Below are 72,089 nucleotides of genomic sequence, written 5' to 3'. Positions count from 1 at the left end.
ATGAGTAATACTACAGAAACAGCAGTGTTGCAGAATACTATAAGGTCTAAGGGTTAAAAATCACTTACTAAGGTTCAAAAATCCTTAGGAAGAGGGGAGGGAAAGAAATTGAACTTTAATTACCTGAACTGCTCACCCCAACTTTGAAAAAAAATCCTGTTTTAACAAGTTACTCTGTAACCTCTGAAAAGAATGCCGTTGCTTGTTTTGTGTTTCATTTATCCATTTAAATATTCAGGCTAGGCTACTTTACCTATCTCTGAAACTATTATAAGGATTAAACAGTCTATTTTGTCCAAACAGCTCAAAGTACTTGAGAGATACAAAACAGTATCAATACAAGCCTTTTTTTGCTATTATGTATAGTACCATTAGAATAGAAGAACACAGCTTCTTTGTTTTAAAACGATAACAAAGAAAATGTATTTGTGCAATACAAATTTCCTACTCAAATAGAACATTTAGTCACTTGCATAATACAATGTGAATCACTCTGTTACATTAAAGACTTTCCAGAAATAAAAAAAAAAAAAAAAAAAAGATCATTTCTAAGGTAACATCTAAAAGACCAGCAGTGAAATCTCCGAATTCTGGCCAAATTTTGGTGAATAAATATCTGCTACCTGGGAGACCCAACCACATTAGAAAACTTAAATATTTAGTAGGGAATGGAAGAAAAGTGCTGCTTCCAGCTGACTGCAGCAACCTGCTAATAGTTGGATGTATAGCTAGTGAATCTAGAAAGTATGATGCTCAGGAAATATAAGCAGTTAATGAACATTCTGTACAGCCTAGCATACATAGCTGCCTTCAGATCTCACTGAAGTTTTAAACAATTATAAATGTCTTCTGGTTTGATGAATAAAATGTGCTCATTTCTGTAACACATTGGTAGGTGTAAACAAACTTCTTAAAGCAGTATTTTTCCATAAGTTTTCTTTCAAAAATGAACTTAAAATTAAGGCTAACTTAATGAAGCCTAGTAAGACATGAGAATTGTCATATACCTTCTAAATGCAAAACATATAATGTTGAAAATGTATTTTTTCCTGTAACATTCTAACTAGGAAAGACACAAAAAACAGCTTTAGCCAATTTATGGATCTTTGTAAAGGTAGTTTTGCACAGAGATTTTTAAAATTCAGGGACAGATGCTTTAGCAAGCTCTCCAAAATCACAATTTGCAAATCACAGTCTGCAGCTAACATTTCCAGAGGGCACAGCACATTTTATGAGACCTCATTTAGTGCTGGGTCACTAAATCCTTATAAATGAATTCAGATGCATTTCTAATAAACTTTCAAAGCGTGTACAAAATCTGACTATTTGAAAAAGAATTTTACTTATGAGTTTATTATGTTATTTTAAAAACTCAGTTGTAAAATTATGCAAATTTAATAAGTAAATCTTACACCAGAAATATCCTTCCAGACCATGCTTAGAATCTGATTTCTGCTAAGCTTTGTATCTTCATAATCCCCTCTTTTTAATTCTAATTGTTTTGCTACGAATTGAGAAGCTTACCAGTTCAAAATAAATATCCCTTAGAGATCAAAGTAGCAGAGTAAAAGTTTAAACCTGTTTAAGGCAGTGTAGTGTTAAAGGGTGCGTCCTAAACCAACTCTGTTGCCACATGAAGCAGAGTAATTTATCACATTAGGAAGTGATGCTTGCTATATACTTTTAAGATAATACATATTAAAAAAATCCTTTTTCATGCTGCTTGCTATTCATCTCTTTATATCTCTTCATGCAATACCATTCAAATAGACAGATTTAGAGGATACTTGATCTTATTCCCAAAAGGATAATATGGTGCTGTTTACCCAGCTGAATAAAGTGGTGTACTTCTGCACCCATGCTTGATCATTTCAACCTGTCTTTTCAAACTGATCTGCCAAAATACTTTCTGTGCAAAGCAATGTACATCAGTTAGACTTCAAAGAGAAGGAAAAACAAGGAGGTATTCTGTGGCTCATTGTAGCTGGATTCAGCAGTTCAGACCAGTAGCAACAGTATTACGTTTTCATAATTTGACATGTCTTCAACACATCTAATTGACTTTGTTACCACAGGCTAAACCAGTAAAGTGTATGTACTGAGACCAATTTTAAGAGCTCACAAAGATGTGATGAGATTTCTTGAATTTTCCAACACAATCACAACGTTACCGTTGTTGCAGTGAAAAAAAACCTCTTCCCTCTGCAGTATGAGGAAGTAACACGAGCAGGCAAACTCCGACTGGACTGAAGCCACAGTAGACAGAGCGGCACACCAGCTCACTATTTTACAGAAAATAGAGTCACTTTTTTGTTGTTGTTTTTGAAAGGGGAGGATCAGGGAATTCAGTAAAAATCAGTAACTTAGCAACCATGCTAATTTACAAGTAAGTGTATTTTTTTTTCCACATAGCTATTGTCAGAAATGTCTGTAATCTCATGCAGATGTGATATTGATCTGTTGCTGATGTTCACTGAGCAGCCAAAGCGGAAGCACATTACAAGCTACAAACTCCATCAATCATAGTCTCCTCAATAACAGCACTTAAACAATCTCTCTTGGTATTAACTTATATTGTATCTCTGTCTAGAATCCAAGAATGAATAGAAAAGGCTCCTTTTGAAGAAGTAGTTTCATCGCCACTGTGATCACTGAAATAAAAAGATTCCTGCTTTCTTTAGTGCTTAGTCTACACTAATTAGTCTGTATTAAGCTCATTAACTTGATTTAATCCAATTAGTTCTACTGGAACAGATGAGAAAGAAAGCCTTCCTTTACTTATAAATATCAAAGAAACTTACTGTGATAACAGAATACTATATAGCTTTAATGCAGAAATATAAAATCCAGTTTGTTAAGAACTTCTATTAAAAGTCAGCATGGTCTCTGGGACTTGAGATATTTTGTGCATATTTATCACACCAATGATTTCTCGATAATGATTTATTTTTACTTTGTAGGATAACATGTGTTAGCACAGTGGGCCAAACTGTAGTTTGAAGCGTACATCATGATGTGGCTGTGTGTAGAACTTCTCTGAAAGTCATGACGTTTGCATGTATACCAGAGAACAAATATACTTTTTCCATTTAAAAACGTACTTTTTAGACTATTTTAGCCATCACATTTTGCTCAATAGGTGAACGTGACATGATTTAAATACCAAATTACCCTTGTTATCATATTCTATATGAATCTAGTGAAGTCAGTATCTTAGCATCTCCAAAGAAAATTACTAGGTCCATCAGAATAAAGACAAAATAGGCAGTTAACTTCTTTAGCTGTTATTTTAAAATCAGTTGTGTAAGCTTTAAGATTCAATTTGAATAAATAGCTAGAATACATATTCTAGCCCATTTTCCCTTCATTACACATGACTTTTTCTGAATCTCATTTCTCTGTTGAAGAGTTTGGAACATCTGATGTTGGGTAAACCTCAAAAGCAACTGACAAGAATAACACTGTCAGTGTCAAAATAGTGTAGTATGAGACTTTGGGCTCCACTGTTCTGAATTATAACACCACCATCCATATTGAGCTTCTCTTTAAATCTCACAAACGAAAATACATTTTTTCAGTAGAAATGTGTTACAGAGAAAATCCAATCATTGCACTTAGTTTGAAACCATGTACAATAAAATCATATTTGCTGTGCCTTCATTTCAAAAAACAAATACGTAATTTTAAAGCTGAAGGTGACCATTTTAGTCCAAGCTGCAAATAGATCTAGATTAGTGGACTATCCATGAAGCTCATGCCATTCAACCCTTATTTACCTTCATTAGTTATACAAAAGCTGTATCTCCATTAGTTTTACTTTGTTATTTCTGTGACAAGAATGACAATGAAATTAAATGCAGTTTTAAGAGTGGGAAAAGCATGTACCTTTTCAGTAAATACAAACCATAAATTGACAGGATTTATTTTTAACATTTTGTTCTTTTGAACTTTAAGAGCCTTCCTAATCTCTGATGTGTGTGATGTGTCAGAAATGAAGGCAATAAAAACATATATAAAGCACTTTTTCTCCTTCAGAGTATTTTCTTCTTGTTTTGATACTATGTTTATTTCTAAACGAATCATTCATATGCAGCATGTGGAGCGAGTACGAAACTATGATTTACCCTAGACCCCAAAGAAGTAGGAGAGTACAATTAGTCATCAACCCTAAGTAATCTGCTCACAATTTCAACCTAATTCCCTGCAAAACATAAGTTACAGTAAGAAACCATGTTACTTATAATCATTCCTGGGACTTCAGTGGCATTATGCTGGATTATGCTATGCACCTTCCTTCTATTTCAGCAAGAAATTTGTCTTCTGTTAACAACTTTTGGACATGAAAGTGTACAAGATCATTAATACTGATATTAGATTAACAAGCAATTTCTGTTAATTTTTGCTTTCTAATATGTTGTCCATGTAGATATTATTTTATTTTTAATGCAGATTTTTGAATGTTCAAAAGAGAGAATGGAATTTTGTAAAATACCCACCAAAACGCTTTATAACAAATGAAAGAGTAAACATAACAAATTTAATCCTGAAATATAACTCTGGTTAAGACCTACTTCAAATAAATCTTTACAAAGTGACTCTGCTTGGTTCAAGGTACTGTGGTTTAAAATTGAAAAGATTTTTTTCTGTTTGTTATTTGACTCTGATTTGTATAGTCATATTTTTCAACATGGTAAAATGAAGCAATAATAGACGTATACATTTTTGTGTATATAGAAAAATCACGCATGCTCGTATAGTTTCTGACCCCAAATTATACCTTACAATTTATTAATTACTTTTTATTTCAGGCTGTATTACTTTAATTAGTGAGTGAAACATATTTTAATATCGAAATTCATAGTATACATTTTTCTGTTCAATTCATTTCTAGATGGGCACAAATTGTATGTTGTGTTGATATAGAAGATGAGACTATTCAAGGTTCTTGGGACCCTCTGGCTAAAATTCTGCAATGATATTAAAGGGAATATTAGTATGATTTACCTCCTTCTGACAAAGTTCACTTTACTCATATGTAGTCTCTTGATGTTCATTTGCAAGGCTGATAAAAAAAAATCTGAATTAGGATTACAGTAAGTGAATCCACATAATAGATGGCTGCATCCAATGGGAGTCAGTATTTGGCTCACAGTTAAAAAATTCTGAACTCAGAGCAGTATATACTTGAGGGACGCAGATAGAGAAAAGACTGCAGAGAATGGCTAGACACAGAAATCATCTGGCAAGAGCAGACGACAGAAGAATGGAGCTTGAACATTCAGGAAACCCCTAGCATTTAGTCAAGGCTATTTTTTCTGTCACATATTATAGTAGTTTGTTCAACCCTTTCCTAAGCAGCAAAATTGGGCATCCACAAACGTCAGTATTTTTTTAAACTATTCCTGTCCATCTTTATTATTTGCTCAAGCCTTTCTCTGTTATCTTGTAAGACCGCTGCCCTCAGATGGTCTTTGGAGCTCTGCTCTGGGTTCACAGGTGTGGGCCAAACTCACTATTTCTAAATGGTTTCCACTCTGATTTACTCCCTGGTTCTGCTACTTGCTCTTTCTCTTCTTTCCATTCTCATTTCTTTTCATTTAGTGTATTGCTCCCTAGCTAGTTCCATTTAGGTTCTCATTCCAGACTGATTCTCACCCCAGACACACACACAGAAAGTTTTTCAAACCATCATTCAGTACTATCGCTTGTGCACTGTAATTATCCCTCCATTCATGTTTCTCTTGCATGCTCGGAGTGCAAACTCTTCCAGATGGGGACCCAGACTCTGATAACGTGCTCATACTGTAGCCAGACAGCAGATGTGAAAATTTATTTTTTTAATTAAAAAATAAAAAAGACTACTTGATTCTTTCACTTTAATCCCCCCAAAATAAAGAATATTAATAGAAAATTCCCAAGTCTTCACAATTTCCACAAAGAAGTACTAGTGCTAACAGTATCTAACAAGAAGTCTTCTTCATACAAGTATGGTATCTTTACTGAATCACTGGCATTTTTACATAGTCATGCAGCCTGACAGTATTGCTCTTTTATACAGTTTGAAATGATTTGCACCACAAGAAAACATGTGAAACTAGAGACAGAACTTTTTAAAATTTGGCTCCAATTAAAATAAAATATAAAATCCATCACTGGTCAAATATTACAAAACAAATCTATTTCAGAAGACTGAAATTGTCTGGTAACTGTTATGTGTATTTTCTATTTAAAACATCTTAGAGGGTATAAAGTAGTAATAGTCAAATCAAGTATTATTTGAAATTATGTTATCCTTCTACCGTTGCTATTGAACATTTTAAGTAGTGTCTTCTAGCACAGATCTACAGCAGGAAGCTTAATAGGGATACTGTTTCCATAACAACAAATAGGATTTGAATAAAAACACGGTACTCAATGGTTACTGTTCTCCACAGCACAAAAAAGTAGTTATTCAAAATTATAAGCAGCGTGTCTTTGAAAAAATAAAGGCAAAGGGTGCTAACAATTCTGTTATGTATTTAGTAAATCTTTAAGGTATAAAAATTTGAGGCGCATGTATAAGAGCACAGAAATTTACTGTGTTGCATATGTCAAGATAAATCATGATCTGAGAAAGGAGAGTTTTTTTCTAGTGTACAATTAAATGAAAAGACATTAACAGTCAGACAAGCCACAGAAAAAAACCATCTAGTTAAGCATAAATAGATTCACACAATGGATAAATGAGAGGTCTAATTCTGCCTTCATTGAGAGTCTTTGTTTTCAAATTTTAATTTGCATTCATGGAAAACAGTGTTCAGATTTCTTTGTAGCTTTCTTTTCTGTTCCGTGATTTTCATCAAGTATATTTTGCTTCACATACTTTCTTTTATTCTGAAAATTCAAGAATTTCCTACATGTTATTTTACCTCTAGGGTGTATATTTTTAATTTCTTTCCAAAATTTAAACCTCTGGTCATGTTTTCATATAGTAACTCTGAGGGAGACGGAGCCCTGGAACATGCTGCCCAGGGAGATTGTAGAGTTTCCCTCTCTGGAAATATTCAAGACCTGCCTACACAAGGTCCTGTGCAGCCTGCTATAGGTGACCCTGCTTCAGCAGGAGGGTTGGACTAGATGACTCACAGAGGACCCTTCCAACTCCTAACATTCTGTGCTTCTGTGATTCTGTGATATTGATCAGTGATGGTGGGCAATGAAGAGTATTTCAGCACCACAGGCAGTGCTTCTGCTTCTTCGATTTACTTGAGGGAATATATATGTTGAATTATTAAATAAAATGCACAGATTACAGCTCTGTAGTATGACCATTATTTTCTATCTTATGTATTGTAAAACACACAGGTCATATGGAAACTGCATTTAAAAGTGTAATAAGGTCTGATTCATTAGACATTTTCTGACGTAAATTTTGGAAATGCAGCCTACTTGAATGATTCTAATGTCACACCAATACATCAGCACTAAAGTAACCATATCCTTACTGACTTTTCAAGGCAGTTTGATACGAAAAAGTGAATATTCAGTATCTCTTCAACTAAGAAAAATGTCAGTTCTTAGTGTCAATCCATAAGAGCATAAAATTTCAGGCGTATATTTTTGGCTTTGATTTCGGCTGGTCATTATTGGCAAGACAAAACTAAATATTTTATACAAGTGACTTGTTTGCACTCAGATTCACTACAAAAGTCAGGAAGTAGTCAAAAAGTTCTTAAGTTATTAAAAAAAAAACACACTGAAGCTCTTCGAAAAGGAATTACAATGCATTTTTTATGATACTAAACTTGACTCATCTATTCCTACTGGGCTTCTACTTTTGTCCTGGGTTTGGCTAGGAAAGGGTTAATTTTCACCAGAATCCTGGAAGGGGCACAGCCAGCAGGCTGACACCACCTGGCCAAACAGAACAGAGTATTCCATACCATAGAATCACAGAATCACAGAATGGTAGGGGTTGGAAGGGACCTCTGTGGGTCATCTAGTCCAACCCTCCTGCCGAAGCAGGGTCACCTAGAGTAGGCTGCACAGGACCTTATCCAGGCGGGTCTTGAATATCTCCAGAGAAGGAGAATCCACCACCTCCTTAGGCAGCATGTTCCAGTGCTCCGTCACCCTCAGAGGGAAGAAGTTCTTCCTCATCTTCAGACAGAACTTCCTGTGCTTCAGTTTGTGCCCCTTGCCCCTTGTCCTGTCGCTGGGCACTACCGAAAAGAGCTTGACCTCATCCTCCTCACACTCACCCTTCAGATATTTGTAAGTATATATTAGGTCCCCTCTCAGCCTTCTCTTCTCCAGGCTGAACAAATCCAGCTCCTTCAGCCTCTCCTCATAGGAGAGATGTTCCAGTACCCTCACCATCCTTGTAGCCGTCCGCTGGACTCTCTCCACTAGCTCTTGGTTTTTCTTGAACTGGGGAGCCCAGAACTGGACACAGGACTCCAGATGGGGCCTCACCAGGGCAGTGTAGAGGGGAAGGAGAACATCCCTCGAACTGCTGGTCACACTCCTCCTAATGCACACCAGGATCCCAATGGCTTTCTTGGCAGCCAGGGCACACTGCTGGCTCATGGTTAACCTGTCGTCCACCAGGACACCCAGGTCCCTCTCCACAGAGCTGCTCTGCAACAGGTCCACCCCAAGCCTGTACTGGTGCATGGGGTTGTTCCTCCCCAGGTGCAGGACCCTGCATTTGCCTTTGTTGAACCTCATCAGGTTCCTCTCTGCCCAGCTTTCCAGCCTATCCAGGTCACGCTGAATGGCAGAACAGCCTTCCGGTGTGTCTACCACACCTCCCAGTTTGGTGTCATCAGCAAACTTGCTGAGGGTACATTCTAACTCTTCATCCAGGTCGTTGATGAAGAAGTTGAACAAGGCTGGGACCAGTAGTGACCCCTGAGGTACACCACTTGTTACCAACCTCCAACTAGACACAGCGCCGCTGACAACAATCCTCTGAGTTCTGCCATTCAGAGAGTTCTCAATGCACTTCACCGACCACTCATCTAGCCCACACTTCCTGAGCTTCCCAAGGAGGATATCATGGGAGACCGTGTCGAAAGCCTTCTTGAAGTCTAGGTAGACAATATCCACGGCTCTCCCTTCATCTACCCAGCCAGTCATGCCATTGTAGAAAGCTATCAGATTGGTCAGGCATGATTTCCCCTTGGTGAATCCATGCTGACTACTCCTGATAAACTTCTTTTTCTCCATTTGCTTGATGATGACCTCCAGGATGAGCTGCTCCATCACCTTTCCCAAGATGGAGGTGAGGCTGACCGGCCTGTAGTTCCCTGGGTCCTCCTTCTTGCCCTTTTTGAAGATTGGAGTGACACTGGCCTTTCTCCATTCCTCGGGCACCTCTCCTGTTCTCCAGGACCTCTCAAAGATGATGGAGAGTTGCTCAGCAATGACATCCGCCAGCTCCCTCAGCACTTGTGGGTGCATTCCATCGGGGCCCATGAATTTGTGGACATCCAGATTGCTTAAGCGATCCCTCATGCAGTTCTCCTCGAGCAAGGGAAAGTCGTCCTCTTTGTAGTCTTCTTCTCTTACCTCCGGGGCCTGAGATTCCTGAGGGCCAGTCTTAGCACTGAAGACTGAAGCAAAGAAGGCATTCAGTAGCTCTGCCTTCTCCGCATCCTCCGTCACCCCGACACCCGCCTCATTCAGCAGCGGCTCCACATTGTCCCTAGCCTTCCTTTTGCTGCTGATGTAGTTGAAGAAGCCCTTCTTGTTGTTCTTGACATCCCTTGCCAGCTTCAATTCCAGGTCAGCTTTGGCCTTCCTTGTCGCATTCCTGCATGCTCTGAACACATTCCTGCACGCTGCCCAAGTGGCCTGTCCCACTTTCCACATTCCATGCAGTTTTCTCTTTCACCTGAGCTCTGCTAGATGCTTCTTGTTCAACCATACAGGTCTCCTGCCTCCTTTTCTAGATTTCTTGCTCAGGGGGATGCACCACTCCTGAGCATGGAGGAAGTGATATTTAAAGAGTGACCAACACTCTTGGATCCCCCTGCCTTCAAGAGCCCTGGCCCACGGGATTCCTCCCAGTAGCTCCTTGAAGAGGCCAAAGTTAGCCCTCCTGAGGTCCAAGGTCTTGATCCTACTTATCACCTTGCTTCCTCCACGCAGGAAACTGAACTCGACCATTTCATGGTCACTGCAGCCGAGTCTACCTCCAACCTTCACATCCTCAACCAGTCCCTCCTTGTTTGTTAGCACAAAGTCCAGCAGAGCGCCTTTGCTTGTTGGTTCCCCCACTGCTTGCACCAGAATGTTACCATTGATTCTCTGTAGGAACCTCCTGGATTGCCTCTGCCTAACTGTATGGTCTTCCCAGCTGATGTCAGGGTGGTTGAAGTCCCCCAGGAGAACCAGGGCCTGTGACTGTGAGGCTGCTTGCAGCTGTCTGTAGAAGGTCTCATCAATTTCCTCCTCCTGGTCAGGTGGCCTGTAGTACACACCCACCGTAATGTCACCCGTGTGAGCCTGTCCCTTAATTCTAACCCATAAGCTCTCAACTCGTTACTCATTTGCCCCCATGCCAAGCTCAATGCATTCCAGTTACTCCCTCACATACAGAGCAAGTCCACCACCTCTCCTTGTTTGTCTGTCTTTCCTAAAGAGTCTGTAGCCATCCATGACAGCAAGCCAGTCATGCGAGCTGTCCCACCATGTTTCTGTGATGGTGACCATGTTGTAGCCATCCTGCTGTATAATGGCTTCCAGCTCCTCCTATTTATTGCCCATGCTACGTGCGTTGGTATAGACGCACTTGATCTGGGCTGTCAGTCTCACCCCTGACCCTGGCACGCCAAGCCTTGGCTCATCCCTAGTGAGCTGGGCTATGACCCCTTCCCCCTTCGAACCTACTTTAAAGCCCTCTCAACGAGCCCTGCCAGCTCGTGGCCAAGAATCCTTTTTCCCCTTTGAGATAGTTGCGATCTGTGTGTCGCCAGCATGCCCGGTGCTGTGTACACCTCCCCATGATCAAAGAAGCCAAAATTAGACTGATGGCACCAGTCCCTGAGCCACCTGTTCACCAGGTGAGTTTTCCTGCCCCTTTCAGTGCTGTTCTCTGCCACTGACGGGATTGAGGAAAACACCACCTGCACCCCTGATCCCTCAACCAGTCACCCCAGTGCCCTGAAGTCCCTTTTTATGGCCTTGGGACTTTTCTCTGCTATCTTGTCCCCGCCAACCTGCATTACCCCATGTGCTGTGATGCTGGGTTCTGGTGGGGGGGAGCTGGGCAGCGGGAATCACTCGCAGCTTGGGAGCGCACAGCAGCTGTCCAGGAGAGCGGCTCTGTGGGTTGTGCAGTTTGTGTTTTGTTTTCTCCTTTTCTGTATCGTTGTTGTTCCAGTTCCCTTTGTTTGTTGTTCTTTTAAACTGCCCTTATCCCAACCCAGCAGTTTCTGCCTGTTTCTTTCCATTCTTCTCCGCACCTCGGCAGGGAGAGGGGCGGCCACATGGCGCTTGTGTTGCCGGGCACTGCCAAACTATAACAACTTTCTGAACTATATTTTGCAATGAAAAATGGGAACCATTATTGACTTCTGACTTGTTCTCTGCATTCACAGTATCACATGCTTCAGATAAAAAACTCCCTCATATCCAAGAAGTATATTAGTTACAGATGCTCCTGTCAACAGAGTATGGACGCCTCATAAATGCACAAGAGCAGATAATCAGGAAATAAGAACTATGAAAAATTGACAACATACATCATCTGATTAATTAAAATCCCAGATCCTAAAGGAAATAGTGAGAAGAAATAAAAGAGCATCTGATTTTCTGTAGTGGAGTTGTTTTAAACACAGGCAATGAATTGTATCCACAGGATATGAACGCTCTGAGATATGTCACAAGAGCATCTCCATCGAAGAAAAGGATTGAGGCATTTCTTAGACATTAGTGAGTGGTAGGAATGACCATAAGAAAGGCCTGAAACATTTAGAAGTTTATTATTTACTACAGGTAGCCCAAGATTCAGATGCTTATCATAATTCTCTGATTTTCACAAGGCAGTTTGCAGATTACCATATGACATACTGACCACAAAAGGCAAAAGTCAGGCACTAAGAATAGTGTCAGTGATCAATTTACATTCAGTTTGAAGAAAATGATTGCTCTGTTGACAAGTGGAATATTATGTGGACATAACTACATTTGGCACATAAAGTGTATCCCAAGTAAAACCCAGATATTTAAGTTTAGCCTTAGTTTCACAGAATCACACAATCACAGAATGTTAGGGGTTGGAAGGGACCTCGGTGGGTTATCTAGTCCAACACCCCTGCCGAAGCAGGGTCACCTACATCAGGCTGCACAGGAACTTGTCCAGGCGGGTCTTGAATATCTCCAGAGAAGGAGACTCCACAGCCTCCCTGGGCAGCCTGTTCCAGTGCTCCGTCACCCTTAGAGGGAAGAAGTTCTTCCTCATCTTCAGACAGAACTTCCTTTGCTTCAGTTTGTGCCCATTGCCCCTTGTCCTGTCGCTGGGCACCAATGAAAAGAGCTTGGACCCATCCTTCTGACACCCACCCTTCAGATATTTAGAAGCATTTATTAGGTCCCCTTGCAGCCTTCTCTTCTTCAGGCTGAACAAGCCCAGTTCCCTCAGCCTCTCCTCACAGGGGAGATGTTCCAGTCCCCTCATCATCCTTGTAGCCCTCCACTGGACTCTCTCCACTAGCTCTTCATCTTTCTTGAACTGGGGAGCCCAGAACTGGACACAGGACTCCAGATGGGACCTCACCAGGGCAGTGTAGAGGGGAAGGAGAACCTCCCTCCTCCTGCTGGCCACACTCTTCTTGATGCACCCCAGGATTCCACTGGCTTTCTTGGCAGCCAGGGCACACTGCTGGCTCATGGTTAACCTGTCGTCCACCAGGACACCCAGGTCCCTCTCCACAGAGCTGCTCTGCAACAGGTCCACCCCAAGCCTGTACTGGTGCATGAGGTTGTTCCTCCCCAGGTGCAGGACCCTGCATTTGCCCATGTTGAACCTCATCAGGTTCCTCTCTGCCCAGCTTTCCAGCCTATCCAGGTCACGCTGAATGGCAGAACAGCCTTCCGGTGTGTCTACCACACCTCCCAGTTTGGTGTCATCAGCAAACTTGCTGAGGGTACATTCTAACTCTTCATCCAGGTCGTTGATGAAGAAGTTAAACAAGACTGGGCCCAGTACTCACCCCTGGGGGACACCACTTGTTACCAGCCTCCAACTAGACTCAGCACCGCTGATGACAACCCTCTGAGTTCTGCCATTCAGCCAGTTCTCTATCCACTTCACCGACTACTCATCCAGCCCACACTTCCTGAGCTTCCCTGGCAGAATATCATGGGAGACTGTGTCGAAAGCCTTGATGAAGTCCAGGTAGACAACATCCACGCTCTCCCTTCGTCTACCCAGCCAGTCATGTCATTGTAGAAAGCTATCATATTGGTCAGGCATGATTTCCCCTTGGTGAATCCATGCTGACTACTCCTGATAACCGTCTTTTCTTCCACTTGCTTCATGATAGCCTCCAGGATAAGCTGCTCCATCACCTTTCCCAGGATGGAGGTGAGGCTGACCGGCCTGTAGTTCCCTGGGTCTTCCTTCTTGCCCTTTTTGAAGATTGGAGTGACATTGGCCTTTCTCCAGTCCTCGGGCACCTCTCCTGTCCTCCAGGACCTCTCAAAGATGATGGAGAGTGCCTCAGCAATGACATCTGCCAGATCCCTCAGCACTCGTGGGTGCATTCCATCGGGCCCCATGGATTTGTGGACATCCAGATCGCTTAAGCGATCCCTCACGCAGTCCTCCTCGAGCAAGGGAAAGTCGTCCTCTTTGTAGGCTTCTTCTCTTACCTCCGGGGCCTGAGATTCCTGAGGGCCAGTCTTAGCACTGAAGACTAAAGCAAAGAAGGCATTCAGTAGCTCTGCTTTCTCCGCATCCTCTGTTACCAGGACACCCGCCTCCATTTGGCTGGTTTGTTTATTTTTTCGTTTAATTTCGGGAACAACAATAACATTTTAAAAAAAAAAAAAAAACCAACACCAAACTCAAACCCAAAAGGCACAGATTTGAAAGGAATAAGTAACTCATGCAGTTTTATTTATGTTACAAAAAAAAAAAAAAGTGGCCACAAAATTTGAGCTATGTGAAAAAGGTCTACATCAAAATATAATTCTTTGATAAAATGTTACTTAAAGATTAAGATAATCAATCATCTACAAAGTTTTGAGAAGTTTTTTTTTAATATGTCCTCCTGAAGGAATACATGTAGACAATTGGATGCTCTGATAAAGAACTTACCTAAATTCACAAGGTGGAAAAGATCAAATATCTAAAAATGCCCTCAAAACTTGAGAAAACTGCAATTGCACTATCCCCTGAAATGCTCATCTAAATTTCTAAACAGTGCAGAATGGTAGCTCTTTAAAACACTGATTTGAGGTGTAGGAGACTAAACAAGAATAAGAGTAACATATTTACTTTTTCATTAGGTTGTAAGAATCAAGATTAAAGGTCTCATTGAAACTCATGGAAGATGGACAGCATCATTATAATATTTCATGAAGGACTTTCACTTGACTTTAGTGTAGTCACTTGATATTGTCTGATCTTTCTGTTAAAGACAAGAATGTATACTAGTTTGACTCAATGTAGAATTGGATAAGACGGTATTCCTGTTTTCACTTAACAATTTCAAACAACAGATTTTAACCCCTGAACCTGTACCGGTTAATTTGATGAAATAAAACAAAATCTCTCAACCAAATCTCAAAAGATCACATAAAATTTCTAAGGTTAGAAAAGCGAGAGAGAAAAAATATTCTTAATAACACTGTTTTACATAACTAATTGCTAATATAATAGCTACTTCCATTTCTCCCCAGCAAAAGAAAAACAACCCGAGAAACTAGTCCAATTGCACAAAGGATAAAAAATGAAATTGTAGAACTTCATAGAATCATAGAATAATTGAGGTTGGAAAAGCTTTCTAAGATCACCAAGTCCAGCTGTCAACTCAACACCAACATGCCTACTAAACCATGTCCCAAAGTGTCATGTCTACACTTTTTTTGAACATCTCCAGGAATGTTGACTCTGCCACTTCCCTGGGCAACCTATTCCAATGCTTGACTGCTCTTTCAGCAACGAAATTTTTCCTAATACCGAATCTAATCCTCCCGTGATGCAATTTGAGGCCATTTCCTCTCATGTTGTGACATTTTGGTCATCCAGATGTAGTCTCTACTTGTTGTTAATCCAACACAGTCTGCTTCAAACAGAACTTGAACAAGTTGCTAATAATAAAAAATTAGGTGACTACTGTACATGCAAAAGATTAAAAAAAATAGATGGAAGAAACTGATACTAAAGACATTATATTTAAAATTTAGATCTCAGATAAAAACCTGCATTACTACTGTTGCCGAAGTACTGACTGTTTATTGTATGTTAAAATAGAATCCAGGTTTTGGCTTAGGTGTGTGTACATAAGTCACAATGTTTTACCAGATAATGAAACATACCAAGTTTAAAGAAAGCAAAATCAATAAAGCAGTTTATTCATTGTTAGAAGGGGCAGGAGGGAAGAAAAACTTGACAGCAAGTTTTCAAACTACTAAAACCTGTAATGGAAGCCTTCTCACATACCAAGAGAATTTCACACACAACTGGAAAGCACATTGTCTTTGAGGAACAGATTAATCCTGGAACTGCAAAATAATTCAAGGTGATGGTCAAAAAACATTTAATGGAAGGCAAAAGAGGAAATAACCTTTAAAAAAATAGAGAGTAATTGAAAGGTAGAGATCATATTTAAAAAAGCGAATCAAAAAAACACCTGATAAAAGACATAGAGTTTAAATGATTTATTGATTTATAATGAGTTCGGAAAATCAAACCAAAACTAAAAGCAACTGTATTTTGACAACTCCATGCTTAAAAAGATATGGATATTATGAAGAAGATCTTGAGTACTCAGAATTGTACTGCCATCCTGCTGTACAACAGAAACTTCAAAACAAAGCTATGTTGATATGTTGGCACACTAAAACAATAAATGTAGACGAAGCATAATGAAAACATGAAAAGTCCAGAAAACAAAAGTTAAATCATTAATTTTTCCTACTGATACATCTCATGTAGAATATTCTATGCTACTCCCACAAGAAAGACAGAAATTTTTTCCTCTTCTTATTCAGAAAGACGAAAAAAACCTGAAAGTAAAAAAGGCTTGTTAAGTTTAAAATAAAAGGACACTCAAGACCAGATATATCAATTTAATTATAAATACAGTCTTTCATAGTAGAAATGGAGCCAGACCCAAAGTTATTTTAAGGCAACTTTTGAAAAATAGTGGTGAAAAGAACTGTCGTAATATAATTGCTCAAGGTAACAGGTCTATATTAAAATATGTAGGTTGTATCCTATCATCCAGTTCTTGTCCCTAACATTTTGGATAAATAGATTTGCAGTTTGTTTTCTAACCTCACAATCTCCCAACTGTCGTCCATTATCTGTCTGTTGCTGTGGTGATGTCTGTTTTTAGGAAACAGAAGGAGCAGATGCTGGTAGGTGATCCTCTGCCTGTTTGGTTTACAGCTTTCACAGAGCTGCCGGTTGGAGATGACACAAACATGCAACCGGCCTTTTATCCACCTTCAGTAGCAGGTGACAGATCAACTACTACCTAGAATTCAGGGCATGATAGAGATACAGCATGGGATAGGGTGTATTGAAAGACTGAATAAAAAATTGAAACTGGCTCATATCTCTAAATACTGATTTAGTAGCAAATCACTAAATATACAGTGCATTTTAAAAAACAATATTACAGAAGCATTTATTTTTATATGCTTATGGAGTAAAGGACACTCAAAAAAATTCTCTAGTTTTAATTCAAAAGGCCAAACCTCAGGGTATAATATAGACGAAGGAGTCTGACTATCAGGACTGGGTCATGTTTTGCGAGAGAATATTGGAGTTTACATTCAGATCCAAATTTGAATTTTACTACGGAGAAAATTGAATCCAGTTATCCAATCTGGCCTCACCTCCTACTGGAACTTTTCCCACCACTGGAAAAAAAAAAACAGATAAATCAAACAATTTATTAGTAATGTAATTATTGTACAGGTGACTGCTACAAGGATCCATTGAACTGTATATTTTCAATATCTTTTAAGAAACAACTAACAAGTATTTCCACAACGAGCACTTGATTCTTTTGGTTTTTTTAATAATCTTAAAAAAAATAGTCACCTATTTCTTCCTAAAAAGCCTTAGGTAGCTGGGATATTTTTACGCATCCATCTCTAGTATTAATTTTGATTTTCCTTATTTTTGTTTTATACCTATTAATTTAAGGGAGGAGGAGAAAATTAATACAAATAAAATGATACAGGCTTTTAATGGTGACGTCACATAGGTAAAGTCTTTCTTACCTACGTAAAAGATTTATTTTTTCCTGAAAAAATATTATCTATTGTACTTCTCTTTAGAACCTCAGACATGGTCCAAGCAGCTTCCATGTTCACTATTTGAAAACAATCTGTGATTTTACAATGCTGCATTGAATCACATGCAGTTAACACGACTAAATTTGCCAGTCTTGCAGTCTGAAGGTTGTCTTCCAACATGACAAACAAAAAATAAGTATTGTTCAGTAGTATGTGGATGAAAATACTGATATTATTTTAATTTCTTTGTCCATATGTTGACAAGCAGACTTATCTCCTTCACAAAGGCATAATGAAGGGCCTCTATTTCCGCTCAGAGTCAAATCTGAAAATATGTTTCCAAGGGGTATATTGGGCAACATTTGTGAAAGATGAGAAAGATTCTGAAAATCCATCCAGGATCAAAAATCATAGTTTATTCCTAGCTAGGAATATGCTTACATTACAACATGCATCTATAAGTAGCTGATTAATCCAGCTGTACTAAAACAGAGAAAGATTTATATGTTGGCTAATTCACTCTGTGTCTTCAAATGAAAATTAAAAATGTGAGCGTTCTCTAACTTGATGCAACAGAGATTGTGAAAGTTCATCTTTCATATAATACTGCTATACTGAAAGTATAGCTTAAACGGATTTTCCAGTCTCTGATGAAACTTTTTAGATTTAGGAATAATGGTTTCTTGACTCTTCATTGCAGCTGCTCAAAATAAAATTAGTTTAAAATTTTAGAATGCATTAGATATCTGAAAATAATGCATCCCGTTTGGTTACAGCTGTAAAATAAAATCAGGTTAACTTAAAAGCAAAGGTTAGATTCCTCTCATTTTGTAAGTGATTCCACCCTACTTCAAAGTACCAGACTTTTAGGGCAAACTTTAAAAAATCTCTTAACTGACTGCTGTAAATATTACATTTTTTCTCAGGAGTTTTGTGAGATGTGAATCATCAGACCACCCTCAGACATGAATGTGACATTAAGACAGTCATGGAAAGCGTCACTCAGCCGGTCCTGCTGCCTGGCTGGGCACGCCCTGCCCTGCCCTGCCCTGCCCTGCTTTGCCCTACCCTGCCTGCCCCAGGGAAGACCTCACATTTCCCAGGTCCCCAGAACCACACCCTTGCACCGCCTTTGCTGGTGGTTAGAACTCAGTCCAGGGAGACCTCTTTATTTGGGCTGCTGATGGAGAAATCTGAAGCTCAGAGCAAGTCTGGCTCTAATTCAGATGAGAATAAAAGTTGCGGATGCACTTGTGAGCAGGACTCCTATGGATCTATTTTATATCTTTTGTCTCTAGATTAAATAATCCCTGTGAATAAAGGATTGTTTTTGAGTAGCAATTGAAATCTTTTATCTAGAATTTACAAAATCACCACACCAACTTGTTTAGGAAGTCATGTCAATCTCTGCAAGGACAGAGACTAGAGAAGCAAAATTAATCAAGCCTGAGCCTTGTTACGCATATTTCTCTCTCTAAGAGTTTCCAAAGGTCATTTGCAGTACCACAAGGATATTATAAAATGAATAAGTAAAGGAGGTAAAGTGAAAGGAGGATGGGGTGTGCAAAATCAAAGCAGAGTTTTATATTTGAAGAAAGATTAGAGATGGATAAGTACATGTTTTTGTCCCAAGTTGGAGTTGCCCAGAGATGCATATGAATTCAATCAGCAGTTACACACACCTCTTTATGGACACTGATACCATCTTTAGTAGTTTGTCCCTTTGTCTCAAAATGAATGCACTCAATACATTACATACTGTCTACGTGACTATTTGGATTTTATTTCAATTTACTGCTTAATAACAGCCTCTTAATCATTTAGGTCATTCTTCTTTTTGTTTTCACCTCATCTTTAGTCCAAGTCCTTTCTGTCCAAAAGAGCTTACCGGTGACAACCTTCTCTTCAAAGGTCCTTTTTCATCATCCAGAATTATGCTTAGCCTAATAATTTCTTAGGGTGCCTAGAACAATCTGGACACTCTTCAACATAAAATCTGAGTAAACATTATTTTTTAATTCACTCCCTTTGTCACAATTTTTTTACACTAACCTTCCTCCTGAGCCACGCATATGAAAAGGGAACTCTCTCTACAGTGAGGATTTGCCTGTCATGCTGCATAATAAGGTACCAGGCGTGCATCTGTATGTCACAGCTTCACAATAACTCTTATGTCTCTGGAAAAAACTTATACCAAACAATGAGTAGATGATGACAGTCTTTGATTTATTACAGCCTTAATGTTTCCTGTCCTTCTGTTTCAGGGATTTTTTTCTGATGTGCTGGAGGGGAAAAACCACACAAGAATCCTGTCTTTGAAAATTGTTCTTTTAACACTGGAGTAGTACATAAAGCTTTACAGTTTTGCCACTACTTTTTTCTACAGAAGTGACTAATTCAGTACATCCATTTAATTCTTCACCTATGATTTTTCCTTTCAAAATGTGAAAGTATATTTAATGTCCTTGGTTTTTTTTCTTTTGACTGGCACAGACATATTTTCATTCTAATACACTTTAAAGCTGATAGTGCTAAATGTTCCTTCTGACTTTGCTAACAGGTTAATAATTAAATTTTTTTTTTCTCCTATTTCAAACGCAAAAATCTCACTTTTTAAGTACTGGTGTGTTTAAAGCTTACCATTCCCTTGGTAATTTAGATAGCTTGAGAAATGCAATGTTTGTTTCCTTTATTGTCATATTTCCTGATAAATGAAATGGACGTAAATCTGAGATGAGAATTTGAATTCTGGACATTTAATGCAAACTTCATACAAAAAATCTTCTGAGATTCTGCCCTGAATCAAAATATTCATTTTTCTGGAACACGCAATATTTTAGGGAGTTTGGTGACTCTTTTTGGTTTGGGTTTTGTTTGTTTTATTTTATTTTTTTTCTTTTTATTTTGAGTTGTTTTGAATCATCTTTTTTTTAGGACAATACTATTCTACTTTTTCTCACTTGTAAAAGATCTTTTGTTTCGAAGGAAAAATTCCTCACCTCTCTGCCTTCCTACTGGAATCTTAAAGTCCAATCTGTGCCAGCTTTGTCCTGGCAATTTTTTAACTTCAAACTAGTAGGAATAGATCAAGCCTACAGGAGAGAGCATTAATACGTTGGTCTTTCCTATTCCATAGTCCTCTTAGTCTAGCAGTGTTAACAAAGAGACTAGAGTCTCGAAGGAAAAATTCCTCACCTCTCTGCCTTCCTACTGGAATCTTAAAGTCCAATCTGTGCCAGCTTTGTTCTGGCAATTTTTTAACTTCAAACTAGTAGGAATAGATCAAGCCTACAGGAGAGAGCATTAATACGTTGGTCTTTCCTATTCCATAGTCCTCTTAGTCTAGCAGTGTTAACAAAGAGACTAGAGTTTTCAGCGATCACTCTTTAACTTCAGGTTTGAAGTACAAAAGAGAAGTAGATAAAAGACATCAGTAGTATTGAAGCTGATAATGAGAACATCATTAAAGCATATTTTAAGTGCTTATTTGATTCAGTAAGATGTAATCTGTTGTACTCTGGCAAAACATAAAAATTGCTACCTCTTCAAACATCCAATCATTTTTAAAATCACACTTAAATGGAACCTTAATATAACACGATTGCTGAAGGGCAAGTGATTCCTGTTCACAAAGGATCAGACAATATCACCATATAACACCATTCTGTAATGTCCAGCTTGAGAAGAAGAAGGGAGAATATGTCCAAAACCTTGACGTTTTCTTTGATACTTATGTGGCCTTTCTAGCTGTCTTTCAGAGAGAAGTACCTTATTCCAGACATTTCCTGCTCATAGTCAAAGATATAATCATGAGGAACACAGCCGCATAACAGTGGTTTTGGCTAAAGGAACATGGATTAACCTGTGGTCTTATTGGTGTAAGGCTTCCTGATGTTTCTTCTTGCATTGACTGAAGTTTACTTCCTCCTCCAGCACAACTCTGACTGTACAAGTCTAAGAAGCTCCAAGATTTGTAATGGTCCAAGGAATTCTATAGCTAGTCAATGTCAAGTGTTAATAACTGTCATTTCTTGGTAAAATATAATAAATTCAGAAGGAATTGATGGTAAATAAACAGTTCATTTTCTTTGCAGTGTAGAATTAGTGCTTCTCCTTTGAATACCATGTCAAAGAAGCACACTTACAATGCAAGGAAATGCTGACATGACCCCTCTCTAGCAAACTCATGCTAAATGTCCTTTACCAAATTAACACTGAATTCCAAGAGCTGAGGAGGTTTGATCAATTTCGGACACTGAGTTTTAAGGTTGAGTTAATTATTTTAGGTAGATGATATTAATTAGATTCCTTGGACTTAGCTTTAAGAACAAAAGTTGAGACTATGGCAGCTTGTAAATGATTCTGTTGAATTTCACTATGGAAAAGATCCACTGCTTCCTAATTGACTGGGTATTAGTAAAACAACCTAAGAGAATTAGATTTTGTTAAAGTACTCCCAGATGTTTTCAGTGGTCATTGCCCTGTTTTCAGTAGAAAAACAGGTATTTTATACTGTTCATAGACAAGAAAAAAAGGAGAATGGAGAATCATCTAGTCAGATAGATTCCTAAGACATATAATTGGAAATAATTGAAATAATATTTAATAAATGAAATTGATTATGCCCAGGGATGTTTGTAGAGGCTGTGTGTGACAGTTTGAGATAAGCTGGTTCTTATTTGAAAATCCCAAAGGCCAGAAAGAATCTGAGAAACTTTTGAGTCTGCTACTAGCAGACATCACGCGAAAAACTTTTTCTTTCAGTTTTAACATAAAGAATCATAGAGAAAAACAGGACTATTTCAAGGAGGAATATGGAAGGCCTAAAGCAAACTTTCAGAACTCCGATAACACAGCTGATGAACGCAGAGTAACTAGCTGAGGTGATTAAATAGGACTCTACAACTAGGCAGGAATACAGAGAATCTATTTGGTATTTGCAGGAGGTGATTTATGTTTTCACACCTGCTGTGTGGGAAATGAGGAGGCCTATCCAAAGGTACTGCATCATGCTGAGAAACCATATATTTTTAGTTAGCTCCAAGGGGATCACCTTGTAGCACCAGTGTGGATAAACAGCCTTTAGTGGCTAAAGAACACATTAATATTTTGCACATCCTTTTACAGAAAACAGTTAGTGATGTTGGATGCAAACATGGTCCTGTCATGACTAGAAATTTGTTGGAAATTGTAACGAATCTAATATGATTTCTTTTATGGCCAGTTGCAGAAACATTTTTTTTCCTCTATCTTTTTTTTAACCTCTATGTATTGAAAACTTTTTGCTAAGGGATATTATGGAAGACTCAGACAATAATGTTTCTTACCTAGGTTCCAATGGCAGAGTTCTGGTCACATGGCTTAGGGTAATTTTATTAATTTAAAATTGTGATAGATATAGCTGACACAGTAGGTTTCAGTATGAAGAGAGTATATTTTGGGCCTATTAAGGTTTAATAAATGATCTTCTCTCTACTTGTTTGGACAATTAGTATTTTGCATGCAGATAATTTAGTCTTCTATATGAGATCTAGAGCTAGTGAGTTCAAAACAAGCTTGAGTCAATTGCCAAGACAGCTGACATGTTTCTGAGGGCCCAATGCTACACCTGCAAAAAGACCTTTGACAGCTCTGTGATGAAGAATCAGATTGTCACTGACTTCCTTACACTGGTTTGAAGTACATAGCAGGACTTAAGAGTTAAGTTGTATCTGTAAAATGCCAAGGTCTAAAATATTTATTACGATACTTCCATTTAGTCCACTTCTGTGACGATTATATTCTGAACAACATCAGTAAATACTGCTGTAGAAGTGTCGTATTTCACTCTTTATGAATGGCAAATCTGGCCCATCAAGAGCAACGTACTAGGTCTATGGTGGAACTAAGTATGCTTCAAATAAATCAACATTCCGAAATAGTATTGACGTATTCATGACACTCCATTTATTTAGGTGATAAAATTTTTTCTATAGTTGCTTCATTTTGTTTTTAATTGAAGGTACCAAAAATATGGACCATGTGACAAAAGGATAAAGATTCTGTTTTCAATCTGAAAGTACTGAGTCTTAGCCTTTTTTGAAGGAGTATTGAAAGCTGGTCACTGTCTACCCTGCTGCAAGCAGGTTCAGCCCGGTCAAAAATTCCAAGGCATCTGGATGTGGTACTAGCTGCGTAGGCATGCCATATATCACTAGCTACAAGAAACTGGCACCCTTTAATTGTGCTAATCAGGTTTTGAAACTAAGGAATTGTGCAGTTAAAAGACAGAGTATAAACATACAAAGAGTAGATATTGTTGGGTAGGTTGAAATCTCATGATGCTTAATGTTGGATAATCCAAATCCAGTGAGACATCTTTCTTGCTAAAGAAAATGTTGAGGATGTCAACCACGTACACTGAATCTTACAGGAGTGGATTGAGGAACGTGGTGCACATAAATGAGAATTCATTAACTCAGTATATTTACTAGTTATTGGTTTACTGTAAAGTTATATTGGAGTATTTGGGCATTTACTCTTGCATGATTTGTGTAGATTACTGGTAGGGTTGTAAGAAAACTAACAAGAGAATCCATACAATAGATCCAGATAAAGCATCTGATAATGTGGGACAACACCAAAGATAATAGCTGTGACAAAGCTAATTTCAGGCTTTGGATAAAGTTACCCAGCTTTTTGCCAAGGATGAACGTTCAAACACCTAAAGAATTCTGACAGTTAGGAAGGGATACTATAGAAAAAAAGCAGGATTCAGTAGTTTCCATTAATTATTAATAAGCAGAAATAGTTAAGCTTTGAATAAATTATACTGTGGATAAACTAGAGTTTGTTTGTTGATTTTTGAAGCTCTGTTTCTCCTTTTAGAAAAAATTTAAGGAGATTATTTGACCTCCTTATCCACAAGCCACAATTCATGATAGTCCAGTGAGGTTTGACGAGCTATTATGGCTGGCTGACATTGAGAGAAAGATGTGATTCTAAGTAGGAGTATTAGAAAGGTGTCTTGTAGGTGGAAAATATAGAAGAGTCCTGAAAGATCTGCAAATGTTTTCCTTGGATCAGGTTGTCAGCTACAGCCACAGTCCTAGTGTACACAACTCCCTCCTCTCTGCTCCTTGATTTTCAAGAAAAGGAAATGTTTACATGAGAACCAGAGGATAGATATTATAACCAGCTCAAACTAGCAACATAAAGGTGTTGAACTGATTGGACTCTTCATGAGTAATTTCAGTCTCGAAACTTTAAATGTCTGTATTACATGGTTGGCATCATTAGATGTGTATAGGGAGATTAAAATACAGAGTGAGCAATATAGTGTGCTTGTATTATCTCAGGAAGATAGACAAGGAATGGGAGCCTGAAACTGAGCCTTACAGCTCTTTATGTGCACTAACAGTCTGGATAAAAAGCAATTCAGTGGTTTACCAGCAAGATATACTGAGTGTCGAAACTTTCTCATTATATAGAAAAGCAGAACGGTTTTCTGAATTCAGCTCTTCTAGTTCAGCCAGGCAGGAAACACAGGACCAAAACTATGGTGATAAAGATAAAATGTAGTAAGAAATGCAAGATGTTCTCCAGAAAAAGGTAAATACTACACACTTGGTAATTTGATCAGATCACTGAAGAAATTCTTCGTACTCAAAATTAACATTCACTTGTGTACAACACAATACAGGTTTAAACCTTGCTATTTCAGAAAAGTGGTCTTAGCAGTTGCAGGTAGTAACAGTGCTTAGGGATGCACCCAGAAGAAAAAAATATGCTGATGGGTACAGTTGTATAGCGTATTTCTACCTGTTCCACCTAGCATTAGGTAAACAGTAATGTTAAATGTAATCAGGAAACATTTCCACACTTTCTGTAGTTGTGATTTTCACTGCTGATCAGTTTTCATCTTCCTTATAATGAAGTGATACATGGAGACAGGCCACACAGGCACAGCGAGAAATCAGAGGCAAACCAGACCTCTACTTACGATTTCTGTGTGCCTTTTAGATAGCCCTCTGGCCAGGGACTACCTGGCTAGGGAGATCTGTACCTCTGATCCATCTCAACAGAGATATTTCAGAGTGGGGAGGCAGAGCAGGGCAGTGGAGACCCATCACACTGGCTCCCTGAAGGCAGAGAAGTTATTATTGATTCTATGTTACCACCACAAACAGCAACGGCTAGGGCAAAGACTGAGATTTGCACATTTTCTGTACAACGGTTTGCAGAAACAGAGATACTTGTCCCTGTGGTGACAGGTGCTGAAGCCTCTCGCCCAAAATGTTCAGTTTGGTATCTAGCTGTTCTGCACAAAGGTTTATTTTATTTACATATTTTATCAGCTTGTTATGGTGTATGCTGCTAGACCATGGTTCTATTAGCTACTGCAGGCTTGTGCCAGAAAAACCAGTATCAGGTTTTTCATTGTTCTTGGAGGACAAAAATAGCTGCACATACTGAAACTGCCAACAACTGATCAAGAGCAGCACAGGGGTCAGGACAACTATCTCTCAAAAGCTGTTGAAACATTCTCCACATGTACTAGCAATATGCCAAAATACCAAACATCATACAGGAATGCAAATAAACAGAGTTACCTGTCAGCTTTTCAATTTTCATGTATATTCTGGCCTTCCTCCTCTCTTTCACACTAAAAGATTCTAGCCAGGTGTTTACTCTCAACAAAACACCTATAAAACTTGACTGAAAAAATAATTTTGAAATTTTCCATTTGTTACAACAGGCTAATCATGTGGTATAACTTCAGATTATTTCACATTAAATTACAGAACAATTTTGGGTATTAGAGTGGTGAGTGAGTTATAATATTTGAATTTTATAAACTGTTTTTTTCCAGCATTGGAAAGAAAACAATATTTCTGACAAGTTTAATGCTGTTTCACAGGGACAAATTGTAGGTGTCTTCACAAGATTTCTTATTTGAGGAATATGAATTTATATGTATACATAACCTGAGCTTGGCAGAACTTGTCTGGGTTCTTTGAATCCAGGATTTTTTAATAGCAGTTACCACATAAGCAAATAATTAACCCAAGTGAATCTTTCATAGCTTATTCTGAAGGTTGATATATACTCCAAGTCAAATTATAAAGGCATTAATGAAAAAATGCATGTTGATTTTAAAGCCAAAAAAAACCTCAATACATTGTGAATCATCATTTGGGGAATTACTTAAATGTTGTGAAGTTTCTGGGTTTTTCTCTTCTTCTTTAGAAATTTTAAAAGATTCCTGGCCATAAAGTGGCTTGTTTAAGAAGAGTATACCGAAATTCATTTTGGCTAGTATAGAAAAGCAGTAAGACTTTAAAATACAGTAAATGTAAATGAGAAAAAAGATAAATGAAGAGTTATTGGGAGGAAAACAACATTATTTTTCTGCCAGAGAACAGAAAAGCTGAGAATTAGGAGAAAATAAAGAAGGAAAATATGCTTTGGTTTTTGATACAAACCAATATGATTGCAAACAGAACATTTAAAAAGTATATTGATTTATATATGGGCAGGATAAGTAGTGACTAATAATTATTCTAAAACAATCTTGGGTACAACAGACAAAATGTCTCCCCTGGAAAACTCATCCATGAAAGAAGACTCCAGTTTCTATATAACACTATATATTATGCTGCATTTCCAGCTCTGCTGTTAACCACTGCAACCTTATTCATTAGTATGATGTAAAAATGAATTTAAAAGCAACTTGTGTTTCAGAAGAAAACAGATGAAAAAACAACAGTTATTGGTGTACCTCAGGCCAAGTTGTATACAATTGTTACCATTTCAAAGGGAATGTTATTATTATCTATATTGGTCTCTCTAGTCTTCTAAGAAAAGAAAAAAGGGAGCACTATAAAATATTGCAGCAACAACTTTGCAGTAGAGCTCAAAAATGAAATATACTTGATCATTTCATACACGACTTACAGGCCTCCCTATCTGTGGTCGAGAAAGAAAAACAGCATTCAGAAATCTGTTTTCCTCGTCTGAAGATCCTAAAGAGGTTGATGTGTTTAGGCAGCCTTGAAAGTTAACTTTCCTCCTCCTGTTCTCTGCACTCATTTTCTCTTAACTTGTTTCTTGGCTTTGTCCTCCAATTTTCCTTTACTTCTTTATTGGCTCGCTTCTTTCTTCAACTCTATGTTGTGGACCATCATGACTTGTAGAACTGGCTCATGCAGTGATGAAAAATATCTTCCTCTCAATCCTGTTTCTCTTGTAGTGAAATGGTAAAAGCAGCTATAGATAGGGAGAGAACTAAAGAGCTGAGAGACTACCAGCTCTTTTTTTTTTTCTGCTGGTAGTTGGTTATGGCCATTTAGGAGACCTTGCAGAACTTTGCTTCTGTATACATCATAAGGAATAAATGATGATTTTTCACCTAAGTGGAACCATGAGGCAGATACTTCTGAAGTACTAACATCAACTATGTTTAAGGTTGAGAAATAACGAGTACTAATTGAAGAGCATTGAATCTTCACAGATGGAAGTTTTTTTCAAAATACCTTGTAAGTTAAAGGGGGAAAATCAGCTCTGGACTCCTGTATTGCAATGACATTCAATAGAAAGTAAAATATACTATGATTAAGATCAACTAACTCAGAATTGTGTATAATAATCAGAATACAGAAATTACTGCCACAACTTAAGGAAGAAACACTTTTTGAAAATCTCTGATCAGACTAATAGCAATGTTACCTAATGATTTTCAGCACCGTAGGGAAACAATACTAATGAAGATTGTCTTAATATGATGAACAGCTGCTGATGCAAACTACGTATCAAGTAGACTTGAAACCTTATTGTTATTCTTCTTTCTGTCAATATTTTTGGTAACTTTTTTTTCTGATGTTGTTTAACATGGAGAGTTAAGTGTCTTTGTGGAGTTATTTTTAAAGTTAACTCAATCGCCATAGATAACTCCTCCAATGTTTGTTTATATCATAAGCATTTGTACTGAAACACTAGTTGTTTTTTTCTTTAAAATGGCCTTTAAAGTTGACACTTTGGTCTTTCAGTTCTTTGGCTGTAGAAATAAATTTTAAAATAATTTAAAACCTAAATATAACCTTTAAATTAAGCTGGATGTCAACTCTATAGGAAGAATAATATTTATAGAGGAAGGAAGAAACAAGAGAAGGAAATAAGCTTTGAGGACACCATTAGAAAAAGACCAAACTTTAGCTTTCTAAAACAGTTTTATTTACAAACTTTTGTCTGGCAGTTGTAATTAATTTGTTTTATGTATGTTGGGATCCTGACATGTTGAGCCCTTTACAGAGGTAAAAATAACAGCATTCCCAAAAAATGCTGCTTCAGCATTTCAAAAAGAGGTAGCATATAAGTGATAGTATACCTTTTCCAAAAAATACGAAAAGTAATCTTGACTAGATAGGCACAGAAAACTTGTGACAGATAAATCTCAGAGTAGTGTTCAGATAATTTCCAAAGAAATTTAACTTTAAAACATCTAAGAAGACTCAGACTATAATGGGAAAAGACACCTCACTTATGTCAAACAACAAAAATTATTTAGCTGTTCTCTTTGACTTTCTGATTTATGTATTTTTGTCTGTTACAAGTACCTTTGTTTACTACAACAAAGATTCCACTCTCTCATGTGCTTACAGTTCTGCAGTTCAGACCTTTTGTAATAGCTATAAATGCCGTTGAGTGACATTAAGTTTAGATATTTGCACAGTGATCTTAGGTATCTATACGTGTGTCAAATGCCTGTGTACAAACAACTATGTAGATCTAAGACTGGTGGTATTGATTTCAATACATTTTTATAATTGTCCCCATTTCATTTAACTCTTAGTTTTAGGGGTATTTTCATTCACGTATTTAATAATATTTATATTATTTTATAGTCAGCGAGTGTCAGTGAGTATTACCTCAGCACGTGTATTGGTATGGGTAAGTAGGGTTCACAGAATCACAGAATCACAGAATGGTAGGGGTTGGAAGGCATCTCTGTGGGTCATCCAGTTTAACCCCCCTGCCGAAGCAGGGTTGCCTACAGCAGGCTGCACAGGAACTTGTCCAGGCGGGTCTTGAATATCTCCAGAGAAGGAGACTCCACAACCTCCCTGGGCAGCCTGTTCCAGTGCTCCGTCACCCTCAGAGTGAAGAAGTTCTTCCTCATGTTCAGACGGAACATCCTGTGCCTCAGTTTGTGCCATTGGCCCTTGTCCTGTCACTGGACACCACTGAAAAGAGTTTGGCCCCTTCCTCCTGACACCCACACTTCAGATATTTATAAACATTTATTAGGTCCCCTAGCAGCCTTCTCTTCTTCAGGCTGAAGAAGCCCAGCTCACTCAGCCTCTCCTCGTAGAAGAGATGCTCCAGGGTTGTTAGAGTAGCATATTGTTTTGGTATCTTTTTTATTGGCCTGCATCCACTTTGGTAAAATATTTAAAGCACATTTTCTGATTAGTTTAGCAAGGGCTTAATTCCCTCCTCAGAATTTTAAAACGACAGTTTTATATTACAAGCCGTTGCTATCAAGCTACAAATCAGTACTGAAATCATTGAGACAATGTAGCAAAATCTCAAATTTTAAAATAAAATTTAATCTTAACAAAATGGAAAATATTTCTGAGCGGAAGCTTCCAAAAAACATCCTCCATCTGTCCATCTATGTATATTTTTGCACTGGTAGTTCCAACAGATCGATATGATTTTATGAAACAAAATCACTGTTACCCAGATGCAGTTTTTCACTTGAATAACTAAAGCTTAGCTTTACTCATTTTGCTTGGCATAAAAGAATACTAAGGATAAGGTCTTATTCTTATTAGATAGATCTTCAGCTTCTGGTAGAGAGCTCATACTGACAGTAATTACAAAGAACTTTGGATCAGCAGAGCTAATACCAAACTGGGAGGTGTGGTAGATACACCAGAAGGCTGTGCTGCCATTCAGCGTGACCTGGATAGGCTGGAAAGCTGGGCAGAGAGGAACCTGATGAGGTTCAACATGGGCAAATGCAGGGTCCTGCACCTGGGGAGGAACAACCTCATGCACCAGTACAGGCTTGGGGTGGACCTGTTGCAGAGCAGCTCTGTGGAGAGGGACCTGGGTGTCCTGGTGGACGACAGGTTAACCATGAGCCAGCAGTGTGCCCTGGCTGCCAAGAAAGCCAGTGGAATCCTGGGGTGCATCAAGAAGAGTGTGGCCAGCAGGAGGAGGGATGTTCTCCTTCCCCTCTACACTGCCCTAGTGAGGCCTCATCTAGAGTACTGTGTCCAGTTCTGGGCTCCTCAGTTCAAGAAAGATGAAGAGCTAGTGGAGAGAGTTCAGCGGAGGGCTACGAGGATGATGAGGGGACTGGAACATCTCCCCTACGAGGAGAGGTTGAGGGAACTGGGCTTGTTCAGCCTGAAGAAGGGAAGGCTGAGAGGGGACCTAATAAATGCTTACAAATATCTGAAGGGTGGGTGTCAGGAGGATAGGGCCAAGCTCTTCTCAGTGGTGTCCAGTGACAGGACAAGGGCCAATGGGCACAAACTGAGACACAGGAAGTTCTGTCTGAACATGAGGAAGAACTTCTTCCCTCCGAGGGTGACGGAGCACTGGAACAGGCTGCCCAGGGAGGTTGTGGAGTCTCCTTCTCTGGAGATATTCAGGACCCGCCTGGACAAGGTCCTGTGCAGCCTGCTGTAGGCAACCCTGCTTTGGCAGGAGGGTTGGACTAGATGACCCACAGAGGTCCCTTCCAACCCCTATTATTCTGTGATTCTGTGATTCTGTGTAATACTCTGGATCTTCTCATTTTTGGATATTATTCATTGGCAGTATTTTCCCAGCAGGCAGAGGATCAGACCTGAAATAATATTCATTTTTATATAATACATGATGGCTTTGAAAAAAATTTTTAAACAAAAATTTGAATTTTTCTTTCTTTCTTGTTTTATTCTCTGCTATTTTAAAAATACCTCAGCTGCAGTGTCCTACTTCCCAATGGGCTTAAGCTTCCAAACCCAGTCTTTAGCAATAGGAAAGTGGACATAATCTAAAAGCATACATTTATTATTAATGGTCTTACACTCTCCTGACCTTGAAACGTATTCATGTTGTTTGACGTGCACAGGGTCTTTAATTTCTTAATTACCTGAGAAGTAACGTTCACATTCCCTTTATAGGAAAATGAATTTGAAATTATTAACTTGTCAGAGGATCAACTGGCACAGTAAACATTTTCTGTTATTTACACTGGGTAAGATTGTTTTTTAATTAAAATGACAGTTATGGTGCTACTCATTAGAAAGTGAAGTGAAATGTGGTCACCTCTGAGCATTTCTTGTGATGTTGACAGTTTAATAACCATTTATTGCTAAATATTTTCTAATACTCTGACATTTCTGAGCAGCTCTATTATTTTAAGACATTCATTCTGTCACTGCTATGTAAGGACAAGATAAAGAATTCATCTATCTATTTGTAATTACAGTGGCAAAGTGCTAATATGTGGATTAGGTTTAAATTGTGCAAAAAGAGGATATGGGAAGGAAGGATTTCTGTTTATTTAGTCACTTTATTATTCACAAGCATTCTTGTAGCACTCATCTCCTTAGAGGCTGAGTGGCAACGCTGTCATGTATTTAATACGTAAAATTTTCTTGTGCAAGTAAAGTAAGAAAATGTTTTTACAGTTTTTTAAAAAGTGTTTTCAAACAAGAGGGTAAGCAACTAAAGAGAAGCCAATTACATAGATATTGCTTGCAGCTCACTATGAATAGGGCAAGGCTTTATGAGCAGCTGTTTTCAGTGAACTTTTTGTCATTTTTGTAATTTGTAGTCATGGTTATTCTCATTAAAACAATAAAAAAAAAGGATTTTATTTCTGCTCAATTAATTTTTTTCCCATAGAAATTAACATATGTGATTTGTTTATTACTACGTTTATACTTATCTTTCCTGTTCCTGGTCCTGTGACACTGGTCATTTCTGAATGGACAACACACAAGAGAAGAAACACTTCAGTCTTAAGGCCTTAGAGACAAAATTTGTCACTTAATTGTGTGCCTTTAATGAATAGTTATCCTGAAAAAGAATAGTTTATGGTGATGAATAAATTATTACACTCATCCACTTATAAAAAAATATCATTATTTTTTGAGAACTCATTAATAAGATATAGTGGATCTAGTCTAAACTTGCCATAAACAGAGCTTTCCCCTAGCACTCTAGGAAAATGTGGATCCATTAATATTAGTTCATATGACTGCTGAAGTTTTCCAGTCTATAATTTTTTTTCTGTTTCTTTAAGGGATTTCTGATGTGTCTTTCAATCTTGCAAGCATTTGTGAAAAACTACAAATGTGCTGCATTAGGAAATAATTCTATTATGTTACTAGACAGGTGCTTACCCTGTTCATAGATGTCACAAAGAAACCTTATTGAAATGAGCTGATATTCATTCATACGTGTGAACAGAATTTGCTTTACTAAATTTTCCAAATAGCTTATCATTTTATGGTCTTTTTTTCATTGTTTGTCCTTTTGCAGTCTTATGCCAGCTCAAGTAAAGCACAAATCAGGAGTGGCAGTGACAATACATGAAGTATGTTTCAACAACTTAAGGTTTCGCTCTGCAAGATCTTTCAGGAACGAAACCAAGATACCTCACTTTCATAAATATTCAGACTTGATCTTGGTCTCTGTGAAACATCTACTTCAAATTTAGAGTGTTAAAACTTCATAATAACATGCTATTATTGCATTTGCACAACAAAGAAGTTGGTACTTACCTTCACAAATTCCAATAGCATCTTTTCAGGCTGCCAGTAGAGGAAGTACTTATATCCTTCTCATAGATGATCTTTCCTTTCCAAGAACATAGGAAAAACATTGGTCGTTTAATACCTCAGTATATGTAACATTCCTATCAATTCAAACAGGAAAAATGGATTCTGCTATATTTTCAGCATACAAGCCTACTCTTACTTTTCCCTATCTGCAACAAAGTTGAAAAGAAATGGTATGGTATCTACTACTATGTCACAGTATTGGCATTTGGAGAGGTAGTCTTAAATGAACAAGAAACATCAAAGATTAACCAAATGATTTTAGAAAACTATTTAAGACTTACAAGCTGACCTTCGTACACAGAAAAAAGTAAATGTGCTGCAGTGTGAAGAACAACCCAAACACTATGGCTGATTGTCCAAGTGGAAACCTGTAGTGAATGGTGTGTCTCAGTGTTCTGTACTGGGACCAATAGTATTTAATATCTTCATCAATGACATAGACAGTGGGATTGAGTGCTCCCTTGGTAAGCTTGCAGCTGACATTAAGCTAAGCCGTGCAGTTGATGTGCCTGAAGGATGGGATGCCATCCAGAGGGACCTTGAAAGGCTTCAGGAGCAGGCCCATGTGAACCTCATGAAGTTCAACAAAGCCAAGTGCAAGGTCCTGCACTGTGGTCAGGGCAATCTTCAGTATCAATACAAAATGGAGGAAGAACCGATTGTGAGCAGACCTCTGGAGAAGAACTTGGGGATGCTGCTTGATGTAAAATTGGACATGAGCCAGCAATGTGTACTTGCAGCCCATCATATCCTGAGCTGCATCCAAAGAAGTGTGGCCAGTAGGTCAAGGGAAGTGATTTTCCCCCTCTACTCCACTCTCATGAAACCCAGCCTGGAGAACTGCATCCAGCCCACGGCCAACAGCAAAAGAACAACATAAAGCTGTTTGAGTAGGTCCAGAGGAGGGCCACAAAAAATCATAAGAGGAATGAACACCTCTCCTATGAAGAAAGGTTGAGAGAGTTGGAGTTGTTCAGCCTGGAGAAGGGAAGACTCCATGAAGACCTCATTGCAACCTTTCAGTATATACGCAGGACTTATAAGAAAGATAAAGACTTTTTGTCAAGGGCTGTACTGACAGGACAAGGGACAATGGTTTTAAACTAAAAAAAGGTCCATTTAGATCGGATATAAAGAAGAAATTTTTTTATGATGAGGATGAGGAGACACTGTAACAGTTTACCTGGAGAAGCTGTGCACGCTTGTTGTCTCTCTCCACCATTTCCTCCCCTGTCAATCTCTTTTCCAATTCAGATTCCAAACTAGGGAGGAAAGCAGAAGCACAACATACTTGCCAGTTACAAAGCCATGAACATTATGAGGTTTTATTATTTCATCTTTTCTAATATGCAGCATGGTTCGATGTATTCTGAGAGACATTGCCTAAGAAGAAGAAGCACTTTTTCCCCAAAAGATAAAATTAGGAGAACAAAAATAATTATCTCTCCCAAGCAACATGATTGTCTGGTTTGATTCTGATTAAACATGCTAATGAGATACATCTGATGGTCCTGAGGGAACTGGCGGATGAAGTTGACAAGGGGCAGGCAAATGACATCATCTAGTGATGTCATCATCAGTGATAGAAGGAAGACTAGGGGAAATGTGGGCCTTCTCCAGAAGGAAGTTGGAGACCTGGTTACCTGGGATGTGGAGAAAGCTGAGGTGCTTAACGACCGTTTTGCCTCAGTCTTCAAAGCAAGTACTCTAGCCACACCACCCAAGTTGTAGAAAGCAAAGGCAGGTACTGGGAGAATGAAGAACTGCCCGGTGTAGCAGAAGACCAGGTTCGAGACTGCCTAAGGAACCTGAAGGTGCACAAGTCCATGGGGCCTGATGAGAGGCATCCACGGGTCCTGAGAGAATGAAGTTGCCAAACAACTCTCTATCAGATATGAGAGGTCATGATGGTCTGGTGACTTCCTCACCGACTGGAGAAGGAGCAACATCACTCCCATTTTTAAAAAGGGAAAAAAGGAAGACCCAGTGAACTATAGGCCAGTCAGTCTCACCTCCATGCCTGGAAAGATGATGGAGCAGATCCTCCTCAAAACCATGCTAAGATACCTGGATAACAAGGAGGTGATTGAGGACAACCAACGTGGCTTCACTAAGGGCAAATCATGCCTGATCAACTTGGTATCCTTCTGTGATGGGGTTACAGTTTTGGCAGACAAAGGGAGGGCAACTGACATCATCTACCTGGACTTGTGCAAGGCATTCAACACTGTCCCTCATGATGTCCTTGTCTCTAAATTGGAAGGGCATGAATTTGACAGATGGACCACTTGTTGCATAAGGAACTGGCTCGATGGACGCACTCAAAGAGTTGCAGTCAATGGCTCGATGTCCAGGTGGAGACCAGAGATGAGTGATGTGCCTCAGGGGTTGGTACTGGGACCGGTGCTGTTGAATATCTTTGTCGGCAACATGGACAGTAGGAATGAGTGCACCCTCAGCAAGTTTGCTGACAACACCAAGCTGTGTGGTGTGGTTGACATGCTGGAGGGAAGGGATGCCATTCAGAGGGAACTTGACATGCTGGAGAGGTGGGCCTAGGTGAACCTCATGAAGTTCAACAAGGCCAAATGCAAGATCCTGCACATGGGTCGGGGCAATCCCAAACACAAGTACAGGCTGGATGGAGAGTAGCTCAAGAGCAGTACTGAGGAGAAGGACTTGGGTGTACTGGTGGATAAGAAGCTCAACATGAGCCGGCAATGTGCGCTTGCAGGCCAGGAAGCCCACAGGATCTTGGGCTGTATCAAGAGAAGCGTGGCGAGCAGGTCAAGGTAGGTGATTCTGCCCCTTTACTCCGCTCTCATCAGACACCACCTGCAGGACTGCACTCAGCTCTGGAGCCCCTAACAGAAGAAGGACATGGATGTGTTGGAGCGGGTCCAGAGGATGGCCACGAAGATGATCAGAGGGCTGGAGTACCTCTCGTACGAGGACAGGCTAAGACATCTGAGGTTGTTCAGCCTAGAGAAGAGAAGGCTGCAGGGTGACCTTATAGCAGCCTTCCAGTATCTGAAGGGGACCTACAGGAAAAATGGAGAGGGACTTTTCACAAGGGTGTGTAGTGATAGGACAAGGGGGAATGGCTGTAAACTAAAAGAGGGCAGATTTAGACAATGAGGATGGTGAAATACTGGAACAGATTGCCCAGAGAATTTGTGGCTGCGCCCTCCCTAGCAGTGTTCAAGGCCACGTTGGATGGAGCTCTGAGCAACCTGGTCTAGTGGAAGATGTCCCTGCTCATGGCACGGGGGTTGGAACTAGATGGTCTCTAAGGTCCATTCCAACCCTTACCATTCTATGATTCTACAATTCTAAGTCTTGACTGTAAATTTTACTGTACCTATGTCAATGGCCAAAATGATGCTGTTTGCATGTATTGGCTTTGTATAGCACTTCAGCATCTCGTTGTAATAATTGTGCTCTACAAGACAAAACTACGTATTTTAACAAATAACCTTAATGAGTCTGAAGGCTAGAAGAAATGATGGGCAAAAATAGGCTGAGGCTGCAAAGAGGAAGATACATGGTGATATTTTCAGGAAATGAGACAACAAAAGAAAATCAACATTGTTAAGAGAATGAAATCAAACATGAGCTGCATTTTACTTTCAAGATTGTACTCTTAATGCTTTTAGAAATGTCAAAATCTAATCTCCAATTTTGCCAAAATAGTGAAATAAATGTATCTGTCACTTGATTATGTTATTTAAAGCTGTGAATGATCCTTAAGATTATTTCCTGCTTCTGTATCAAAGAAAGAGAGGGAACGACTGAATTTCCAGGTTTTGCCAGCATTGTCCTCTCCAATATGATTAATAACAGTATGCTTACATGAAAATTGAAATTTTTAACAGATACAAAATAAACAGGAATAAAGAGTCCAGATTTTTAAACCCCAAGAAAATTTAAAGTCAAAGTAAAGACTGGCGGAGAAGAATAGGGATTTCATATAATGAAAGTGATGTTAACAAGCAAGAAACAGATTTTGGCTTTCATTTTAGTACTGAAATGCAGCTTTTCCTTTTCCATCTAACTTTCTGTACATTTATTTATTTAATAAATGGTGTCTTTCATAGAGAAGCAGTAAAATACTCCATAGATGTATTAGTATGCAGACCATAATCAAAATTATATAAATCGGGCTCTCTAGGCTATATATCAGCATACTATCATCAATAAATGTGGCAGAGTACGTACAGAAAGGCAAAGAGAGGGCAAATTCTTCGGAGATTTATTGAGCAGGTAAACCTGGGAGATTTGAGGAATAGACTATGAAAAGCAAATCTAAGGAGGATAGAGTTTTGCAAATATATACATGCAGTCACAATCTCTACTGCAAATTGTCTGTCTGGCTTTAAATCATGAGCCACTGAGTCATTTCAGACAAGGGAGGATAACAAATGCAAATACATTGTATGAATGTTGCTTGAATGTTGACTCCATGCTTGCACTGTTTGATGTATTAAGTGATCTAAAAATCTTGATTATAACCTGAAGTATTGAACAAATGATGACGCACAACTATTCTTATTTTATAAGACTTCTACTGGTAGTAAGATCATTTTAAGCTTTCAGATCTCTGCACCATATGTTTAGAAATTCAGTGACCATATGTTCTGATATGAGGGGCAAAAATAAAAATCAGGCTTCCATAAATTCTCTGAAAATGTATTGTATTTAAGCTTAAGCATTTTGGAAGAATTGTTACCCGAGATGACTGATTAGTGCCTTGATTCCAAAGCTTTCTCACTGTATTGTGGCTTTAATGCTGAGGGACTATTGTCTGACTTTAAAATATGAACTGCAAAGCAATTTTTCTGTATTATAATAACAAATGTAAAAACATTGTTGGAATGCTACTTGAATGTTGACTCCCTGCTTCCATTGTTCAACATTGTAATTGATCTGATAATATTGATTATACCCGTAAGTCCTGAACAAATGGCAAAACAGGCTGTTGATATTTTCTCAGATTCAGCCATTAACAGTAGCATTTTCAAAAGATCACTTCTGGTTTTGGTTTTAGGATTTGGGATGAGATTCATACTGCCTGCCTGAGATGACCAGCCCAAGATTTGCTAGTCTCTGTAACGACCTGCTCCCAGCAGACTGATTAGCATTCCTTTATGGCCTATACAGTCAATGGAAACATTTAAGTCCTTCAGAAAATTAACTCCACATGTCTGTTGAGAATCTGCTAGGTACCGGACTATATCTACTGTAACGCCTTCTGTGTTGTTTCTTTCCAACTTTAATGTCTAATACACTTTTTAAGGTTTACTGGAGTTACTTTCTATAGATACGTCTGGGCACAGGGTTGAATTTCTCAAAAGATGGTATGTGGGCACTTAAGCCTAGGCCAGGGAGACCTAGAAGAATAGTTTGTTTTGTATGGAGCATGTCTGAATGACAGTAGAATGTCAGGTCCCTCAAGGTTCCAAACTCTGAGTTTTCTTCAGAGTGACACGATTGTGATCTTGAAACAGAGCCTCTTAAAAGGCTGCATTCCATTGGTAATTCCACCTGCAGCATAATGTGAGAAAGCTCGTCTATGTGGCTGGAAACCTAGGGGCAGACGTGGTACGAAAACTTAATTCTTGAGGGGTTCAGATCACAGCCTAAGAAAAAGAACCATCTACCTTAAAATGAAACAAGAGAAAATAATTTGCAGTCATTCTGTGCTATAAGAACAAAACAAATGGACTCAGAAACAAGGGACTGCCTACTGCATCTGAAACCTCAAAGGGAGGCAAGAGCTCCAGGATCCAGTTTCTGCCCTGAGGATCTTTAGGTTTTTTGGGTTTGTTGCTGAATTTTTACTTTTTTTAATATTCTATACTTCAACCTGATATAAAACTAAATACAAAAAAATCAACAAAAAACCAAAACAAAAACAAGGACTAAAGACAAAGAGAAGAACGTACCCAAAACTGCACAGCTATGTAGTTGGTAATGACTAAGATCTATCACTGGTGAAGGGTAAAAGGGATAGAGCAATGTAGCAAGGTACTGATCAAGGAAAGGAGAGTTGTGAGCATATCAACACCATTAAAAACTTTTTAATACACAATAACACAGCAACAGTTTCAGAAGATGAAAGAGTAAGACCATAGAAACAAACCGAGGATCAAAAGTAAATTTCCTAAAAACATAAACTGCAGAAGAAGCAAGATGGAAAATATGTAAAACAGTTTGAAAAGGAGACTAAGAAAATAATCCTCAACATCATAACTCAATTTTGTACATGTCTTCAGCGTGTATAAGATTCCTTTATTATAATACAGAAAAATGGCTATACAGGACTAAAACTACTATGGTAACAGAAGAGATACATAGGTCACCTTTCTATTTAGGGAGAGAGAAGAAGGAGATATTTTCATAATATCTCTTCCCGAGACTTCCTTTCATATCTGTGATAAGTTACGAGATCCTAAGAGACAGTGTAAATATGTTTCAAATACAGAGACAGCAAGAAATGGTGGTTGAGGATATATAAGTATTAATAGAATCTGATTTTGTAACCTTAAAATTGTGGTCAAGTGACTTTAAGTTCGTCTGTTACTACATGATTCATGTTTCCTTTTTTGCTATTTAGAATTATGAAACCAACATCTCCACAATTTCTGAGAAGCAGTTTATGCATTTGCACTGTAATATTTATGGGTATGAAAGGAATTTTCATGAATATTACTTTCACTTTATTTCTTTGAATTACTTCAGCACCACCTCATAATTTTAGAACTTAATGGGCCGAGCAATAAAATACGACACAGCAAGTGACACAATAACATACTTTCATTTGCAGTTGCAGGTTTGATTAAGCTCCATCTACATGCTTTTTCCAATCTTTCCTATGAATAAAATAGAAAATGTAAAATGAATGACTAATCAGGGATATTTATATTAGAAACCTAGTATCCAGATTTTTTAAAATTATATTACAAATTTCTGTACTACTAGCTTATATAAAGAAGCCTGGACAACAACAACCTGCTTTAAAGTGCTGTGGGTGCCAGAACTGTTTTCTTATTCTTGACTCTATTAATTTGTACATGTGAGGTTGTTTTCTTTGTTTGTTCTGCAACTTTGAGAACAGCAAATAATTCCCACAAATCCAAGAGTTAAGCTACGAAATGCAGTCTGGCCAGCCAGATTATAACAATTTAAATTTGTACAGTTTCTTTCATCCCAGACACAGTCAGTAAACAATTCTGCTACTTACATGTCATATTCCTGCAGGCTTCAAGCTAGTTAAGGGCAGAAAAGAGACCTTATAAAAATGTTCACATATTTGTAGCTGTAGCAGGCTTTCCCACGTATTCGTGTTTTCTCTACTTCATCACTTATCATCAGAAAAATATATGTTAAATTCCATTCCAGATTCTGTACTTTGGAAATGCTGATGGGGGGGAGAGAGGTGTGAAGGAAGACATATTTGACTCTAAAGGCTCATTTTATGCTCGTGTGATGGATAAAGATATTTCAGATTGGAAGGGAGTGGGCTGGTTAGTACTGAGTCACTTATTTTCATGTTTAGTATAAACTGACAGCCTTCATGAAGAGCAATGAGCTATAAAATTACCAAAGCTGTGCCAAAATTAGCTTTTCCTACTGCTGGTCTGCTTCATATTTAAGAAAATGTGTTTCCTTTTACCAGTGTTATTCAAATTCACAGGTTCATACAACACAAAAATTTATCAGACTGTCTACTCCTTCTCTCTTCCAAGGTGAAATTGTTTCCTACTGCATATTAACAAATGCACTGTCCCAACAGACGTGTATTTTAGTCTCATTTTAAATATCCTGAGGGAAGTTATTCCATGGCTTAACAGATTTCACTGTCAAGAAGCTTTTACATGAAATTCGGCTTGAGTTTTGCCTTTTTTAATCTCACCCCATTACTCAAGAGTGATGCACCCTGAACTAATGTAGGTATTTCTTCTCTTACCCAGCAGTTAAACCCCTTCAGGAGTTGTGGGCTGTCATCAAGTTTCTTTGTTAGTTATTACTCACACACACTATAGAGGCAGCCTTGAAGTCTGATATTTTATCATAGGAGAAGATATTAAAAGTACTAGCCAAGGTTCCATTCCACCTGGAAACCGTAACTACTATTATCCACACTGGTAATTAGTGCTCCAAGTGTATATATCCAGTTTTCATCTCTTACTGTACTTAGAATCCCTCAGAATATATTCCTTCAATTTTCCATTCATACTTTACTCTTGTTACATTTTTTTCATTCTTTTTTTATACACTATACGAAGTGAAACACAAGCTAAAAAAGCCAAATGGCACAGTTATGGCTTCAAAGATACTATAAACTAAAAAGATAAATGACATATGAAACAAGTTACAGTCTGAAAGACCTTTTACTGTGCAATCTATGTGCTAAAGTCATGTAATGCAAACTGACAAATAACACCTAGCTTCACCTCTTAACACATTAACTCCTTCTCATTTTTGTGAATGAAGTGGAAATTAAACTGTTGGGCAAGAAAAACCCCTATGGTAGGTCAGAAAAGAATTGTCCTGTGCTTAGGAATGACTGTAGAACTGGTGACCATGGCCAGTAACTCTGATCTTGACTTTTGTAGTGTGCACCAGTTGTTAAGACACATCAGCAGATTAGTAATGGAGTGGGGACGGTCATGGAGGAAAGGAGATTACTTGCTTTAAGGTGATAAAAATGCTGAATAAACTGTAAAGGTTGACCATCTCAGGAAATGAAGTCACATTTTTCTTACACACTGAAGGAAAGTTTACACTTGGGAGCATCAAAGAAGTGGTATTCACAGTAATCAGACAGGGGGTGATGGGGTGTGATGTAAAGGTTTTTGGCTAAAATAAAAAATTTTGCAGGCCAAACTCCAGTTCAGAAAGAGAGCAGCCCCGCTGAGGTTGACAAAGCAATCCTTGAGAAAGTGAACCAGAGACCTCGAAGGAAACTTATTTAAATGTTAGTTGACAGTACACATGGCAGATAGAAAAAAATGTTTCTCCTTACTACTAAATGAAGTGACAACTTGATTTTGCTTAAGTGGCTCAAATCTTCAATGACCTTTCTCTCTCTGCGTCAAACCTTTACAGATGCATATCTAGTTCCAGTACATGCCTGTTTTCCAATATTAGTGTTATGTGCCTTCAAAACAACTGCTTCCCCTTCCCATGAGTATTTTTAGATTCATTTCCCCAGGAGACTTCAAAACCTCTATTTTTTCTGAGATAAATCTCTTTCACTGCACGTTTCTAATCATTCTGTACCATTAGATTTCCAATGGATAGTAGTAAGTCCCTCTAATCGAGCATAATTAGTGAATGTCATGAAGATGTTGTTTACTCTTTCATTGTGATCATCAGTCAAAATGTTGGAGATGACTATGTGTTACATTGTTCCTATGTGCTCGTCTTAAGTTGTGGCTATTTATTAAGGGGATTTTTTTGTTTACAACTTTTTATATGCCTGTAGTCTACACTAGGTTCGATTTGATTCGCAATACATGTATGTACCCATCTATTATGGATATGCATGGGTGGATGTGCACTGTTGGGGTTCTTTGTGGGTCTTATGTGTTTTCCTCCTCTGCTCTTGTGGTGTTTTTTTTTTTTTTTAACGGGTGACTCTTTTGTGTACAAGGGCCTTCAGATGCCTTTGCTCATTGAAAACAATTACAACAGTGTAAAGTGTCATCTCAGACAAAAGAAATAATTCATTTACTCAATATGGAGCAGACTGTGGCCAATATGCTTGTAGCTTCTGTTGTAGTAAGAAAACATGCATTAGAGCAAAAGATCTAGGTGGGCTTTTAGACCATATGGTGTTGTTGTGCTCATTCCTTTTTTCATTGACTTGCTGCATGCTTCAGTCCTCTTTTAATATATCAGAAAACAGTACTGATATCTTTAGATTAAAGCTGAAGTAATAGACTTCATGTGATCTTTTTGGCCTAAATCTTGGGAGAAACTGGTTTCTTTTCTCTATCTATTGCTGAGATTAGCTGGTATATACTTCCTACCCAGAATGCTAGTGACACTTTGCAAATCAGCATTGTCTGTATCCAAACTTAGAACTTACCTGATGGAAATGAATTAAAAAGAGATGGAGAGGTCTTCAGTGCTTTTTCTCTGGAAAATGATGCAACATTCAAGAGTTTATTTAAGAGTTTATCATTTAAGAGCTGAATGAATCCTTATAAAACCATTCCCACTTTTCTGCAGTAGAAATCACTCCTGCCCACAACTGGGTTAGGTACTGGAACTTACAGGCAGCTCCTTGTTAAGATTTCTAAATTCACAGTAATCATTTTGTAGCTATGCTTAAAACCACAGATTGTGATGGGTGAAAGGAAATGAAGGAAAAAGAAAACACTCCTGACATGTCCAAATTCTCCTTTGTGACAATCAGAGGTGCAAAGATTGAATGTACAGTGATCTCGAAAGACCATGAAACCTGCACAGACACAGAACACATCTAGTATTTCTGTGTACCAACTCCTTTCCAACCTTGCATCTATTGTTCAAGACTTCTCTTATCTCCCATTTATTTTTTAATTACAAAAAAATAATTCAAGTTGAAATGCAAAATCTAATACTAAGCTGAGTCTTACTTCTCTAGAGTCTCTAGGTGTTCAAACACATATACTCTTGCCAGTCTCTAGCCAGAAATTGCTATTCAAAACACACTGTCTTTCACTGTAAAGTAGATGCAACTTCAATGAGACAATATAATATTTGTGTTCTGTCCTTAGTAAATATTTTGTTGTGGTCTCTTTCTGTGACTGACCTCCAGTTATAGCTTACCTGTCAATGAAAAAAAACACTTCTGAAATGAAAGGAAATATCCTTTGTGCTCAAAGCAGAGTACACTGTAGGAATGTCTAAAGCCTCCCCTGGTCCTGGCACCTTCACAAGATGCTTCACTGTTCACACAATCTATATGTTATCTAAACTACAAAACCCAGTAATAAATTTTGGCAAGTATTTTGATTTCTTCTTTAGTCTAAGAAATACAAAGAATATAAAACACCTATGCATGAGGTCTAAAGTAAATTATTATTTCTTTTTTAAGAATGGAATTTTCAAGACATAGTGAGATTGTTGTTAACAAGGGTAAGCTCTGAAAAAAACATGGAAAGGGACGAAAGTAAATTGATGTGACATACATAGTAGAGGTGAATTACGATTATTTACACAGAGATTGTCTTTTGTGCCCTTGAAGAACAGTGAAAAGAATAAATTTTTACCATGCCAGTTAAACTGGGATATTCCACCCCTCCAGTGGGATAACCAGAATTACACTGTTAACACGTAGGACTCCTTGCAATCATCTAGCATGTCACTCAACAATAGGTCACTTCAGAAAGTAGCTCATAGACTCTAACAGCCTTAAATGAGTCCTTATCAACCATATTTTAAATCTTCCTTAGTTCAGAATTTAAGGGGTTGGCAGATTACCATTATTATTTTTTTCCAAACTTCAATATCAGAGTTCAGACGTTATTGTCTTAAGAAATAACCATATTTTTTTCTTTCTAAGCTAGGAGTCTATCTGCCACCTAATAAGCAACCAAATGATCTACACAAAGTCACAAGCTAAGGAAAAAATCTGTGCAGGTGCGATAATGGAATGGTACCAGTAATAACAGGTTATAAAAATGCTTTCACTAAGACAGCAAGAACATGGTCTTTGAGAGTGAGTACCCACAAAGAGTTCAGCGGGGCATCGCAATACATGTTTGGAAAATAATCATTAATAACAAGTGAATACTACAGAAATACAGAATTATTTTCCTGCCAAATTCCATTATCGGCTAAGAACACTGGATAAAATCCAAATGTTTGCTCCACAATTCAGATTAATAGACAAGGAAAAACCCTTCATCCCATGGGGCAGAAGCTGCAGTACAATTTAGGCAACATAATACTGATTTTTGGGTAGCTATACATCTTTTTTCTGACTACAAATACATATGTAGATATATGTATGTTCATATACACCTAATGAATACTTCATATCTGTTTCTTAATTGTGCTAACAATTTTGCATTTGACATCAAGCCCGATACTTTTAATCCTGATTCCTTCTGTATCTGCAGATATCAATCATAGTTTCCTTCACCCATTACTTCACTAAACAGTAAGCCTTTTTTCAAACCACTCTCCATTTTTTCCCATAGCTGTACCTTTTACATTCTCCTCTTGCACCTTTTACATTCTAAAGTCTAGCTTTTGTTCCTTTCTTTTTACAGGAGCTAAACCCACTGACCATTCAGCCACAAAACACCCTTTCTCTGTACTGTTTTCATATATTGGGCCTTCCTTTCATGAAAGATCTCTGCCATTTCCATCTTCTTTCTATCCTAAAGAGAGATATTCTGCTGCATCTATGTGCTGTATGCTGGTCCTAACTATTGACTCCCCAAATACTGACATATTTTTGCTTTCCTTTGTCCTTTTTCTCCTGTTACTGTTTATACAGGAATGGAGACAGTCATATTGACACTTCCAGTTTGCTGTCACAATACTTAGAACAATGGACTAGCAGCTACTGTAATGTGAACAGTCTTTATCAGGCTGATAACAATGATCTCGCTGTTGCATTGTGGTCCCCCTTTCTGCTCCATTTCACTCACTTTTGTCACTGGTCTTGAATCTGTCATTGTAAGCTCTAGGCTTCTTAGTTGTCAGTGAACAATGAGGCTTTTCCATTGACTTCCTCATAAAATAGGTAACTTAGGATAGGTGAGATAAATTATCTCAATCCTCTTACTACAAATAAGCTTGGATAACTAGTTGGTCAAATATCTATGACATGTAGATGGCTAAAATCCATGCCTTGAATTCCCTCCAAATAGTTGAAGTGATGCAACTTTAAAAAAACTCACAAATTGTGGTAGAATCATAAAATTGTTTGGTTTGGAAAGGCCCTGTAAAGATCATCTATTCCAACCCCCCTGTCATGGGCAGGGACATATTTCACTAAATCGGGTTTCACTAGTGGAATTTCCCTTGTGAATATTTAATATTCCCTGACAGTATACTGCATTTAATATATTTATAGCCCAGTGTTTCAACTGAACACAGAAGATTTAACTTTGTGGTGTCTAACCTGTTCCTGATGCTTAGAAGCTGGCAATGAAAACTGATTATTGTCCAAGAAATACTGAGTCGCCCTGTTGTATTTTATGTGTATGGAGTCTTAGGTAATAAGACAGAATACAATAATTTCCATCATGCTGTTCTAGGATCCTTCCATGCACTTCAAGAAGTTGCTGAAACTGAAACTAATACCACGCATAATGATTTCTGCATTGCAAAGTACCATGCTAGCTAGCCCGCACTACAGCTACAGTCATATATATTTAAACTATAATTACAAATATGGAAATTTAGAAAGGACGTTTCTTTAAAAAACTTAACTTTTATTTGATCAGTTATATTATATCAGTTTAGCCAAAAGCATTTTGTACATAAGCATGTACTGGGTTCGGCCAGGACAGGGTTAATTTTCACCGGAATCCAGGAAGGGACACAGCCGGGCGGGCTGACCCAACCTGAACAAACAGAGCAGGGTATTCCACACCATGTGGCATCATGCTGGGTTCCGGTGGGGGGGAGCTGGGTGGCGGGAACTCACTCACGGCTCGGGAGCGCGGTCAGCGGTCCAGTCTGGGAGAGCAGCTCTCTGGGTTGGGCAGTATGTGTTGTGTTTTCTCCTTATCTGTATCGTTGTTGTTACTGCTCCCTTTGTTTGCTGTTCTGTTAAACTGCCCTTATCCCGACCCACCAGTTTCTGCCTGTTTTTCTTTCCATTTTCCTCCACTGTTGAAGTGGGAGACGGATCGGAAGTAACGACGTGACCTCAATTTGAGTATGGTCATTCTCCTTTATTAATCAGCAAAACAGGGTTTATATAGGCAAAGCAATGACAACCTCTGATTGGTTAGTTACCCTTAACAGTATATGGGCAAAATTGCTATAACTCGCTGTGATTGGTGCAGAGCATCATCTCCATGCGGAAGCGATGATAAGGCAGGAAGCGGCGGCGTGGCAGGAAGCGGCGATGTGGCAGTCCTCCTGCGCCAGCATTCCGTGTGCGCCACTTTACTTTTGCAGCAGTGTTCTGTGTTTGCTGCTTTCAAGGCCTATCTCTGATACAAAGCCTGGGTTGCTCAACGGTACCAAACTATGTCCCCTCTTGTCTAGCCAGGACTCCACACTCAGCAGCCCAGCAGGGGGAGGGGCGACCACGTGGCACTTTCGTTGCTGGCCACAGCCAAACCATAACAAAGCACTAGAAGCTTCAAGAATACATATGCAGAACTTCAGTTAGAGTAGTATGTACCCATAAGTTCACTTTGCAATATAAACTTTAATGTATTGAGTTGAAGATAAATTTTGTATTAGGTTTTTCATAGGTGTATGAGAAGTCATTGTATTCTGGAACATGGAGCTTGTATGGACATGGAGTGACATTGCCAGGAACTACAATTAACTTCTCAGCACTCTTATCTGACTCTTACCATCCTACCAAGTGCACAAAATCAAGAGAGTGGCCTGTGCCAGCCACTGATGTCATGGAGATGTGTGAGGTACTGCAATTTCTGTTCTTTCCAGCAGTAAGAGTGTAAATATGACTGTAATTTGTCAGACCAGACCAGAAGCCTGACTTTAACATTCCTCTCAAGAGAATGCCTGAGGAAAGGTGAAAAAAAGACAAGCATATGCCTCATTTTTCCCTAGAACTCCTGAGCCAAATGTAGGTTTTATTTATGTGGCAACACTGAGTGGATGTGTCTTTCATGAATCTCTCTAGTCTCACCTTAAAGTTATTTAAACAGTTAGCATCCACCATGTCCTTCGGCAGGCACCTCAACAGTTGCAGCACTCACTGCCTGAGACAGTACCTTCTAGCATTTATGTGTGTTGTTTGGTATCATTTAATTCTTTTACTGCAAGAGGAGGTGTGTGTCTTTTAATTCGACGTCCATGCTGGTCTATAACTGGAATATGAATTTAGATAATTATTAAGGGAATATGACTATATCTGAATTTAAAACACATTTTGTGTTGTCAGTTTTACCACAATACTGGAAGAAATATGCATCTTCCGTCTCAGTAAAGTGAAATATCTCACGATATTGAAATGACCCGAACACTTAGAAACACCATGTTTTGAATACTTCATGTTTGAAAACCATTTCCTTTTGCTTTGTTTCAGGGCAAAACTAAAGTGCAAAAATTTGCATCTCCATGTGTCAGAAACTGTTCAACATATAAGGCTGCTTAAGAGAAACTACATCACGAGAGACATATTAATCTAATGGAAGTACTGCTGCATTAAAACAGGATGCTATTCAAATCCAGGAAATAGATAAGCAGGCAAGAAAGGAAACATTTTAGAATTTTGCCATTATTTTCAATGAGAACAAAAGAGAAAACTAAAAATGCCCATCAGATAAAAATTATTGGTCTTGATCTCTGTCACGGTTTTAAGCAGGGCAGCAATAAACTGAGTGACAGATGCTCTCTGTTAAGCCCTGCCCTCCCACCAGAGGAATGGAGAAGGAGGAAAAGGGACAGACACTTACTAATTGAATATAAAAAGTTTTACTAATAACACTAATAATACTAATAAAATTAAGAGAAATAAGGCAAAATATACAAAACCGATACTGAGTTTCCCAGTGTTGGGTGCTGGGACGCTGGCATCCCGCCAGCAGCTGCCAGGCAGCACCAGCAAGTCCCAGACTGGACTCCACAGTGGGCAGGAACTAGACTCAGGGATGCACGGATAGGAATCTGGATCAAGATTGCAGGCAGGACAACGAGCAGGGTCCTCTTCGGAAGCTGGCCATGAATGAACAGAGTGAGCCCCTCATGATCCCCCAGCTTTAAACTGACTATGAAGTGTGTGGCATGGAAAGCTGCATAGGTCCCTATCGGGTCACCTGTCCTGTCCACCCCTCCCTGCAAGTGCGACCTTTTCTGACTCCTCACTTGTGGGACCTAAGAGATCTGTCGGTGACCTTGGCTGCTATAGTAATAATTATAAACAGGGGCCTTTTTCTGCATTCCTTTCCTACCATTGGTTCAGTATAACTGTAAACCATAGGTGTTATCAGCTTTGATATGGACACTGTCTGTAAAATATGCAGCCAGCTTCAGAAAAATGCAATTATGTAGAATAACTCAGCTGTAAGGAAGATTCTTGAAAAGTGAATCAGTTTTGTTTTAACCAAAACCAGAACAATCTCTAAAACTCTTTAGGAAGCTTAGGCAGCTGACTGTAAGACTAAAAACGTCAGTTTCGCATGTACTCCATGTTCTCTGGTGCTAGCAGTGACTAGAGGGCAGCACATAGAGCATTTTCATTCCAGACAATCTCTCCTTTGAATATAAACATGAAAATTAAATTCCACAGCTATGTGAACATTTGCCTTGTCTCAGTAAACTGCTCCAGTATAATTCATCTAGTCAGTAGACCACAGTGTTTGTTGTTTTCCTTCAAATTCTTTACTGTTTACACCAGTTCTGTCCATTCCAAATAAGTAGTCGGTTTGCATCGTTTTTTTTTTACTGAAGTAAGTAAATCTGCTTCTGAAAACAACCGAACCCAAACAAGTTATGCCTGTTTATGAGGCCTACCTTGCTACCTTTATCTGGTTGTGCAGTCCAGGGTAAACTCTTCAGTACTTAAAAAAATAAACTGGAATAATATTATGTAGAGAGATATGCTATATATGCAAAATAGCAGTATATGCATGTATATACTCTGCAAAGATAAGCTTAATAATATAAATATGTATTCTTATGAAGGGTAAACAGTGTGTATAGGTAGAATAAATCAATATATAATTCAGCAGCTTGTTTTGGGTGGTATACTGTCAAAATAATATGCAATATATTGTCCAAGAACCACATATTTTTAATAACATCAAACAAAAAATAGATTTCATCTGTTTTCATGCCTGGAACAGATTTCTTCCTACTTTCATACGAAAAACTGAAACGGTGAAATCTTACCCTTAGTCATGTATGCCTAGGCTGTGTACTGAATTGTACTGGCTGAAACTTCTTGTCCTTATCTTGTTCCATTAATTTTGCACATTTCCACTATTCACTCCTGAATTACAGTGATAAGGAGAAACACAAAATTCAGTAGTTTTGTGTTGAGTTAGTTGGTTATTTTGATTATTTCTTATGTGAAAAGTGCATGTGCATACTAAAACACTATGATATACATCACATTAAGAATCTACAAAATAGTTAAAATTAATTAACGTAAAAAAATGTTCTCTGAGCATTTTAAGCCTTTAATACTTCAGAGATAGGGAGAAAATTTTTCAGAAATTAAAGTGTGGTTTTTCCCTTGCATTACAATGAATCAAGAAAACCTCTGCTGATTGTGCCACCAAGGTTATAATCAGTGAGAAATGAGATCAACATTGCAGTTTAGCCAAAAGAGGGTTTTGGCACACTGTTAGAGAATCTGTTGGGCAAAGCCAGGCATGTCTTTTTTCCCTGTTATTAAAAAGGCCTTCAGCAAACAGTACTGTCAGTCCTAAACTTCTCCAAGAACTAGTTCACTTAAAAATATTTTTTTGTTGTTTTAGAAATGTGCATGTAAAAATGTGAAACAGTTCTTAAAAGCAATTCTTAATTAGAAAATTTTAAGAGATGAGATTTCCGAGCAACAGTTGTAAGCCCAGACATTGCTTCCACCACAGGAGCCATCCCAGTGATTGTAGCACATGAAGAAAATTCACTACTTAGCATCCTAAAGATTTCATTATTCATCTTCAATGAAAACTACAACATGAAGCCCAAAATATGCTTAGTGTTTCTTTTCTGTGCAATACTAAGGGTGGGGGGTTTGCCTCTATTTTTCTAAGAAGTGTAGTTAACATACAAATATCACTTTAATTAAATAATTTGTATGTTTCAGAGCATCAGAAGTACCAGCCTTTCACATTTGGGATGTAGCCACTTGTGGTTCACCTTTGTCACTGTAGAATGACAGTGATATTGTGGATTTAATTGAACTGTTTGGATTTGTTCCCATTTGTTTCTCTCTTCTTTTTCCTACCCATTTTCCCAATATTTTTCTTAAGCTTTATTTCTCTGTTCTGTGTTGATTTTTATCCCCCCAAGAACTTCATTTCCATTTTTTATAATCTTTAGCTCTTCTTTCTCATAAATGTGTCATTTATTACACTATCTTTTTTTTTTCTTTTTTCTGTATAATAGACCCTGCTTTTCAGCTCTTCTCCCCCATTTATACCATCTTTTTGGCAAACATCACCCCTTCCCCCTCCATCTATTTGTCTGATAGTTCCTCCCACTGATAATTAATCTTTTGCTCAGTTTCCCATGCTTTTCACGTTCTTAGTTATCCTACATGGAGAATTTCAGCCAGAAAAAAGGTTTTTAATATAGAGTCCAGCAGTGAAAGTAATCTGATTGATTGAAGAACAAGTCTATCTTGCCTAGCTGTGCCCTCTCTTCTTTCTGTATCTCTGAGGATTTTGAGGGAGACAAGGATGCCATGAAGTTGTTCCTCACTTTCCCTGTAGTTCTGGATTGATGTTAAAACTTCCTTACTGGAGCACAATTGGTTAAACTCTTCTCAGAAACCAGCACATCTGTTTGGGAGAGGCTCTGTTCTTATTTCATCCTGTGCTTAATGCATTTCTGACATCTACACTCTCTTCTTCATCAGAAATTTTGCACAGAGAAACACCAGAAGAGAATAACTATGGAGAGTCCTTAGGCCTGGCAGTATATAGCTCTTCGTGAGATTCTTTCCTTCGCCTTCATGAATATTGATACTGTGTAATTATTCTTTCTGTTGATGGGAAACATAGCAATGCTGTGTTACATTTTCTTATTTGCATTAACACAAATTTCCTCAGAAGTTGTTTGTATTATAATTTGATACAAAGACACAATTTACTATATCACAGGAGAAAAGAAAGAAATGTCTTGGTTTGGAAATGTTTCTAAACAGAGCAAAACATGTACAAATCTTTTGATCCATGTGTTGACATTGTAAGGATGAAAATGTAGACTGAGAGAACCTATAATTAGTGGAAATAATGAAGATATAAAATAAAACCAACAAGCAAAAAATGTGTTAAACCTAACATACTCATGGATTGAAATATCTTCATTTCTGTAAGGCAATCTCTCATTCCTGCAATCTTCAATAACCTTCAATGACTACAGTTCATTTTTCCCCTTCATATTTGATTTTCATTCTTAACACCTGTGAGAATTTAAAAGTAATCCAAGACATAGTTCTAAAGTCAGTTGAAAAAAAATCCTGTTGTGCTATGAAATGTTTAAATTTCACTTATCCAAGCTTGTTCATCTCCCTTCTCTAGCACACCTTAAATCTGTCACCATTTGCTCCTATCACTACAATATATCCTGTGCCTTCTCAAACATTATCACCACCTGTCAAAGCTGGCATGAAATAGCGTGCCAGGTTTTTAAGTTGATTTTAAAGAATTAGAAGCATTGGTTGTGTTATTTATTCAGAGCTTATCTGAAGAACAATATACTGTTTCTAGCAGCTCCAGAATGTTTCCTGAGTAGTTCTGAGGATGGGCAGCTGGGATACTACAGTGTCATCAGGATTTAAGTTGTCTATACCATCCAGCACAAAGAACCTTAGTTAACTAAGCCTACTGTGGGCTATGTTAAATTCAATGAAGACAGACTGAATCACTGTGATTATCGGTAATGGAAAGTCTAATTCAACAAAAGTATATTTGTCAGCTTCTCATTTCTTTGAAATACAAGATTTGTAATTTACCTGAAATTTTGTTTTGCCAATGGCTAATCTGAATTTATGCCTTCACTCTTTTTGAATATGGAGAGGAATGATCGAAATTTTGCATTGCCTAAGGTGCCAAGAGAAAACTTCCTCAATGGGTACATTATTATAATGTATTGCAATTTCATTGCAGTTGCATTGCATTGCAGTTTGTCAGTATTTGACTAGCACAGAGCATAATGAGACAATAATTCACTATAGACCCTGAGGAAGACATGACCACTTTACAGAAAATTATCTTCACCACAGATGCACTATAGAATTATCACTCTGAGCAGGCCAATAGAAAAGATGAGGTTTGGACAAGTCCAGAACCGAGCTATTTTAATCTGAAGTGGTTATTCCTCCATGTCAACCTTACAGTTTTGTTTCTTCTTAATTTACATCGCATGCTGAATTTGCTAGTATCATTTTCAAAGCCAGATCCAAGGGAAGCCAATAAAGAAGAATAGCTACATTCTACTTTTCACAAGATATCTGTGTAAGGAATCTTACAGTGTTACTGTCTGGTACATAGTTAGCAGTCCAAAAAGCACTGGAACTCTCCAAAAAACATTCATATTAAAAATGTTTAAGACAATTAGCAATGTAAAATGAGTCACCCCAAACATGCCTGCTTGGTACTTTCTGTTGTTTTGCATTAAATATTTTCTTTAGCCACAGTTTTCTTTTGTTGCTCCCGGCTTCCACAAAACAGACAAAACTATTTTTTCTTTATGGTGCTAATAGTTTCACTCACCTTAGAAAGCAGCTGCAGACTGAAGGGTTGCTGGAGGATGCTGCAAGTTCTATTCCACTGTAGTGCATCCATGTAATCAGGAACCATCGATTCTGTCAATTTTATTGGGTAGTTTGTGGTGTTCTTGTAGTAAGATTTTGTTTGCTTCCAACTAACTGAAGAACAAGATGGCACCTTGCAGCTGATTCTTACCGTGGTAGAGAGAAGTAACTTTATGTTCACAGGACAGGTAAGGGATTTACCTTCTGCTTCTGCTGACTCTTCAAATGCAAGAGAAAGTGGAGTGCTAACAACAACTGACACTACTGCTGATGCATTTGCTGCCACAGTTGCTCTGACCCCTACTACTCCTTCCGCTACATCTATTGCCTGAACAGAAAGGTTGTTAAAATCAGTGAAGTCTTTGTACATCGGCCACCATAGGTTTTGAAGCACACACTATTTCCGCAGTAACAGCAGCAACATAACTCTATTTTTCCCCTCTGTTCTACAGTACTTAATTGACAGAACATTTTGAGCTATTTTCTTTCTTGTTACATATATCAATTATTTTGCCATCTTTATTCAGTTTCATTACAACTGTTTCTCTTCTATCCCTAGCCCTTGTTTCAGGAACATTGATACACTTCTACATGATTTTGACCTCCAAACTGAATTATACAAGTGCTCATAACAGTGCTTATATTTTCTTTTAAAGGTCAAAAACAAGGAAGAAAATGAACACTCATGTCAAATATTGTTAATAAAGGTCTTCTCAGTGTTTTTCCAACTCAATATTTTTCCAGAGACCTTTGTTTACTTAACATATGTTAGACTAATGCTAATTGCTCAGACTGATTGCTGTCCAAACCATGTTATCTCTGCTAGCCACCTTCCACTGTCTTACTGTATCCAAAACCTACCTATGGAATTCAACAAATGGTTACTTAAAACACTGACAGGTCACCTGGTGACTGCAGAAGAGTAGCTCACAGACTAGCTCATAACCTGCCCATACCAGAAGCATTTCTCTTTTATGAGCCCAGCATGATCCCTCCAACGTTCTCCCATACTAATCTGGGATGACCAAGGTGCTCATTCCGTGTTCATTTTTATTAATTCTCTGAAGGACTGCTCACTATCTGAACTGATGAACTGGCTTATCGTCAGCTGCCCTCAGTCCTGCTCTGAGATAAGCACATTATATCTATACAGAAATGTAAAAAGATGTTTTTGTGAAAGAGCTCCCTTTTCTCTTTTGAAAAAAAAAAGTTTTCTGTGTTGTCAGAGAAGGAGGAAGAAACTGTTGTCCTAAAAGTATCCTAAAATACAAACATCACCTAATCTCTTCCATTTGCTGTACATCCCAAAAATCTGTGTCTCCTTTCCTTCAATGAAAGGTATCCTAGTGGTTGCAGGAACCTTCACTGCAGATTTGCAGTTCTTCCACATAATAATTTCTTACATTGTAAGTTTGTATTCACCGGCTCTCAAAAGCATATGAGGTTTTGCTCTGTTTTGCATGCCACAGTGTCAGAGACATCAATCAAAAATGATAGCACTGATCATGCAGCTGCAAAGCATTTGGATGGCATCTGCCATAATGCCTTACACTGCTACAGTCATGTATCAGAATTTTGATGAATAAGGATGCTGGTTTGCTCAATAGCAATTAATCGTGACATCTCTTAATGCATCATGTTTTTAAAGGTGTAATACAAACCTAATAGAAAGGTTAGCTTCTATTCTTCATTCAGTTGAAGTCAGTGCAGATATTCTGAATTTAAAATGCCATCGGGGAGAAGATAAATCAGCTTATTCCAAATCTCTTCAACATAGGCAATGGATTTCAGTAGGACATTTTATTTTCAACATACAGCTGTTGACCATGCCAATATCAGTATTAATCCCCAGATTCTATAAAAAGCACAATTAGTAGTGGAAAAAAAACATTTTTTAATTTTTTTTTTTGGCTAAAAATTTCTTTTTAGCCAAAACAGTTTTTTAGTCAACAAATTTTTTTTTTTTTTTAGCATCTGGGGACAGCATTTCTCCCAGTAGATATAAAAGCAGGATACATTTGGTTCTATAATTAGAAAGATATATGCAAAGGCTGAGGATCTATCCTAGCATAAACTTGTGTCACTTGGCTCACTTATGTCAGTCAAATAGGTTCTGTATTTCACTAACCATATAATAAATTTCTGAAATTCATTGACACAAAAGGTAATTAAGGCCCAAGATTCAAATGTTTCCACCTAAAATTAACTACTTCACTGAATAAAATATTGCTGCTCTATTTACCTACCTTGTTAAAAAATCAGACATTACAGAAATCTATCAAGGATACAGAACTTTCATGCCTTGAACAATACAGATATGCTGATTATATCTGTATGGCATAGAATTGCCATGATATAGGCAAATATGTTGTTCCCAACACAAAGCCAATTGACATATACACTTGGTAGTATTGTGCCAACTTTTTGCTCTTCATCTTTGAGCTAGTTTGTTCTAGTTGTACCCAATAAAGTTTCTTTGTACCTACGTCAGGCATCTTCTTTACTCATTTAACTGTGTCTTAAATAACTTTTGGACATTATTGGTCACATTTCTGATCATTATCAGAGATAAAATATTAGATTGAATTATTGTTCTGAAGAAGAATTTCAATGTAAATCTACTATGAAAAAACCTAATAGAAAGTATTTTCACATACTCAGAAAGAACAGTAACTTCAATGGCATAAATAATTATAAAAATATTAACAATCTCACATTGAAATAAACACATACAAACAAAAATGGTAGAGAGTGGCTAGCAACTTTTTTCAGGTTTTGCTGGCAATCTCAGAGTCCAGATGCTAAGCACTGGAAAATATTTATTCCACCAGCAGCATCTGGTATCTTGGCAGACTCCAAAAACAATTTTGTTTTACAGTTTTAAAGCTGCTTGTGGGTCTATTACATGGTTAATCTGATGGGCTGACTTGTTCTCCTGGATGCCATATGCCAGGAGCTAGGGATGCAGTGAGCTGTTTGCCCATTATGCTTGCATTAAAAAGCCCAGCTAAAAAAATCTGCTGAAAATGGTGCACATTACTACAGCTCACCAATTTAGCTCATGAAAATGAGTGACTTCCCTTAAAGTAGTGCCAAAATGCTGCCAGCAAACAGCAAAAAGCATCAGGCACCAGGGTTAGCAGAAACGATACCAATCAGGTACTGTTTCAAATGATGTCATTGGATTTTAGTAGATTCTGAAAGTGTTGACTGGTTTTGGAATTTTTTTTCTTTTTGTATGCATGGAGGTAACTTCAGACGGGTAAGGAAATGTATCAAAGGGAACAGGAAAAATTAAGATACATGTATTTCTTACTTTTTAGAATAATTCTAGGGGCTAGGGGTGGACACGCCAATGAAGTGTGCTGAGTCCTTTAAAGTCAGAACATAAGCTGTAGAAATTAAGCAACAGAAAGACATGTAAAAATATTGCTCAGGATTTTCAGCAGTATGAAATATAATTCCACCCGCAGGCAGTGAAATTTTGAGTACTCAGCCTTCCAGTAAAAATGACATGTTAGCTTATCAGCTTTTGAAAAAGTGAAAAAGCAAAAGAATAAGATAATAAAAGTTGCATATTACTGGTTATCTCCCTTTAGGAATAAAGTTTTTCAGCAATCTGTCTACCTCAAAGTGGGATAGCAAATAGATGTAAAATTGATATCCCAAATAACCCAGACAGTAGAAATAAGTGGTGTGCTGTAGTAAGAAGGAATGTTAGATGAATTGGTGTGTAGGATTTTCATTTGAATGTGTGTGTGTTTACAGGGAGAAATTGTATCTTTCGCCCTATCACTAGTTTTCATAAATATAGTATCTCGAAAAGAAAGAGCTCATACAGTGCAAATTACCTATGCGTTCTTACCAATAGTATTCCCTGTGCAACTAAAACCTTCCAAGAGTCAATAAAAGTGGAAAGTGAAACCACCATATAGAAAGAACTATAATAGAAGGCATTACTACCTTATTCTGTATCTAAATATTGTAAACTTTGAAGTGCTTCGTGCCATTACAGGAAAGCTAGGTATTAAATTAGTTAATATTTTCAGAAATACACTTGGAAATGTCTGAATAGGTCAAATATGCCCAGTATCAGTGACAAAAAATTAAAAAACAGGAAGAGAGATCTTTACACCTTGAAAAAGTCAGTTATTCTGAAAAGCTGTGGAACTATTCCCATTACTATTGACAACAAAAGAAACTGACATATCTATATTGGGCCATTAATAGATTAAATTCTATATTCCATGAAGTCTTATTTCAGTTTCTTTCAGTTCAGTAGAGGAAATATTTTCCCTTAATTGTTTACGGCCATATTTTCTGATCTCACAAGTCTCAAAATGATTCTTCAGAACAAATTAAGACTTTTGTTCCAGCTGTGACTAGTATAAGATTTCTGAAAAGAAGCTAATGCTGGGTACCTGTTCCTCGGAAGTGTAAACTACTAAATGTCTACCTATTCCTAACTGAGCATAAGGCACTGCACCTTGACACTGAAGTTGTTCTCAGCTGTATTCAGATTAACAGATCATTTACCACCACAAATTCATTACACTGGGAATTTCCCACTGCAAAACTTTACAATTATATTAACTTGAAGAATTTCAGCTAGTTTTTTAGTTTATGATCCAAGCCATAATAACCAGCAGCAAAGGTGAAAGTTGACCATCATTCATATGGAATAAAAATTGTACAAGACTTAATACAATTAAGAAAAATAAAATAAAAAATAACTAAGGAGTTTTTTACGACTAAAAAATTATAAAGTGTGTTTTCCTCTACCTTCATGTCTCATGGTTGCACTAATCCACGTTTAAAAAATTGCAGGCTCTGGCCAAAGCTCTTCCTATGTTTGGACAGACTGTAGGATCTTTTTGTGCTAGGGGTTCCCTGGAGCTGAGTAACACAGCAGAGTTCATGCTTCAGTTTTTTGCTCAGTGGAAGCTCTAGTTTGAGTCTTTCTGCCTCCTAAATTCCTGTCTTCACAAACTTTATAATATCGTGCTACTTTTTAGGATCTCTGTGGCAAATTTGGCTGAAATTAACCAACAAAACCAAGAGCAGAAACTCTCAAACATTATAGGCAACATGACTTCATACACTTTTCTTCTTCACAGACATGGGTTAAATATATGGGATATGCATTTTTGGGGGCATGTGTGGAGGATAACGGGAGGTATTTTCAGCAACATTTTGGGCTGGATGATTGAATGTGAAAGTGAAATATTTATGAATACTTCGAACTTCCTAAAGAGATGAGTGAAATAATCTGAAAAAGCCAATCTCCTCTCAACTCCCTAAAGCTATGATAATCAAATTTATAAAACAGTTAATTAGAAATAAGAAGGTCTTATTAATAATCCTATTTATGTAGTTATGCATGTTACTGCATATCCTATTGTATATCTTTGGGCACCTCATTTCTTTGTCTGTACTACATCTCATCCACCTTGCCTTTTGTTTAGACTGTTTAGACTGTAGTGTAGACTTGGTATGCTTTTTGTTTAATATCTCATGCATTAGGCTAGAACTGTTAGAAAAGAGTTAGAAACTTGATACTTATAGAATAATTTTCAAACGTGCAATTCAGAGAAAATATTCAAAATGGATGAATAAAATGCTTGGATAAATGCTTCAGCAGCTGCAGGAGCTTTGTGAAATTGGAGGGAAAGGGAAGCAAAGGTTACAGTGAAGCAAATTTCCATGACACTTCTCAGAACATGTACTACAACAGATGTTGATAATGGAGAAAAGTTGTAGATAGAGACAAACAACAAGCCTCTTGGCCACCCCATGCTAAAGCCATGCTCTGCATTGTCTCTTTTTATAGTTTCTTCAAGTCTATATTTTGCCAGACACAGAATGTTTGCACTCACGCAACCCCAGCATACATACAATTTTCAACTCCTGACTATTTACGAAATAAGTTCACAAATGTAATTTTACCCAGACGAAATGCGTGAGGTATGTGACACCTTTTACTGTTCCAGGGCCACGTATTTATGAGACAGCAGTGACATTACACAGAAACTTTACCATATTCTAACAAATTTTACAAAAATTCAAATATCAAAAGTCATGTAAATTACAGATTTCATGACACCCTTGTCTTAATCCTGTTAAAGCCTTTCATTATCATACTGCTGGAATTCTGGAGAAGATGAGATTTTACCCTTTTGTCTTTCTTTTGTGTCAAGACGATTTTGAAGAGTGAGCACAGTGGCATACATAGTTCCTTGGAATTGGTCCATTTGGAGTTTACATTTCAAGTGGGTGAGTAAATACACTGCTTCTGAAGGTTAGAGTTTTGTTAAATCCTGGCTAGTGTGTGGATTCCATTTTTTCTCCCATGTTTCACTTATAATGTATAAAAGCATCAAGATGTTGAATTGTTGCATTCATGAGAAATTGCAGTGATACAAAAAAATGTAACTCATGAAATCTCTGGTGTGCTAAGCATGAAATAATTAAATAAAATGTTAAATCACCACTGCTAAAGGAATTCAGCACACTGCAGACGGCCATTGTTGCACCCATGAATCAGCTGACTCCAACACAATCATCACTTTGAGGGCCGGTATAGGGTGACGGCTTTACCAAAATTCCACTCACACTGAAGGAATGACACACCATACACATCAGACTCGAAGAAGTCTCCTTCCTTAATAGCAGCTGCTAGACATCTCTAGACTGTATGTGTGATCCTGGGCTTTTTTTTTGTAGTCAGAGGAGTAAGATGGGCAACCACAGAGCCTGGTAGAGGAATATGTGCCTAACTCCTCCGTAAGTGGTTAGGGGAGTCAAATCACACTTTCAGTTCTAACAGATTTTGCTTGCCCCTTCAAGAAATGGAAGTTCTACAATATACTTTAAAATAAGCAAAAAGTTCACAGGAAATGAACTAGTTAATAATAGTTCTATGCTAAAAGAGATATTTATGCATCTGTTTTTTTGTGTATGTTTGGATCAATAAAGTAATACCTACAGGTTTCACTTAATTTATTTATATTTTAAATGACGTACGTTTTGTCCTGTATTGGTAGCACGACTATCATGTAAACAAACAATAAGCAGAACTCCAGAGCTTTTGGTTTTGAGGAAACTCACAAATGAAGTCATACAGGAGTTATCGTTTAACTTCACTTAACCACAATAATCTTAAAAAAAATTAACTTTTGAATGTAACTTTGCAAGTTTATATCATTCACCCTTAAATAATAATGCCGTGTAAACTATTTAATCAGAAAATGTGAGCATAGTTGGAGAATAGAACAGCCTATCAAGAGAGGTAGTCAGAAAAGTCACCATGACTAAAGACTCTCAGGACGCTGTTGAGTGACGCTGTGAAACACATGGAGACACACTGACTGATTCACGCACAGTGGTAAAGCTATTGCTATTAACACAGGTGAAATTTCTCTCTACTTTAGATTTTTTAAATCAAGATAAAATTATTTAATCTACATTTAATATTCTACTTCAAATTAAGTTCTAAAACTGAAAAGTGGGTTTCAGTCCTGATACAACATCTCAGCTGAGAGAGGCTGAGAAAGAGGAGAAGTCTTACTTCGAGTTTTCCTTCCAAACTTTTTACCGTTATTCTTTGTTTGATTCATATCCAAATGTGTAAAGATTTTTGCTGGTATCCAGATACCTAATAGCAAAATAGTCTTCTTCATTTACGTTAAAATGAATCTAGAAATCTAGTTCTAATGTAAATATCTGTATTTTAAAAGTCTAGAGGTAATACAAATCTCATCCACCTGGGCTGGACTTCTGAGTCTTTTTACATCTTCTGACATCATCTTAGTCAGTAAATGAGAAGCAATATGCCCTGTTCACTGATGGGAGCTGACGCACTGTGGGAAAGCAGCAGAGGTGGAAGGCTGCTATACGGAGCCCTACACAAGTCACAGAAATTGCTGAAGGAGAAGTTGAGTCGAGCCAGTCTGCAGAGGTGAAAGCCATCCAGCTGGCTTTAGACATTGCCAGTCGAGAGAAGTGGCCAGTGCTCTATCTTTACACCGACACTTGCATGGTGGCCAATGCCTTGTGGGGGTGGCTACGGCAATAGAAGAACAACTGGCAGCATGGAGGTAAACCCATCTGGGCTGCCCCATTGTGGCAAGATATTGCTGCCCGGCTAGAGAGGCTGGTTGTAGAAATATGTCACGTCCCTAAGAGTCGGGCCACTGTGGAACATCAGAACAACCAGAGGGTGGATCAGGTTGCCAAGATTGAAGTGGCTCGGGTGGATTTTATCTGGAAACATAAGGGTGAATTGTTTATAGATCATCGAGTCTATGGCATGTCAGGCTGTCAAGGAAGAGAAGCAACACACACAGGGGCTCATGACTGAGGGGTAGACTTGACCATGGACACCATTGCACAGGTTATCCGTGAATGTGAAATATGCACTGCAGTCAAGCAAGCGAAATGGGTAAAGCCTCAGTGGTATGGATGATGATGGCTAAAATACAGATATGAGGAGGCCTGGCAGATTGACTGTATCGCAAATCCAAAACCCACCAAGGCAAACACTGTCCGTTCACAAAGGTGGAGGCTGCCACTGGATGGCTGGAAGCCTACCTGTGCCCCATGCCACCACCCAGAATACCACTGTGGGCCTTGAAAAGCAAGTCCTATGGCAACATGGTACTCCAGAAAGAAGTGAGCTAGACAAAGGGACTAATTTTCAAAACAATCTCATAGACACCTGGACTACAGAACACAATATTGAGTGGGTGTATCACATCCCTTACCATGCACCAGCCTCCAGAAAGACCGAGCAGTAAAACGGACTGCTAAAAACCACTTTGAGAGCAATGGAGGGTGGGACTTTAAAAAATTGGGATACTCATTTAGCAAAGGCCACATGGTTAGGTAACACCAGAGGATCCACAAGAAGGGCTGGCCCTGCCCTATCAAAACTTCCACACCCTGTAGATGGGGATAAAGTCTCAGTAGCGCATATGAGGAATAGAAAGAGAACCTGTCCATGGTATTGCTTTTGCTCAAGGACGTGAGTGCAGCTGGTGGGTGAGTCAGAAGCAAGGGGAAGTCCATTGTGTACTTCATGGGGATTTGATTTTGGTTGAGAATGGTTAAGAATTTAATTGTATGATGTAAATTTCTAAATAACCCTGTCACTGTCTGCATTATCACAGTTGGTATATGTTATATCAGTAGTATTACAGTAAGAATCACCCAGACTAATAAAAGATGCAACTGAGCAAAGTGCAGCGGTGATTGGACTGGACCCTACTTCAACAACTGGCACCCAGAAACTTCATCAAGATTGATACCTTCAACCTGCAGACTGTGGGCATGGGCCACGCCAGATACACCAGCTGTGAGTTCTGAATGCAGCATGTGACCATCCAACACCACATGTCATCTCTCCTGACCTGAAAGACTTAAGAGAGATGAGCCCGACATCATGGATTAAATGAAGTCAATGGACATTCTGGAGGGATAATCCATAGACTAAGGAAATGCTATTTGTGTGTAATATTAAAGACTAGAAAAGTGGTGGTGATTAACTGGAAAATGGGGGACCTGAGCATGATCTAGATTATACAGAAAAAGGGGTGCAGAAAGTCCTGGGTTCAGCCAGGATAGGGTTAATTCTCACAAGAAGCATGAAGGGGACATAACCGGGCTGGCTGACTCAAAGTGGCCAAACAAATGACGTATTCAATATAATGTGATATCAAGCTTGGTTCTGAGAGGGGAGCTGGCTGGGGGGAAGGTAATCATGGCTCGGGAGCCTGCTGGGCATCAGGCGGTGACAGCTGCTCTGTGCATTCTGCTGTTTGTTTTGTATGTTCTTCTTATCAGTATTGTTGTTGTTTCTGTTTGTGTTGTTTTCTTTCTGTTAAACTGCCCTTATCCCGACTCACCAGTTTTGCCTATTTTCTTTCTGTTCTCCACCCCACCCCAGCAGAGGGAGAAGCGATAGAGCGATCGTGTGGTCCTTTGTTGCCGGCCACAGCCAAACCAAAAAATGACGAAAAGTTGTCAACTGAAGGTCCTGTTTTTCCTCTGGTTCCATAAACTTTTCAATAGTTTCCTTATATCTTCCTATGTTGTTTACATAAAAAACATAATTTTGAAGGAAGTACGTTTTTTCATTCCTAGATGAATAAACCATACTTATTGTTATTTCACATCTTTCTGCCCTCTGCTTTTTGATTCTACTAAAGCACCGCATGTGTTCCCACGTCTTTATTAGCTATCCAGAGAGGCTGTCATCATTAGGAAATGGGTCCTTCTATTACAACTCAAAATCACCATGGATAAGTGAACAGTTGAGTGAAATTCAAAGAAAACACACGGCACCATACAGTAATATTCTATGCATGATAACATTTACCACCAACAATCACATTTCAAGTTCAACCTTTCATTTATCTACATATGTGAATATACAAGTATACACACACAAATAGTCACATATAACTATATTCTGAATTCTTTCCTCTAATTCCTGAAATTATCTACAAGAACGTAAATTAGGATGCTAAAAGATATTTTACTTCTGAAAACAGATGCTGTGTTGGAGCATTTTTATAGGATCAATTTTAATGCAATTTTATTAGTCAGTCGCCAAGGGTAGCTGCTCCAGAACAGGTCTGATCCACAGCGGAGCAGCAGGTCTCAGTGCACAGGGCGTTTTCCTGAGGCAGGAGAATGCCAGGGCAGAGAAGAGACTTTCCAGGAGTCAGCAGCTCTTGCGAGAGACACTGAAGACTCCTGGGTGTTGCCAGAGCAGTGCCAACCACCCCCACACCTACAGCAAGCAGCGTGGTGAGCATGAGCAACCAGGAGCTCTGCCAACAGGGCAGGTGAAGAGGGCCTGGCATGTCAGCCAGGGCATGGCATGTCCATTGTGTGGTAGTTCGCAAGGCAGGGCACATAGGGAGGGCACCTCTTCGAAGGAGGGGCATTCCATGCCCGAGTGGAAGACCTGAAGTATGCGTAACCTAGCAACAGGACACAGCTCTGTGACTGTCTGCACAGGTCAAGAGCATTCATCCTACCTGACCCTCAAGACAGAATGGTGGGCACTTGTCTGAGAGCAAAGGCTGCAGCTTTGGGTCAGGTGTCTGCACCATCTACCCCAACAGTGCCCGATGCCTCCATCCAGACAGAGCTGCTGAAGGGATAGGTTGCACTTCAGACCTCAGACTGCAGAAAGTGCCTAGACCTTTCTCCTGGGGCAAAGACAGGGAGCAGACCTGCCTGCAAAGGATGCGCCCAAGTGGAGGACCTCCTACAGCAGCTGGCTGAGCTGCAGGAGGCAGTGAGAAGGCTGAAAAACATAAGGAAGGCTGAGAAGGAGATAGATAGCCAGTTTCAAGCACAGTCTGCAGTGGGCTCACCGCCCACAGCCAAACAGCTAAAAACTCCTCCACTGGCACAAATGGAAGGGAAGGGGGCCAATAATGCAGACAAATGGAAGCTTGCAACGGCAAAGACCATCAGGAGGAAGAGACTTGCCCTTGCAGAACCACTTCGCCTCTCTGCAGACTGAAGAGGAAAAGCCCATTACATCAGGAGAGACATTGGAGCTGTGTAAAGCAGCCCGATATGCTCCACAGATTAAAACTAGCACAACTAAGAAAAAGCAACGAGTGATAGTTGTAGGCGACTCTTCTGCAGGGTACAGAGGCACCCATTTTCTGACCTGACACACTGTCTAGAGACGTGTGCTGCTTACCAGGGGCTCGTATCAGGGATGTTACCAAAAGAATACCAAGGCTTGTACTGTCCACTGACTACTATCTGCTGCTGTTTTTTCATGTGGGCACCAATGATACAGTAAGGAGCAGTCTGAGGGCCCTTTCTACAGTGGCAAAACCGCAGTGGTGTGGTGGCAAAAACACTGACAGAGAGAGAGATGAGACCCCAGCACAACCCCTGGGCGGGAAAGAGAGTTGCCAACGAGCGGCAGCTCTGACTCAGCGGGGGCGGAGTCGAGCGTGACAGCTGCCAAAGCCCCTCACGGATAAGAGCAGCCCCCAGGGAGCGCAGGCGAACAGAGCCGGCAAACGGAGGTGGCGCAGCAGTTTCCGCGGCAGTTCACACAGGCAGGGCGAGCAGGGAAGGCGACAGCCAGGGTGCAGCCCCCCCTCCTGGCTACTCAAGTAGTGGGCACCGCCTATCCAGGAGATATTCTAGCCATGGTTACCACCCGTGGGAAAGCTGTTGCTAGAAGGAGTGTGGGGACCCAGACGGAGGCCCCACACAGGGACACAGGTGTCCAGGTCTCTGGCTGCATGGAGTGCCTGAGCCTGGCACTCGTACCGGAGGACAGCAGAGACAACGTCTGTTTTCGATGCGACCAGGTGAATGACCTGCTCGGCCTGGTGGCAGAGCTGAAGGAGGAAGTGGAGAGGTTAAGGAGCATCCAGGAGTGTGAGAGGGAGATCGACTGGTGGAGCTGCACCCTGCCGTCCCTGAGGCCAAGGCAGCAGGAGGCAGCTCCACAAAAAGCAGAGAACCCCCTACCCTCTTGCCACTGAGCAGAAAGAGGGGGCCTAAGAGATGGGGGGGAATGGAAATGGGACCCTTCTCGGGGTGGCAAGCGAATCCCCTCCTGGCCTCCCTTACATGTCCAGTTGTCCTAAAGCAACAGATACGGTGCTCTGGAATGTGAGGGACCAACCAAAGAGGATGTGGGTGAAGGTGAAGCTCCATCCAGGGGATTGCCTAGGATGGGTCAGTCAGCCCCAAGAATTACGACTGCCTCGGCTAAGAAAAAAAGGAGGGTCATTGTCATAGGCAATTCCCTTATGAGGAGAACAGAGGGCCTGATCTGCCGACCGGACCCATCCCACAGGGAAGTCTGCTCTCTCCCTGGGGCCCGGGTTAGGGATGTTGCGAAGAAACTCTCTGGTCTGGTGCGGTCTTCTGATTATTACCCCTTCTTGGTAATGCAGGTTGCCGGGAATGAGACTGGACAGAGAAGTCCCAAGGCCATCAAAAGGGGCTTCAGGGCACTGGGGCGACTGGTTGAGGGATCAGGGGCACAAGTGGTGTTTTCCTCAATCCCATCAGTGGCACGGAAAAGCACTGAAAGGGGCAGGAAAACTCTCCTGATTAACAGATGGTTCAGGGACTGGTGCCATCAGTCTAATTTTGGCTTCTTTGATCATGAGGAGGTGTACACAGCACCGGGCCTGCTGGCGACAGACAGATTGCAGCTATCTCAAAGGGGAAAAAGGATTCTTGGCCACGAGCTGGCAGGGCTCATTGAGAGGGCTTTAAAGTAGGTTCGAAGGGGGAAGGGGTCATAGCCCAGCTCACTAGGGATGAGCCAAGGCTTGGCGTGCCAGGGTCAGGGGTGAGACTGACAGCCCAGATCAAGTGCGTCTATACCAACGCACGTAGCATGGGGAATAAATAGGAGGAGCTGGAAGCCATTATACAGCAGGATGGCTACAACATGGTCACCATCACAGAAACATGGTGGGACAGCTCGCATGACTGGCTTGCTGTCATGGATGGCTACAGACTCTTTAGGAAAGACAGACAAACAAGGAGAGGTGGTGGACTTGCTCTGTATGTGAGGGAGTAACTGGAATGCATTGAGCTTGGCATGGGGGCAAATGAGTAACGAGTTGAGAGCTTATGGGTTAGAATTAAGGGACTAGCTCATACAGGTGACATTATGGTGGGTGTGTACTACAGGCCACCTGACCAGGAGGAGGAGTTTGATGAGGCCTTCTACAGGCAGCTGCAAGCAGCCTCACAGTCACAGGCCCTGGTTCTCCTGGGGGACTTCAACCACCCTGACATCAGCTGGGAAGACCACGCAGCTAGGCAGGATAAATCCAGGAGGTTCCTACAGAGCATCAATGGTAACTTTCTCATGCAAGTGCTAGAGGAACCAACAAGGAAAGGCGCTCTGCTGGATTTTACGTTAACAAACAAGGAGGGACTGGTGGAGGATGTGAAGGCTGGAGGTAGACTCGGCTGCAGTGACCATGCAATGGTCGAGTTCAGTTTCCTGCGTGGAGGAAGCAAGGTGACATGTAGGATCAAAACCTTGGACCTCAGGAAGGATAACTTTGGCCTCTTCAAGGAGCTACTGGGAGGAATCCCATGGGACAGGGCTCTTGAAGGCAGGGGGGTCCAAGAGTGTTTGTCGCTCTTTAAACATCACTTCCTCCATGCTCAGGAGCGGTGCATCCCCCTGAGCAAGAAATCTAGAAAAAAAGGCAGGAGAGCAGCATGGTTGAACAAGAAGCATCTAACGGAGCTCAGGTGAAAGAGAAACATCCATGGAATCCGGAAAAAGGGACAAGCCACTTGGAAAGAGTACAGAAATGTGGTCAGAGCATGCAGGGATGCAACGAGGAAGGCCAAGGGCCACCTGGAATTCAATCTGGCAAGGGATGTCAAAAAAAAGAAGGGCTTCTTCAACTACATTAGCAGCAAACGGAAGACTAGGGACAATGCGGGGTTGCTGCTGAATGAGGTGGGTGTCCTGGTGACGGAGGATACAGAGAAGGCGGAGCTACTGAATGCCTTCTTTGCTTCAGTCTTCAGTGCCAAGGCAGGCCCTCAGGAATCCCAGGCCCCGGAGGTAAGAGAAGAAGCTCTCAGAGAGGATGACTTTCTCTTGGCTGAGGAGGACTGTGTGAGGGATCGCTTAAGCAATCTGGATGCCCACAAATCAGAGAAACACCGAATGTTTGCGGTTGGAAGGGACCTCTGTGGGTCATCTAGTCCAACCCCACTGCCAAAGCAGGGTCACCTACAGCAGGCTGCACAGGAACTTGTCCAGGCAGGTCTTGAATATATCCAAAGAAGGAGACTCCACAACCTCCCTGGGCAGCCTGTTCCTGTGCTCCGTCACCCTCAGACTGAAGAGGTTCTTCCTCATGTTCAGACGGAACTTCCTCTGATTCTGTGTTCATTGCCCCTTGTCCTGTCACTGGGCACCACAGCAAAGCGTCTGGCCCCTTCCTCCTGACCACCCACCAATTTAGATATTTGTAAGCATTTATTAGGTCTCCTAAATCCATGGGCCCTGATGGGATGCACCCACGAGTGCTGAGGGAGCTGGCGGATGTCATTGCTGAGCCACTCTCCATCATCTTTGACAGGTCCTGGAGGACAGGAGAGGTGCCCGAGGAATGGAGAAAGGCCAATGTCACTCCAGTCTTCGAAAAGGGCAAGAAGGAGGACCCAGGGAACTACAGGCCGGTCAGCCTCACCTCCATCCCGGGAAGATGATGGAGCAGCTCATACTGGAGGTCATCATCAAGCAAGTGGAGGTAAAGAAGGTTATCAGGAGTAGTCAGCTTGGATTCCCCAAGGGGAAATCATGCTTCACCAATCTGATAGCTTTCTACGATGGCATGACTGGCTGGGTAGATGAGGGGAGAGCCGTGGATGTTGTCTACCTAGACTTCAGCAAGGCTTGTGACACTGTCTCCCATAACATCCTTCTAGGGAAGCTCAGGAAGTGGGGGCTGGATGAGTGGTCGGTGAGGTGGATTGAGAACTGTCTGAATGGCAGAACTCAGAGGGCTGTCGTCAGCGGCACTGAGTCTAGTTGGAGGCCAGTAACTATTGGTGTCCCCCAGGGGTCAGTACTGGGCCCAGTCTTGTTTAACTTCTTCATCAACAACCTGGATGAAGAGTTAGAATGTACCCTCAGCAAGTTTGCTGATGACACCAAACTGGGAGTAGTGGTGGATACACTAGCAGGCTGTGCTGCCATTCAGCGTGACCTGGACAGGCTGGAAAGTTGGGGAGAGGAAACTGATGAGATTCAACAAGGGCAAGTGCAGGGTCCTGCACCTGGGGAGGAACAACCCCATGCATCAGTACAGGCTTGGGACAGACCTGCTGGAGTGCAGCCCTGCGGAGAGGGACCTGGGAGTGCTGGTGGACAACAGGTTGCCCATGAGCCAGCAGTGTGCCCTGGCTGCCAAGAATGCCAATGGGATCCTGGGGTGCATTAGGAGGAGTGTGGCCAGCAGGTCGAGGGAGGTTCTCTTTCCTCTCTGCACTGCCCTGGTGAGGCCTCATCTGGAGTACTGTGTCCAGTTCTGGGCTCCCCACTTCAAGAAAGTTGAGGAGCTACTGGAGAGAGTCCAGCAGAAGGCTACGAGGATAGTGAGGGGACTGGAGTATCTCTCCTATGAGGAAAATCTTAGGGAGTTGGGCTTGTTCAGCCTGGAGAATGCTGCTAGGGGACCTAATAAATGCTTATAAATTTCTCAAGGGTGGTTATCAGGAGGATGGGGCCAGACTCTTTTCAGTGGTGCCCAGCCACAGGACAAGGGGCAAGGGGCACAAACTGAAGCAGAGGAAGTTCCGTCTGAACATGAGAAAGAACCTCTTCACTCTGAGGGTTACGGAGCCCTAGAACAGGTTGCCCAGGGAGGTTGTGGAGTCTCCTTCTCTGAAGATATTCAAGACCCGCCTGCACAAGTTCCTGTGCAGCCTGCTGTAGGTGACTCTGGTTCGTCAGTGGGGTTGGACTAGATGACCCACAGAGGTCCCTTCCAACCCCGAACATTCTGTTATTCTGTGACAAGTATCAGGAAGGATGACAGAGCTCTTGGAGAGGCAGTGAGAGACTCTGGAGCACTGGTAGTTTTTCCATCAGTCCTCCCAGTCAAAGGCACGGGTTTGAAAGGGCCACTCGGATCTGACAAATCAACCAATGGCTACAGGACTGGTGCCACAGCCAAAGATTTGGTTACTTAAAAGACGGGAACAGCTTTGAGAAACCTGGTCTGCTGGGGGCTGATGGGGTCTGTCTGACAGAGAAAGGGAAGAGTATCTTCGGTCACAGGCTTGCCAAGCTGGTGAAGAGAGCTTTAAACTAATGTTGCCAGTGAAAGGGAACTTCAATCCATCCCACTCTTACCAGTCAGACACAGGTCCCAGCAGTAGATGCCTAGAGCCTGGAGAAGGATCACAGGTCAACAGGAGTGCACTTGAAGGGCAGTGCAAAGCAACTCCACCTGGTAAGTCAGCTTCATCGGAGGCCCAGCTGAAATGCCTATATGCAAACACAAGCAGGATGGGGAAAAACAAGAGGATATGAACACCTGCAGGGCTGTGATCTCATTGGCATCACAGAGACCTGGTGGGATGGCTGCTATGACTGAAGTGTTGGAATTGAAGGATACAGGCTCTTTAGGAAGGACAGGCAGGGGATACAAAGAGGGGGTGTTGCCCTCTATGTCAATGACCAGCTGGAGTGTGTGGAGCTCTGTCTGTGGATGGATGAGGAGCTGACTGAGAGCTCATGGGTCAAGATTAAAGTCAAGGATAGGACTGGTGACATTATAGTGGGGGTATGCTACAGGCCACCTGACTAGAGAGACTGAGCAGACAAGACCCTTTATAGGTAGACAGGAGCAGCCTCGTGTTCACAAGCCTTGGTCCTCGTCACGGACTTCAACCACCCTAAAATCTGTTGGTGGGACAACACAGCAGGGTAGAAGCAATCCAGATGATTCCTCAAATGCAATGATGAAAAATTCCTTCTCCAAGTGACAGAAGAGCCCACAAGGATAGGTGCTATGCTGGACCTTGTTCTCACCAGCATGGAGGGCCTGCTTGGGAATGTGGAGCTCAAGGGCAGCCTTCCCCGCAATGACCATGAAATAGCCTCCTCAGGGACCTGCTTGGTAGACTACCATGGGATAAGGCCCTGGAGGGAACAGGAGGCTAAGGAAGCTGGTTAATATTCAAGGATCACCTCCTCCAAGCTCAGGAGCAATGCATCCCAGCAAACAGGAAGTCAGGCAAAAAGGCCATGAGGCCTGCACGGATGAATCAGGAGCTCCTGGACAAAGTCAAGCACAAACAGGAAGCCTACAGAGGGTGGAAGCAAGGACAGGTAGCCTGGGAAGAAGACAGAGAAATTGTTTGAGCAGCCATGGATCATGTTAGGAAAGCTAAAGCACTGACAGTATTAAACCTGGCCAGGGACATCAAGGGCAACAACAAAAGCTCCTACAGGTATGTCACTGATAAAAGGAAGCCTAAGGAAAATGTGGTCCCTCTCTGGAAGGAAACGGAAGACCTGGTTGCCCAGTATTTGGAGAAGGCTGAGGTACTTGACGATTTTTTTGTCTCAGTCTTCACCAACAAATGCTCCAACCACACTGCCCAAGTCACAG

Source organism: Opisthocomus hoazin, chromosome Z, assembly GCF_030867145.1.
Source record: "Opisthocomus hoazin isolate bOpiHoa1 chromosome Z, bOpiHoa1.hap1, whole genome shotgun sequence".
Lineage (NCBI taxonomy): Eukaryota > Metazoa > Chordata > Aves > Opisthocomiformes > Opisthocomidae > Opisthocomus > Opisthocomus hoazin.
The sequence above is the reverse complement of the archived record's forward strand: the minus strand, read 5'-3'. Positions refer to the sequence as shown.